This window comes from Parus major, chromosome 14, assembly GCF_001522545.3.
Source record: "Parus major isolate Abel chromosome 14, Parus_major1.1, whole genome shotgun sequence".
NCBI classification, from domain to species: Eukaryota; Metazoa; Chordata; class Aves; order Passeriformes; family Paridae; genus Parus; species Parus major.
Window position 1 is genome coordinate 8200442 of NC_031783.1, and position 70739 is coordinate 8271180.

Genomic DNA, 70739 nt, shown 5'->3' on the forward strand with positions numbered 1-70739 from the left:
ACAAAGCAGCAGCTTTTTTTGGGTTTGCCCAGTTTAAACCAGAAAAATCGAGAAAGTAATGGGAGAGAAAATGTGGTGGCTGCAGCTGCCAGACATCATGAGCAGCGAGAGCCTGCAATGACATTTTGGGGCTAAAAATCCCACCCTGACAGGCATTGTGTGTCTTGTATGGCTGTTTCCTAAAACCAGGAGTGCAAGAACTGCAGCATCCTTCATCATCACCTCACCCCACTCCACCCAAAGCCACAAACTCTCTAGTCCTTCCCCAAAAATTCACCAGTCCTTTCCCAAAAATAACATCCTGGGGGTACCCAGGGTCAAAGGGACCAAAGCCACCAGCACCAGGATTCTTTGGGAGCCCAGTGGCTTTTGCCTTGTCACTCATCCTGCAAGGGATGTGCCTGCAGCAGGGAGCACCCAAGGGGCCAGGGTAACCTGCAATGAAGGGTGAATTTGCTGTAGATGCAGAATACATCCAAAACCATCAAATCTCAGCAAGGATTTTCGGTGCCCAAACTGTGTTACTGCCAGGGCAGGAGCTGCTCTGCCTCACCTGTGTGGATATGGGGCCCCAACACTGAAATCCCAGTCGGGCAGTGCACATGGGGGATCAGAGGGATCATGTGCAAAGGGACACCCAGAACCCCACTGATCCCTTGATGGAGTCAGTGCAGAAAACAGGGCAGGTTGCAAAGTTGGCATTTAAGATTTCATTAGAGTTGTTAATCTTATTGCTATTACTATATTACAATCGCTTTGACAACCCATCTAAATCCAGGGCAGCTATCCATTCCGGATTATTACATTCATCATTTGCATTCAGCATTTATTTGGGACCATGATTTCATATAATGCTTTGGAGATTAATAAAGGCCACAGCCCTTTCCTGTAAGCACTTGCCCTCCACACTGATAAAATACCACATTTAATTGCTTTAACCCATACTGCTGCTGTTTCCTTCCTCTCCCTCTGCCTGGGATCTTCACATTCAGTGTCTGCTGAGGGCAGCCTGTGCTGAGGGTTGAGGACAGAGGCAGCTGGCCACGATGGAGATGAGGTCCTGCAGCCCCCATGCTCCACATGGGCACACATGTCAGCTCCACACATGCCAGCACTGCTGAGCAGACTGGGACCCTATGAAGGTCTTACAGCCTCATGTGAACAAACTCCTCATTTAATTATCTCAACAAGACAAAAGAGGAGCTCATGGCAAGTGGCTTTTTGCAGCTAAGCAAATACTTGATAAGGAATGCTGAGCTCTGAAACAGCTGCTGGGTTGTGGGTCAACTGACTTTCAGGAACCCAGGGCCATAGAGCCTAAACAGCATCCAAATCAAATTAATTTTTTCCTTCAGGATGAAAAGAGAAGCCTGCCCTATCCTCTTTTACAGACACCTCTGAAAGTTCTAGCCAGCCCTGCAGCATCATCCTTTCCCACTGCTCCACAGTTAGTGCCAGCTTTGCAATACCAAAACCCAGTGAGCATTTAATCTGAGCTGGCATTTTTCCAAGCCTCCAAGTCTCTGTGTACTCTGGAAGCAGAGGATGGTGGTTATTTCCCTGTGAGCAGGATCACAGCCACATCTCAGTGAGTGGGTGCTGCTCCTGGGGCCCCTCCACTCGTGTAGCTCTCACCTCCTCCCTTGAACACAGGGGACACAGTTAAACCTCTTGCCTTCCTACCCTGTGGCTGATTCTCAAAAACAGCCAGAGGAAGATACTTTATGAATCCTTTCCTTGCAAAAAAGACAGTTTCCTGTCAAGCCTTCCCCCGTCCCATCCTGAGTGTGGTCTCCCATGACAAGTCACTCACATTTTATGTTAACCCAAGCAATGGCACAAATAGTAATGGATGTCAGAGGGGATGAGCAGAGCAAGCACCCTCTTCCTAGGCCAGGGGTATGTTCCTGGGTGTCTGTGGGAGGGATGCTGTCATAACACACCCACACTCCAGCAGAGTTCCCATTCAGAAATCTGCTCAACAACAGCACCACTCGCTCCCTCACAGCCCTCGACAAACAGGGATTTGTTGGCGTCCTGACAAAGAGCTTCACAAACGAGGCAATCAGCAGCCCAGTATAATTTTCAAGAAATACAAATGAGCAAATATCTAGTTGCCATGGTAACCCTGAGAGCTGGACTAGACTTTTTTGGTAGATTGCCAAATACAGCTACATTTTGCCAGCACAGCAGGAGCGCGGTGCCCGGGACCCCGCTTGGGGACAGAGCCAGGATTGCCGAGCAGCATCAGCTCTTTCACACCAGCCCAGAACAGCCCTGTCCTCTCTGCCCAGCTCCAGGCACTCACATGTACAGTGCCAGCTCTGGATCCTTCCTCTCTCACGTCACCTATGCTTTGGCTCTGTGTCCTTCAAGGCTGACCGGCTTTCCGAGCAGGGACCACAGTGGGAATTTGTGCTCCCATCAGATCTTGCTTTACCTCTGATCAGTGGCAGCTCTGGCAATTTGCACCCAGGAATGAAAGTTTCCAGCCAAGCTACTGAGCCCCAGGAAAGTCAAAGTGGTTAATGAAAAACATAACCACTGTTTTTAGGTGGCAGTGCTGCGGAGCCTGTGCCAATCAGGGACGGGTACTGGCCCTCAGCCAGCTTTCCCCAGCAACACAGTTTTCTCAGGAGGCCTGGAAATCCTTGGCCACAAAAGAGGAGGAGACTTTTGGGGTACCAAAAGGGAACAATCAAAAGCACAATGGGCCCTGGCATTAAAGGGTTCCTGAGCTGAGGCAGCCCCATCCCAGGGTCTCCCAGGCTGGGGGAGCCCCTGGCAGCTCTGAGCCTGTCCGAGGGGAACTGGTGCTGCTGGAAGTTTCACTGAGCTTTTGCAATTAGTTCAGGTGCCATTACACACCAGCAGCTTCCAGGGTGTATAAACCCAGCCTGATTCATGCCTCTTTCAGGAGGCATGGCTGCTGCAGCTGAGCCCTCAGGCTGCCCAGAAGGAGATACATTTCCAGCAGAGTTGTCCCTGCTGGTTCCCACTGTCCTGCTCATTCCCTGGCAGCAGCAGGGAGCAGATGGTATGAGATGGGATGGGAAAGCCCTCCTATAGAACAGCAGGAGCAGCTCAGTTAAGCCAACATCCACTGAGACCCACACAGCACGGGGCCAAATCCTGCTCACCTTCCCCTGCTCCAACTCTCCCAGGTATTTGGGATGCACTAAAGCTGTGGATTTAACGCTAACCCCACTCCACAGATGGGTAACAGCATTTATCATAGGGCTTTGTGGCTTGGGGTATTTTGGTGATGGAGCTCACTGTTGCAGCCAGTCTGTAATGTACTCTCTGAGCTGCTCAAAGCATGTTTTTTGATCCCGAGATATTTTTGTTCTCTGTCAAAGGGAACCACTCTGTGGCATCCTGGCCTCAGGGCAGGAGCTGAGCCACTACTCAAGCAATTAAATCCAAGGGAAATGCACAAGAAAAAGCTCATGATTCAGCCTTCTTCTCCCAGTCATTTACAGGAGAAAAAATCTTAACCCAATTAGTAGAGGAAAGGACAGCCCAGCCCAGGCAGGCATTGGAGCAGTCAAGATAATCACTGGGGAGGAAAATCCTCTCCAGGCTGTGCCAGGGCAGCCCCAGCATGCCCAAAAGCTGTGACATCCACGTCCTGTATCACAATATCCAACAGCACATCTCAGGAAATAATCAAAGTAGGAATAAAAGGAATCCAAAGGTCAGAGGTGCAGGCAGGCCCATCTGGGGCTGGGGGCAATATTGCCTCTACAGCTCAGAAACAGGGGACAGGAGGGTTAAGCCTATTTTGCTCCACACCCAGGCTGTATCACACACTGTTCACACTTATCCCAGCTTTCATGAGCTACAAAAGAAGGTGTTCAACTCCTGAGAAAACCAGTGTCATAAAAAGACCCTCGGGAATCAGTCACTTGCAAGTGATGTGCAGAAGAGGTGTCAGAGTCCTGCTGCTGCCAGCTTTCTTCCCATTGCCTGCACCACAGAGAGAGCCAGAAGGGAGAAATTCAAGATAACAAGGGAGTGAGGGGCTATGGGACAAGGAGAAGAGAAAAATAAAGAAGTTCATCCTGGAATCTGGAGCTGCTCCAGGCCATGCAGAGTCTGGAACCATCCAAGCCAAGAGAAAGGGCGTGGCCCATCTTTCATCAAGCCAGATCCACTAGAAGTTCATTAAGGAGGTGAAAACTCCTGTTGTTTTCTGAATTTTATTTGATTACTGTGAAACAGAAGACACTGGCAAGGACAGAGGGTTGATTTTTAAGTAAGGACCCTGGAGCCAAAGGAGAAGGACAGGGGGTTTGGGAAACAAAGCCCCTATTAACTTTGGTCCTGACTTTCAGGTCATGCATGTTCAGTTCTTTTTACCTGGAAATGAAGACATAAATTGGAGGTGACAGCTTTCATTGGGCTCCCCATTAGCAATATTTTTAACCACAGTAGGGCCCAGGTCTTCAAACGCTTTCCCAAGGGAAGGTTTTAACCTTTCTTTTGAAACATCTCATACCACTTGCAGGGAAAAAAGACAGTTGTTTGGCTCGAGGCATACCAATCCCCAGCCCTGATGAACTCCCAGCTCCTCTGGACAGGAGACACAGGAGGAACAGGGAAAAGAAATGGGGAGGGGCAGCCTGGAGCCGAGCTTGGCACGGTGCAGCAGCATCTCTGGGGGTGGGTGGCTGTCCCTGCAGCCCCAGCCCTGCCCTGGGACAGGCTCGGGCACTGCCAGCCCGAGGGGACACTGGGCTGTCCCCTGCCCTGTGCTGGGGCGTCCATCCCACACAGGACCACAGCTCAGCATCTGCCCTCAGAACCACGAGTTCAGCAGACAGGTCCTGCACCACGCTTGGCTCTTCAAACTGCCACAGACCACATCAACTTTATCCAGCTTGCTGCATCCAAGAGCTTTCTTTTCAAACAGCTGCTTTATTTACATACTTCCATACATAATTTATTATTTTCAGGTGAAACAAAAGCCTCTAGAAACACATCCAATGCTGAAATCCAGAACTGAAAACTACACAAATGGCTAACTTTCCATATAAATATATGAATAGGGTGTATATTAATTTTAAAAATCCAATAAAAATAATAGTTTTATTTATATGTATTGTCCATTTTTATATCTATATAAATATTTTTATATAGAAAAATACAAAATCAGGGATGACAGCACTTTCTTGTTTTAGAAACTTGCTCCAGCACACACATTTCACTTCCAACACCATTGTTACCCCCACCAAATTTTCCAGTTCCTCTCCAAGTGGAAACATACCTTAGCCAAAAGCTCCACTGCCATCTGAGGAAGCAGTTCCAAGCTCCCAGTGGAGCCTCAGCTACTGACCCCAATTGCATCCAGTGCAATCACTCTGGAAAGCCTTCATTTTGGAATCTTGTATTTCTAAAATGGTGGCATCAAGGGGGACCAGACAATTTTATGACAGTGCTTCTGACAGTACTCAACTTTGCAGGCAGCAGCTGAGATGGGTCAGCCCCTGTGGCTTTTGCCAGAGCAGGGACAAAAGGGACTCCTGGCTCCCAGGACAGGGCTACCTGCAAAGCCACCTGGATGCTATGGGGGTGTGAGGGACCAGAGCTCACACCCTGGGCTTCCCTGAGGAGCACTGGATTTATTGTCTCTGCCTGCAGTGCCCTTGGAGCTGTGTCCCCCAAAGGAGAAGCCTTTTTTTCCCTCAATAGCCTTGCCTTTCCCTGGGGCCCTCCCTGGCACCAGCAGAGCCCCACTTACACCCAAACCCTGCAAATCCACCCTTGTCCGAGGAGGAGTGTCCCATCTCCACACTGAGCAGTTCCAAAAGGCACACAGCAGCTACCAAACCACACAAAAATGATTTACCTGGGAGACAGAAGTACTGCTGTGGTGCCAGTGCAGCACAGGACATCAGCAAGGACTTAGGGAGAAAACATCATCTCACTGGGAAGCAGGGCTGCAGCAAACACTGCAAGCTCTCCCCAGGCAGGAGCGGGCTGTGAGGATGGGTTGAGCCCCAGCCAGGCTGTGTCAGCTCCTCACCTGCCCTCCAGCTCATTCAGTCCTCTGGCCAAACCTGCCTGCTCGGGGATGCTGAGCTGTGGACACTGACTGTCACCCTCCTTGGTGGCTCTGTTTGTGGGGGCCAGGCAGGGTGAGCACACAGGCTGCCCCACACACCCCAGAAAACAGAGAAAATAAAATAAACTTTCCCAGGCAGCCATTCCCCCCAACACACCTCTGAAATACAGAGCAGGCTGGGGGGAAAACTCCTTTCACATGAAACCCCAAGTCCCCAGGGAATTACTGCCACTCCAGGGCAAGAAAGACAGCGGAGCCTCCAGCTGCTGTTTGCAGTTTATTTTAGCAGAGAGAAAAATAACATGGACAAGAGGCATTTTGCATAACTTAACAGAAAATAACACTTTCCCTCCACTCTTCACAGATCAACAGGCAAAAGCATTTCCTACACACGGCTACTACTGGGTGCTAACAGTTGGTGTATTGGCTTCCTCTAACACGCTGTGATAGTTGATGTGAAATCCAGAGCCAGACTCGGGCTTGGGGACTCCTTTGCTGTTGGATGTAGCTCCTGTCACTGCTCAGTACCAGGTTCATCCCCACCATACTCCCAGGAGGGATTCTGCAGCCGGGGACTGGCCGGGGATCCACGGCTCTCCCAGCCCAGGCCATGTCCTGACTGCTCTTCCTGGCACAGCTGGAGAGGTGACCCAGAACGAAGGGGGGTGTGGGCAGCACCAGCAGCCTCAGTCCAGGGCCAGGGAGGGGATCTTGCAGACGAAGGGGAAGGATCTGCCACAGGCGTTGTCGTTCCAGGAGCGCAGTGCTACCCTCCAAAAAAAACCACCAAGGCATTAGCTGGAAAAAGGCAAAAGGAGGGAACCATGCACTGCCCCTGGGACCAGAACCTCCTGCCACTGTGGGAGGCTTTCCCTGGATGTGCTCCCATTTGTGCCATTCAGTCATGCTTCCCCCCAGCATCCTCATCTGGGGGAGGTGAGAGGGGAGGCCAGGCCCCAGCTTGGACTTGGTAGTGGAGGGACAGCTGCAAACACAGTCCTGTTGCCCCAAAATTGTCCAAGGGCTGCCCATGGACAGGACATTTAGGCACATCAGGGGGGCCTGGACACACCTGGCTGGTCTCACTGGCAGTGAGGGTGGGAAGTGGGATTTTTGCACAGGCAGGGTGTTGTCCCATTTCAGCAAGATGTCCTGGCCCAAGCATGGGAGAGAAAAGCTGGCAGACCAGGGAGTGTTTCCACAGGTTTCCCGTTTGGGAGGGGAAATGGAAAAATTTGACCTCTGACTAAATCTGGTAATTCTTCAAGGCAGCTGATGGTCCTGTCCTGCTGCTACTGTGGGAGAGGGAGATGGGCTGGGAGCAGAGGGAAGATGAGTATGTATGCATGTATGTACATGGTGAAAGGGAAAACACCTTTTCACTGTAAAGAAAAAAAAAAAAAAGGAAAATAATACTAAAAAATTAAAATGCAAATCCTGCCTGCCAGCAAACTCTTCAGAAAAGCAGGAGCCACGGTGGATTGAATTTATTGACATGCAAATAACACTGAAGGTGCCCTGGGCGCTCACCACTGCTGTGTCTGTACCAGATCTGCACGCAGTCCTCCTCCTCCGGGATGGAGTGGATCCCATCGTCAGGCTGGCTGCCATCCCAGTAGTGGTAGTCGAAGGAGGAGCCATCTGTCCACTCAAAGTGACCCTCCTGACACGAGGCCAGTGGAGAGAGGCTGTCACCACAGGGCTGTGACTGCAGAGGGTGGGAGGCCCACTCCATGGTGTCCCCACCCCATCCCCAGTGCCACACAGCCCAGGGACAGACAGACACCACCCAGCAAAGCCCAAACAGCACGTTTGGGTTTTACAACTGGAAACCTGCCAAGAACAGCCCCAGGTTTCACAGTGTTCTCACCAGGGGAAGCCCAGAAATTAAATCTATATATTTTTAACACTCCCACCCAGCTCTGCATTCATTTTCCTTTTCATTTTCCATTCCTTTTCCAGGATCTGCAAAAAAATTTGCAGACATGAGACTCTCTCAGGGTCTCAATTTTTCTTTCTAACATATAAGACTATATATTTCCAATATGTCAGCTTTCAAAAGTCACAGAGGATCACAAGAGAGCAATGGAACTTGGTGATGTTTGACACTGAAGACCTTTCAGTTTATTTGCTCTTCTTGGACCAGCAGTACAATACTCTTTCTATTAATCCAGTAATCAAATGTGATACGAGTAATTATTGATTAATCTATTAATTCTAGCAACACTTCTCTTTTAAAAGCAGACTGGAATGGGTGAAGTAACAAGTTGCTCTACACCACAGGCTCTATGCCACCTCCTGATTTAAGGGGGTATAAGGGGCAAAGAAGAAAACCAAGTGGCTTTCCAGGGGGGAAGCACAGGGGTGAGTTTTTCAAAGCCATTTCCCATATGATACAGGGAGCTCCCACCTGCCGTAGGTCGTTGAGTCCTGTCCAGATGTCGGTGGGGATGCCGGGCACGCGGCTGTTCACCAGGTCGTACACAAAGACGTTTTCTTCCCAGCTGGAAAAACAGAGCAGCACGGGGCAATCAAGAGGAGATGTCAGCACATGGTCAGGAGTGCCCCTAAGCACTCACCCTACCACAGGGCCCGTGGGCAACTGGGTCCCCTGCTTCTTACTGCTGCTGGTTCCTTTCCTGGCTCTGTGCAAGAGGAGCGCTGCTGAGAGCTGGGGGAGAGGGAATAGGGAAAAAAGCCTGTGTAATTGTGCACTTCTATCCCTTTTTCTAGAGTAAAAAACTGCAGCCTGGGGCAATTTAGGGAATACTATGCCATTTTCCCTGCCCATCCAGGAAAAGGGATTTATTTTCTCTTATTGCCTTTGTGTGACCTGTGCATCAGCCCTGACTGGGCCACTGCTGCAGAGGGATGTGTAGGAACATGAGCTGTGATGTGGGAATGGGATTGCCCCCAGTTCCCTTCCTCCCCAGGCTGTGTCAGGTGGGATGACACATTTCTGCACACCTCACCTGTGGATGGAGGCCAGCTTGGCTGATCTGATGCCGATGGAGAACTCGGCACAGTAGAGGTCGGCTTCAGCCCAGGTTTTATTGATGGGGAAGTACCGGTAGCAGTGGCCTTCATATTCTGTCCAGAAGAGCGGGCAGGAGTAGGCGTGGACAGGCTCAGGCATGGCTGGGGGCAGAGCAGAGGACATCCAGCAGCTGGTGGTGAGGCAGCTTGGCCAGGAAGCTGAGCAGGTGGTGGAGGCAGCAGTGCCCAGCCCTGCTCTCCCACCTCACCCAGGCAAATAACCACCAAACACACCAGGGAAAACACAACTGCTGCAGCAGCCGTGCAAAAGTTTGCAGAAGTCAAAATGCATTTTAAACAAGTTGCAGGTTCTCAGTTTCATCATGTGTCTAAATCAGGAGGGACATTCCAAGCTTGCTTGACATCAGTTTGGATAGAGGATGCTTAAAATAAAGGCACTGACATTTGCTACTGGGAAAACGGAGATAAGGGTTCCTCTCGCCTCTGTCAGCTGGAGCCACTGTGCTGGGACAGGAGCTGACAGCCAGGGCTGAGGGGTTATGGCCGTGTTCTGCCCTCCTGCAAGGACAGCCTGCACCTCCTCCCGCCAAGGAGACCCCCATCCCCTGTCCCTGGGATGCAGCCGTGCACGTTCACATCGGGCCCCAGCCCCAGGAATAGCTGTCGGGAGCGGTGCCAGCCTGCCTGCCTCCCACCAACAGATAACACCGGGACACACAGCTGCTCCTCCTCCCCTGCTTTCCAGCACGGTGGGGAAGTTGCCCCAGAAGAGGCCACTGTGAGGACAGGATGTCCCTTTGGAGCCTTTGTAGTTGCCGCTGTCTAAACACAGCAGTGGCATTAACACACTGCTCCAATCTCCTCCGTGTTCTGCTCCCCCATGTGTGGGGAGGATGCAGCACTCAGGTCTTGGGGCACACAGACTCAGCTCTCTTGGCTGCTAGTTTGTGAATGTGGGGAAATTGCCAGCTCCCCCTGAGCCAGTTCCCACTCCCCAGGGAGCCGTGGTCTGGGGTCAGTGCTGCTGTTGAAGAGAGTGGGGCAGTGGCAGGGTGGGTGTGAAGGAGCTCAGGGAAGATGTCAGATGCCATCAGACTATCCATGCAGGTAACAGGCTCAAGCCCAGCGAGGTCAGGGTGGTGCCTCCAGTACTGAGGGGCCAGGGGAATGGCTTTCCCTGAGGGTGGGGACAGCAAAACCCTGCCAGCAGCAGCAAGGGATGTGGCTGTGGCTAGGGAAGCAACAGCGTGGAGAAAAAGAGAGGCAAGGTGCATCCAAAGCAGCTGTGTGAGCATTCTTAGAGCCAAATCCTTCCCTGTGCCAATGCTGGCAGCTCTGGGTGATAATTTCATCTCTCACCAGCTCTTTCCACATGGGGATCTCTGAGTGTTCTACAGCCACCAGCCAGCCCACAGGGTCCCTGCTGTCACAGCCCCCTCCTAGGTGACAAACCACAAATGCAAAGAGTCTTTTTTTCCTCCTGAGCAAGGCCAAGTCAACTGCCAAGCCCTGTGGGGCTGTCACCCCATCAACCTGCCTTGGGACCCCCAGGCATCCCTCCAGAGGAGCTGAGACTGGGGGCAGCTCTGCACCAAACAAACCCTTGAGGGGCTCAAGGGGCTCTCCCATCCTCATCAGCACCAGTTATGGGCTATGGAGGAAAAAGGATAAGGCCTGCTGGGCTGGAAGAGCAAAACAGCTTTTGGGGAGAGTGGGTAAGATAAAGACAGCTCAGTGGTGATGCAGAGTTCGGTTCTCTGATTTACACCCGGCCAAAATTGCACTGGGATAAACCTTAGAACAGCCCTAGGAGATGCAATTTACTTCATTGAGCAATAGAGCAGGACCAGGAACTCCAAAAGCTGATGTGATTCCTCCCCTCATGATGCTGGCCCGGGTTCCCTGTCCCCACCAAAACCAAAGCAGAGCAAGGGTCAAAGTTCCAGTATGAGGCTTCAGCTCTACCACCAGGTCTCAGGTGAGGCATGTACCCCCAGTAAGGACAGGGCTGGCATCTGGTCCTGGCTTGCAGAGACTCGAGGCTGCTGTTCCCTCCTGCTGAGGACAGCCCAGAGCTCTGTGCCAGACAAGGCACCACCAGCTGCCCCAGCAATTGGGATTTTATTATAGTGCCTTGACAAAATCCTCACCTCCAGCAGCGTGGTGGCAAAATTCACAGGGCTTAACGCAGCAGCATCCCCAGCAAATGGAGCCTTCGCTGCTGAGTGCTAATTGCAGTGGGAGTCCCACTGTCCTTGCTCCCAGCTGGCCCATGGGCACCCCAATTGCCAGGGAAAATCAGCCTCATGTTTGTTCAGAGCAGCTGAAACCAAGTCAGAAACTGAGACAGTCCCTCTTTGTTATTCCATACTGGTTCCCATTAGGTAGCATTAATTTGACGAGCTTCAGTGAACCAGAGGTGCCTGAAGGAATTTAAGGTTAAATATACCAAAAAGGAAAATATGGGAGGTCAGCTTTTAATTAGCATCTTTTCTGTTAGGTCAGGATCAGAGGCTTTGGCTGTCTCTTTGGAGGAGAACTACCGGTCCCAGTTTTTCGGGCAGGAACAATTAGGGGAGCTGCTTTATTTGAAATATTTGTAGCAGAAAGACCATAATAAATCTGATGTAAAGTTGTGAATATAGGGGCCTACTCATGGCTCTCCAGGAAAGCCTCACAACCCAAGCCAGTAGCTGTGTGTGGTATTTTGGTCTAGAAGGTGACAGGGAAAGCATCTGGGAGCTTTTTAGACCTGATCCTCACTTTTAACCACACCAGCAAAACATCAGCTCCTCCACACAGGGCAGGATCAGCACAGCCAGTGCCTGCAGCATGGGGGTTCCTGCTGACCCCAAGTCAGTCCACCCATTTGTCCCCAAATTCCTGGTGAAAAATGATGGCAAGAACCCTTTCTCCCTTTTTTTGCTTACAAAATTGACAGCAATTCAGCAGTTTTAAGGGTAGGACCATGCTTTAAACCAGCATCAAACTTGGCTGAGGATAAGACTCAGATCAAGCAGCTGTTACTAACTCAGAAAAGCTGGAAAACAAATATTTGGGGTCAGAAATAAAGTTTTGTGCTCTCTGCATTTGTGTCAGTGCCAAATTGGAGCCTTTTTATTTATTTACTAGCTGAGCCCCACTGTAGAACTACCAGGAAAATCACTTATCAAAATCTTACAGAAGCTGGCACTGCTCTGCCAAAAAAGTTTCACTTCCCCGGCTGGCCTATTTCCAACTAGAAATAATTAACTGAGAAAATCCTAGCCAGTTTCACAAGGGTTTATCTTCATTTCAGGATGCTACTGGAAAAAAAAACCTGCTACCAGCTGCATGGCTCCCCTGGAGTCAGCTGGTGAAGAGCAAGTTTGCTCCTGAAATCTTTGTCCCAAGGAGCAGTGCTGCCTCACTTCCACGGATCTGCAGGTTTGAGATGTGAAATCTGAGGCTAGGATGAGGTTGGCAAGGGATGCCCAGGAAAGGAAGACTCCTGAGGGGCTGCAGCTCCATCAAAGAGTTTTTGACAGCAGACCAGTTCAGGTCAGTGCTGGCAGCAGATGCTCTTCTTGTTGCAGAGAATCAAAGAACTTCATTTCATCAACAGCTGGCAGCTTTCCTCAAAACTTAGAGGTGCCAGGAGACACCCCCCGCAGATCCATAAGCTAATGCTGCCGTCTGACCTGAAAAGGCAAGTGAACCTCTTCAGCTCTTGGCAGGCAGCTGGGCTTGGAGAGTGTCCATCAACGCCCAAGAGGCTCATCTGAAATTAATGTCAGCAGAGAAGAGCTGAGGAGATCCCTGTCATGTGTCAGTCTGGTCCTTCCCAGGGCAGAAGCCGTGCAGCAGGACCTGAGGGCTGTGGTGGTGAGAGTGAGGGATGGGCAGCAGGTCCAGCTGGCAGAGCTGGGCTCAGGACCAGCATCCTGGAGCTCCCCAACACCAAGTCACCTCTCACCAGCTCCAGCCACGGGGAGGGCCAGCAGCAGGGCTTCACCCAGGCTTGGCACTGCTGGAGCTGCAAGAGTTAGAGGGGACAGGGGACCCCCAGAAGCCACCCCCAGGATGACTTCAGCAGAAACTGCCCGTGGTAAGCTGGGGGTGCCAGCTGAGCCTGATGTCCATCCCACCACATCCTCTTCTGAGCAAACCCACAGAATAAGCATTTAAACAGGGGGTTGGAGGGCAGGAGCATGTGGCTGGGACTAAGACAGTGCTGTTGTGTGATGTTGGGATACCTCAACTCACCCATGGCTTTAGAAGCAAGTCCTTAAGCCCTGACATTACAGTCACCGTGGGCAAACAATGCCACCTCCATGTTACTTGCAGTGTTTGTTTTTCATTAACAGATGAAAGAATATCACACTGAGAATCCACCTTTGAAGGAAGTGATCAGAGGAGGTACCTTGGTCTCAGTGTATCTGGGGGCTGTATGGAGCTGCAGGGGATGTCTCCACTGATGGAGACATGAATCTCATAACTGGGCAATATTTTACACACCCTGAAATGTTTTTAAGGCACATAGCAAAAGTTTTCAAGTGAAATATTAAACATCAGTTGAAGCACATTGGGAGAGACATCCTCTCACACTGAGGACTTTACTTTTTAAAATTCTTTAATGAAACCAAGCTGGTTTTACAGCTTCAAATCCTCTAGCAGGTATGTTTTGAGTTGTGAGGCTATAGCCAATACCAGCAGCAATGCTCTTGCAGCTGGCACTGACAGATAGAAGTTATCTTGCAGAGGTTTTTTTTTCCTCCTTAATTAGTTTTGGCAACGCTCCCACGGATTAGGCGTCTGGCAGGAAAGCCAGGCTTGTATCGATCCCTTTTCTCACGATCTCACCAAAAAGCACTTAAGGAGTCCCTTTCCACTCACAGTCCCAATAAACCTAACAGGGTTCAAACAAACTTGGTGCAGCAACTCTCGCTTGCACCGACACCATGGAAAAGTTTGGAAGAAACCTAAGTGATGTACAGCAGTCAGCAGCAGCTCGGAGCAGAGAGGGGGAATAGGGGAGAGTCCCGTATTTGTTCACATGCAGTAAGTGTGAATGAACGAGGAGCCCTGGTGGTCCTCAGCCTGTCCTGCTGGGCTGCACGGCCACAACCCCGCACCCCTCCCGTGTGTGCCTGGCGCAGCGATTCCTGCCACCGGACCCAGGCACGGCCAGGGCAGAGTGCTGGTGAAGGGCTGAGCTGGCACACAAAGCCAGCCCAGAGACCTTTGGCATCGCCAAGATAAGGACCGGGGTAGCCCTTGGCACGTCCCCATGAAGAAGGTTGATTTCGAATAAAGTCAGGGATTTCTGGGGCAGGGGGAAGCCAGCTGCCAGCCCTGCGGGAGGCACACACGCTCCTTCCCGGCCGCCACGGCCGGCGATCAGATCCCCGAGGCCAGCGCCGGGCACTCACCTTGGCTGATCTTGATGTTGGTCTGGGGGAAGGCGTGTGCGGCCAGCAGGGCAGTGGCCAGCAGGGCTGTGGCCAGCAGCGGGCACAGCGCCCGCCCGCCGCCCATGGCCGGAGCGGCCGGGCACGGCTCCCGCTCGGTGCCGTCGGGCGCGGGGCTCGGGGTCCGGCCGGCTGCGGCTCCCGGGGGGCTCCGGCCGGCGCGGGGCTCCCTCCGGCCGCGGGGGTCGCGCTCGGGCCGGGCCCCGCGGGTTCTGGGGCTGCCGCCGGGCGGGGCGGATATAGGGGCCGCGCTGCCCCCTCCCCCGAGCGGCGGCTCCTCCGCAGCCCGCCCCCGGCCCCGCTCAGCGCATCCCACCGGGACCCGCACCCGGGACACTGCCCCCAGCCCGCCCCCGGCCCCGCTCAGCGCATCCCACCGGGACCCGCACCCGGGACACTGCCCCCAGCCCGCCCCCGGCCCCGCTCAGCGCATCCCACCGGGACCCGCACCCGGGACACTGCCCCCAGCCCGCCCCCGGCCCCGCTCAGCGCATCCCAGCCGGGGCCGGGGTCCCGTGCGCTGCCCGCAGCCCGGCTCGGGCACACGCTGCTCCCGGAGAGCTGTTGTCACCCGCCGGGGCCGCAGGTAAGGGCATCACCCCGCTCGCCCCCGGGGGACAGCCCGACACCGGGGGGTGGCCGGCGGGACCCCGCTGCCGGCACGGACCGGGCAGGGCGAAGGGCGAGGGCTGCGATGGCACCGGGGAGCGGCCCCCGGCAGCGGGAAGGGGAAAGGCTCCCAGGGCTGCAGGGCAGTGGGGTTTAACACGGCACTGCCCCATTGTGGGGCGTCCTTTTTTTTGTTTTGGTTTAGTTTCGGGCGGGTGGGGGAATTGTTGGGTTTTTTTCCTGTGTTTGGTTTGGGATTTTTCTCCCAGAGCAAGGCAAGGCACTGACACACTTAAACGGCCTCGAAGAAGGAACCCCCAGCTGTGCCCGGGGCTCCAAGGCTATTTCAGGAATTCACTCTGTGCCCATCTGCCAGGTGCTGGGCCCATGCCATCATGTAACAGCAGAAAACCTGATATGATACAGCAGCCTGTACCAATATAATCCAGCATGTCTCCTTCCTGTCGTCACCATTCTGTTAGACATAAACTTCAGATTTTTAGAAACACTCTATAAGATCCTTCTCTAACTGTTGCACTTGTAAGGGAAATAGTACAGGCACAAATACTATACAGTATTGTGGTCCTGTCAATTTCCAGTTTATGCCTTAAATCAGCACTGAAGGAACTGTTTAGGAACACTCTCAATGCTGTTCCCTTTTTATTCTTAGCTACAGATTAAAATTTTCAGCATTTTTGACCCATTTTTAGACATTCAAGTATAAACAATTTGGGGTGATACCAAGCTTTCAGTACAGTAAAGCACCCAGACTTACTCCAGAGACAGTAACTCATTCAGTTAACTTTTCTGTATTAAGTTTTCTTCCTATTAAATAAAGCCTTTTATGAACACCTCTCCCCTCCCATACATTCATCTGAAATTATCTGGTTCAAGGAAAAGCCTACTGCTACAGCAGAACACTAAAAATGAAGGAATTTGGATTATAAGAAGTCAAGACATGCCTCTTCCCTTCTTTCCTGTGTGCCATCCTTAGATAAAGCCAATGTTATAAACAACTTCTGGCAAACTACAGAACAAAAATCTTTGAGCATGTTTATCTACTCCCAAAGCACAAAAATATTCATGTTTAAAGAGGGAGCAGAGACCCTGAATAATTTTTACCCTGGTTTCTGACAACCAGACCGATGGCAGCAGTGTCCCCCAGCACAGCTGGGAGCACTGAGCCCCCCGTGCTGCCCCCGAGGCACAGCCCCGAGCCTGGCACAGCAGCTGGGCACCAGCTTTGCTCCCAGCACTGGGACAGCACAGGCACGTCCAGCACGCAGTGCCAGCTGGAGCTGCAGCTGCACTTTGGGTTACCTTCCAACTTCACCAAACATGAGATGTGCTTCACCTGCTGGCTGCAGAGCCAGGAGCACGGCCACAATTCATCCCTCCTGCTCCCCTCCCTCCCACGCTGCTCTGTTCTGCTCTTACTGACCTTCCCTCTGGGCACCCTCTCCAATTTTTGGCATCCTGTGTACATGACTGTTCCTCCCCGTGGAACAGACACCTCATGACTTCAAGGACAGGGCAAGATTACCTTCTGTCCACATTTCATCCCCAGTGCTGGGCAAAGCATGTGTCTGCACCCATGGATGTCCTGAGCTCATTCTGCTGTCCACAGGCCCCACATGGAAGAACATTAATGTCAACCACAGTAGCTGCTGAAACCACAGCCCTTTGCCTCAGCCTTTGTGAGTTACAGGAAGAGATCAGCCTCCTACAGCATATGCTCAAACTGCTCCCAGTTCATCTGCAGGGAGTAAAAACGGGGTAACTGCCAACATTGTGGTGTTTTTTCTGCCATAAGCATAACTGAAGGAGGTCAACACAAAGGTGAATTCAACAAGTATCGTCCCAATCTATGTGGCACAATTAAATAGAATTTTATTTTCAATAAATATACGATCTGCATCATACCAGACAATACACTGTGAAAAAATAAAGTGTACAGAAGCAACCAACAGGACAGCTTGACCGTAGCAAAGTTCACTTGGTGACCTGAAGAACTACCTGGGTAAACACACACAACACAGAAAGAGCCACTGCAGTCTGTGAGAGAATTAAAATTGTGTTTTCTGGGTCTTCTTCACCGCCAAAGTCCCTGGAGCAGGTTTTTTTTTTTTGCACAGCACGTTTGAAAGGACACGAGCTTATTTTCCCAGTACAAATGCTATTGGAAATGTTTATTTTTCTATATCAGCACGGAATCTACTACGCACACAGACTGCTATCGAGACTGGCAGGTCACCGCTGACGGGACACGGGATCCGTCCGACGTGGGCCACACGCGTGCCCCAGCACACAAACACTAACAGCAGCTTAACTCTGTAAAAACTAGTACAAGGACAAAACTGCAGTCAGAATCGATTTCACCACAGGTTCTACCGTTTAAAAAAATATTCTAGTCTAATTACCACGTTCACCAATGAGAGCACACGGGTACTTATATCTCCAAGAGGATGAGCCATGGATTTGGACTGGAAGGACAACAGAGGCAACTCCCAGCTCCTCCACCCACTCCGTGCTTCCCACGGCCCGTCCATGCCCAGCCCGGCCCCGCGCTCCTCCCGCGGGATGCCAACAGCTGGGGGCAAGCGGCCAGAGGTCAGGCCCCAGGGGAACAGCTGGACCCGTGGGACACGGATCGCTGAGGCCAGCGCGGCCGGCCGGGCACCGGCGGCCGCTTTAATCCAACGGAGCTGCTGTGGGGTGCGTGTAGGGTGTGAGGTGGGGTGTTTCGGTCCTCGGTTCATGGTTTATCTCGTCCGCCCGCTCGGTCCGGCTGCCGTTGGTGCCCCAGCTCATGTCACCTCGAGGGACGCGGGCGACACGCGGTCGCACTCCTCGCGGGAGCGCAGGCTGTGCCACTGCTCCACGGCCGTGCGGTGCGCGTTCAGCATGCGGCGCCAGTGGTTGGACTCGGGGGCGCCCGTCGAGTACTGCCCGATCACAATCCTGCCAATGAAGTCGTTGCTGCTCTTCACGTTGTGCCCGTACACTGGGGAGAGCAGAAACAGAGACTGGTCAAGGCAAAAGCAGCGCTCGCCCACCCAGAGCCCTGCCCCAGGAAACCAAATCTCCTACAGATGGCCCCCCACAGCAGGTGCCAGTAACTCAGCATCTGAAAAACCTTACAGACACAGGAGCTTGGCAGGAGCAAAACAAGCTGTACTACAGACTGAAATACAATTCAAATAAGACACAAATCCACAGTTACCACGGGATTTACCATGAATAGGTAGATCAATAAAATGATTTGTGTTGGAAGGGACCTGAAAGATCATCCTATTCAACTCCCATGCTGTGGGCAGGGACACCTTTTACTGGAAGCAGGCTGCTCAAAGGCTTTGAAGGAGAATTTCATCATGTAAAGAAGTGCCAGAAGCTCTGCCAGGGCATCATGAAATCACAAAAGCAGCCCAGCAGCCTGAGCCCAGGGGAACACCAAAGCAGCATCCCAAGCTGCCCTCCTCCAAACCCACATCACACGAACACTCCAGTGCTGATCGACAGCCTTCCCTGCTCCGAGACAGGAATCACACACATCCAGGCTGGCAGCAGGATGTTTACACTGCAACAATTTCAATCATTCTCTCATAATGCAGCTACTTGCTAAAAGTCCAGGAAAGCAGCTGAGGGAGAGACATCAACCCAACAGCCTGTCCTTTGGATTAGCCCAGTCTCCTGGAACAAAAGATCGCAGACAGCAGCAAACCCTAATGATGGGCCTGATCCTGGGGAGGGCTGAACACTCCCAGCAGACAGGAGCAAAAGCACTTTGTGTGTTGCAAAACGAAGCCCTGCCTCAACTCATTAGAAAGCTGAAACAAAGTCCTTGCAAGCTGAAGCCAGGATATCCACAGGCACTGCCTGGAATATTAACGATTAAAAAATCTCCTCAGGAAGGAGAGGGATTTTTAAGGACAAATGTCTACAGGAGCTCCAAATCCAGCTGGGCTGGTGCAGCCAGAGCATGTCCAGCCTGGCATCGAGCCCCTGCCAGCAGCACCAGCTCTCCAGGGCTGCTGGAAACCAGCACTGGCAGCAAAACAACATCTGGGAACCCCCACGGCATCACCTGATGTGAGCACACCCTCACAGGCAGGCAGGACAGCGAGCACAACACACTCAACCTCACTTTTAACCACACACCATTGTCAGAGCTGTGCATTTCCTATTACAGCACACCCCCAAGTGATCAGCATCACTTTAACCTGCCCCTCTGCCTTCTGCACACTCTGCAAAGGCTGGTTCCTCTCCTCTGCACCAGTCTGGGATCTTGCTCTGGGAAACTCAGGCACCACCTGCCAGTGCAGTCCTGAAACTGAGCAGTGCCAGCTTACATCTCACTTTATCCCTCCTGACAGCCCTGACACACACAGTTTATGGGCAGAGATGCTTCTGCTCACCAAATTACCTGTGGATATTTTAGGTGACAGCAAACCTTCCATTGCCCAAGTAATTTGTTCAAATAATTGCTCTAAAAAAAATCTACCCTGCAACTCAGAGCCCTCTAAGTCTATCTTCAAATGACATTTAGAAATGATCTGGGTCTTACCACCCCAGCAGGAAGACTGCATCTCTTGTGCCTGTCACCATCAGTTATCTAGGGCTGATGGCATCAGGACGTGTTGCCAAGCAAGTGCCCCTGTCAAGAGGCCAGGCTGGTGTTTTTTGGAAAGGCCACCTTCTGAGGACACAGTCAGGAATACTAAGCCATCCATCTCCAACTAATACACAGCCTGTCAGGGTTATTAACGAGTTCTGCAAGGCAATGAATCACAGGTGTAGCTAGCAGGACTATACTAAATGTTTTGCTATGATTTATTAGCCTACAGAAATCAAATATTGTGATAAAACCACATAAAAATACCCCAAAACCAAAATTTTCAATAGGATGGTTTTTTCTTTTTTGTTTGTTTTTGTGGGTTTTTTTTTGGTTTTGGTGGTTTTGGGTTTTTTTAATTTGGAAAAATGAAGGAAGATGAAGCCTAATCCTGGGAGACAGTACCAAGTAATTTAAACCAAGAAGCCTTACAGGCCATCAATTAATCACAGGATAAATTAACAGTGGAGAAGTACCCCAGGCATACCAATTCTTCAAAAATACTTCATGCCAGGACTGTAAAACAAGCAGGTGTGCTAACTAAGGGCACCTGTTATTCTACTGTTGATCCAAGTATTTTGAATTCTAGTAATGCAACTTGCTAATCGCATTGTGTCAGGTAATTAGCATGCTGAGTCCTTTGGGGTATTAATGGGCTAATTATACAAGCATTGTTGCTTCTATCATTAACTACTGTAGATAGCACAGAGAATTATTGCTGAGGAACAGGGAAGACATTTTCCAAGGCCAAATGCTTATTCACACATAGACCATAAGAGGTAGCACTAGACTGACCTCAGGTTTACAAACTCACAGCTTCACCACAGCAGCTTTGAGAAAGATGAGAGGTCTTTGTGTGCCAGAAATTCAGCTTTACCCTTCAGTTCAGAAGCCTTTTAAACTCAAGGACATGCCTTTCTGGGAGGCTAACAGCTAAATGGCCAGGATTTGCTGAGCAATCTGCTGATGGCTGAGCTCACCGAGCTGTGGAATGCACCTTACCCAAGAAGAGGCTGGAGCTCACATTGAGAAAATAAAACCTTTCCTTTGCTCACATTCAGGAGCACCATTTTCCCTTTTGCTGCCACCAGCACTTCAAGAACAGCTTGGGAAAGAGAATGGTAGGAGCCCACAGGCCCAGGTGAGCAGCTGGAAGCAGAGACTGGTGCTCCCATCCTGACATGGGGAGGGAGAGCATCTCCCCAGTCCTCCTGTGCATGCAGCAATCATTTCTCAAGCAGGACAAGAACCATTTCCTTGAGCACCAACAAGCACCAGCCCTGCTGTACTCAGGTCTGAGCCTTCAGCCTGCTCCAAGCCCTGCAGAAGCAGCACCAGCACAGCCTTGCTGCACATTCTGCAGCGAGCAGCGCTGCTCAGGCACACCCCACAGCCACAGCTGCTCCAGACAAGCTGAGCTGGGTGCTTACTCCACTCTGGGGCTGGCCCCTGCCTGGCTGGAAGGTGACTGCTGATGCAGCATCCGTGGGGAGACCTGGGAGCCCTTGGAGCAGGAGAGCCCTGCAGAGCTGGAGCAGCAGCCTGTGCCAGAGCCCTCTGCTTCTGCACACAGTGACACACCACGGCTGCAGTCCCACCTGCACTGGAGCCAATTCCACACAAACTGTGTGGATTTTCTGGCAGAGCCACAACCCTGTTGGAACTGACCCATCAGCACTTCCAGCACTTCTCATTCAGCCCCAGCACTTGGTGAGGCCTCAGAAAGTGCCCCCTTCACACACCTGCCCATTCAGACAGCAGCCAGTGGCCAGCATCCAGCCCTTCCTGTGCCCAGCCCCAGCCAGTGGGGCTGAGCTGCCAGCTTAAGCAGAACTGAAAACTGCTTCTGAACTGCTTGACACCAATGTTAAAAGGCTGTTTAGCACAAAGAGGTGCCACAAGGAGCAGCAGCAGCTGGGCTAATGATGCACACTGAGGAGGTCACGGCCCAAAGCCTGTCCCTTGCTCCTCGAGCATGGCCTGTCATATTCAGTAGAGAGGAGAGAAAAGCACGGGAGAAGATGCCGTGGTTTCCCATTTATCAGTTTAATCTCCATCAGGGTCTGATGGGCACATTAAACTCTTTCCAGCCCTCCTCTGTGTGACTACTGCCTGCACTGGCTGCACCTGCCCAGCTCCAGAGGGAACAGGGACTACTGGAGTACATGGCCACACCAAGAGACTCTGCAAACCTCCCACCAGGGCAGCCCCTGTGCTCTGGCTGGGGCTCCCTGCACCCCAAACCAGGTGTTTGCCTAATCATGGTCTGCTCTCAGGCAGGGCAAGTCCTGCTGCAGCCAGCAGGGATGCAGGGTGCAGGGAAAGTGCAAATGCACAAGTGTGTCTTGCCGAGAGCTCAAGGGCATGCAGGGATGACACCTCATGAAATTACCTCATTGGGGGAAACTGGAATAAAGGGCTGGATGCATCTATCCCAACAGCCCAGAGGATACTGAAAAGGAATATCTGTGGCTGGCTTTCTCCACTTCCAGCTCCCCTTTTCTCTCAAATTGCCTCTTACTTCTCTGCACTGTGAGCCCCAGATGCAAGAAAGCACTCAGATGGCTTGGTGCACATTTACACACCTCACAGGAAGAGGCTCCAGTGCCACACAGCACCTGCAAACATAGGCAGGGACAGCCATGCAGGGAGGCAGCCTCTGCATCATCCATCTCCTGTGACAGCCACGGCCAGGCACAGGCATTCCACCTCCAGACACTGCTCTGCTGCCCACAGCAGCTCCTGCCACCCAGACTTTTCTTCATTTGATACACAGGCAGATTATGGCACTGCAAGACATTTGAACATTTCCTTTCACTCCAGCATGAGCCAAACAAGATGAAGGGCTGAGGGCAGGAGAGCCGTGACACTGCTTAAATTAAGGTGCCTGGCAAAAGGAGCAAGCACCCGTCATCAGCCTGGAGAGAGGAGAGTCTGCTCCTTTCTTTAGGGGAAAAAGATTATCAAAAGATTCCAGAGAACTACAGAACAGGCAGTTTCTGCCACATCAGATGCAGTAGATTTATTAACTAAGTCAGGCCACTTGATGAATCTAATTTTGCCTTCTAAGCAAGCAACAGATCGGATCAGGAAGCGTCAGCATCTTGTTGCTCTCACCCTGATTAATGGTGTTTCGCTCCTCCTCGTTAAAGCTGTCAGTCTGCTGCAAAAAGCCAAATCCAACCCCAGAGCATCTTCCCTGAGTGACCCCAAGGCAGGATTGAGCCTGCAGGACCTCACTCAGCATCTCTGACCGGCCCTCTGCTATCATCTGCTCCAGGCTGACCAGCAGCACCTGCCATGGAGCCCAGCAGGTCACAGAGGGGACTGGGAATGGAGAGCACTGGGGCCCCTTCTCCTCCCAAAGGGGATTTGTACCTCTGGAAATGTGCACAGAGCCACTGTCAGGAGGCTGTGCCAGGCAGGCTGGGCTTCAGGGGTCTCCCCTGCCAGCACATGTCCCCCAGCCCTCTCCCAGTGTCCTCCCAGGACCTGCAGGACACCAGGGCAGGAGAAGGCCTGGGAGGGCAGGAGGCACCAGCCAGGAGCTCACTGCTCTCCCCAGACCTGGGCATGGACCATATGGTGTCTGCTGCATAAATTAATGGAGTGTTTTGTAACACCAGACACAAAGGCCAAATTCTGATCTAAATTAAACAGGTATAAATGACCAGAAAAAACAGTGCTGACATCAGTGGGGCTTTTTTTCCCATTTTTTCTCCTTTGGATAAGATAGGATTGCACATGTTTAATCAGGGACTGGATTGTGCTTCTGAGCTCCACATATGGGAAATATACAGACAGTCCAATACTTCCAAAAGACATGTCCAACAGATGACAAAAAACAATTTTCTAGCACTGAGTTGTCCAATTATCCGTCCATCTCAGAGATGTTATGGTGCCCACCATGATAGTATTTCAAAAGAGAAACAATTTCCTCCTCCTGCATTCCAGCATGGGAAAAGAACAGTTTAATTTGACTCATATATTAGAGAAGATTTCTTCCCTATATCTGTGTACAAAAGACAAAGTGCCTGAATGTTTGTTGGAAATGCATGTGGGAAAGCAAAAGCAACAGGAGGAAGGAGAGATGAGCAAGTCAAAAATGTAGATCTGTGACGACTCCAGACACATGGTGGTTTCCACCCCTGCAAACAGCAGCTAGAGGTGATGCTGGTATCTCAAGGTCATACTTCCACAAAGCCAGGGAAATCAAAATTCAGACATATTTATGGAAATGCCTCGGGACAAAAATTTTATCAGCCTTCAGCCTGCTCAGCTAATTGGGACATTTGGAAATCAGTCTGTTAATTAAAAAAATACCACGAAAAAGCCTCTCTATCTCTCTACGGCAGCATTGCTCCAAAAAGAAAACATTTCAGTGAAAACAACCCAATACCCAAAACTACACCACAATTACTTTTTTTCCCTTTAAAAATACTTCATCAAATGGCCCCCATATTTTCCAAAAGGCCAAGGGAAAATGAGCCAACAGAGGAACTAGGTATACTGCTATTGAGCAGCAATCTGTTATTTTAATCAAGTACTGCCTATTAACTGGGAGTTAATTAGAGCCCTGGAATAAAGCATTATCCAGGGGTCTGGAGACTTGGTGCATGGAGGTGGCTGATGGCATTGGCAGGACCCCTCTGCTGTAGCCTTTGAACCACAGGTACAGGTCTGCAAAGTCTCAACACTCTCTCAGGAAAAAAAAAATACTCAGAAAAACCCCCAACAAACAAACAAACAAACACAAATGAAAAAAAAACTAAAAAGAAAAAATTAAAAAAAGGAAAAATTGGTTCTAAATCTTTACAGAAAGCAGAGACACTGGCAATTTTTAAAACATATTGGAAAGTGAGGAGTATCACCAAATCCTGGCAGAAGACAGAGTGCCTGTGAGCTGTACCCTCACCAGGACTGACTGTGAAGATGTCAGCAGTGCAGGTCACTCACATATTGAAGTCCATTTTTCCAGCAAGCACACCCTGACCCACCCTCTACACAGGAATGGGGCAGTGGGGTGAGCCCCAGCACTGCCCTCCATCCAACACCATCCCCCTGTGCTGCCCCAGCTCACGTACACTTTCAGCCAGGGCAGAAGGCAAAGCCATTTTACCTCTACAATTGCACAGAGTACCCAAAGCATGAAGATGATTTCTCTCTCTTTGTGGACTCTGCTTGTGTCACAAAAGATCCTGCCATGAAAACATGTCCCAGAGCTGACTTAAATGGAGAAAGACACACAGTCACCACAAGGACCTCAGGGAGACAAATATCCCCTAACTGTGAGTGATGAAGGTTGTCCTCATCACTGTAAGTGATGAAAGGATGCTGAGGAGTCACTGAGACACAGCCTGCCCTGGAGTGCTGCTGGTTTTTATTGGGCCATCTGGGCTTTACTGCAGTGCAAACAGCATTACTGACGATTGTTATTAACAATATTATAATCATTAACAAAATACTGCAGTGCTCAGGTTTCAGGTGTTGTCTGCCCTCCTGCTGCACAGCCCAAGCTTTCTGACAGGCTGAGATTTAGAGGACAGCCCAAAATCCCCCACAGGGTAGAGCACAGGGTCTCTGGGTGCCCATCATCCAGCCCTCCCTGGCACAGGGGCTGCAGTTCCATCTCAAATACTCTTTTTTCTTCATGGAAATGACCTTGGGCAGCAGCTGCCAACGCTGACGTTGGGGCCAAACTCCACCTTGCCATCAGACAGAGTAACTAACACCTTTGTTCATAGGTGTATGTGTTAGGAGAACACCCAGCCTTTCAGAGCTTGCCCCATTCTCTGTAGGAGGAGAGCCCATGATTTGCCTGCACTCAAGCAGAAGATGGCACATGGGGGATATGTGTCAGGTTGCCAAAAAAAAACCCAGAAAATGGAAAAAAGAACCACCCAAAAGAGTGCATTTCTGTTACAATATGTATATGGCTGCTCATTACCTAGACAACATGTTTGATGAAGTAAATGAAAATCAAACATTCTCTCCACCAGCTGTTGCCTCACTCATCTTGTTGGGGTTTTTTTGTAGGACAATAAACTTGTTATGAGTATCAGTGCCTTTCCTGGTTTCAGCCTCTTTTGGGGAGAAGCTGCTAACAGAATACTTGCAGCAGCAATCCTGACCCTGGATGCTTTTTCCTGGAGAGGACATTTCCACCAGAGCTCACCCCACCTCATTTTGGGCACTGAACCGGGACATGTGGGTCAGTGACAGCTCCAGTAAGCACCTCAGGAAGGGACAGAGGGGAAGGCAGGAAGACAGCTGGTACAAGGTGTCCTGCACCAGTGTGGAAGGAGAAGCATTTTGGTCTGTAAATGCCAATAATTTGCAGTACTGAATCTTTATATGCCTCAGGAGGAAGAAAGATCAAAGAACCAGCCCGATCACCCGCTCCTCCAACCCTGGCTAACACAGAGCTCTTCCTGTGCACATCACCTTGGAGGCACCCAGGACCCCTCTCCAAACCCAGCTGTGCTTCAGCCCTGAGTTTGGTCTGGAGTTCAGCTCTCCAGAGCACCACCAGGAAAGCAGGGATGGTGCTTTACCCTATGTCTTCACTGTTTGCACACACAAGCCTTGCTAAGTCACAGCAGAGCACTGAGAAATCCATACCAGAGCGCACTGAACACAGACAGCTTGAGTCAAGATGCACAGGAATAAAACACACAGGGGGGAAAACAAAATTAATCTTACTTTGTCTGGGTAGTGCCTTACTCTGCAGTGTGGTACCAGCCCCACTGGGAGCCAGGAGCCCCAGCTGATGGGAACTGGCAGAGTTCCAGGGCTTTCCAGTGAAGCCAAGCCAATGTAAAGACAGCTGCAGACTGGGTCCAAAATACGAAGCCACAATAAAGGTTCCTTTAAATTATTGAAGACATACTCACTTCTGGCTCCCATGACTGCTTTTACAGCTCTCTCTCTCTCCGTTCAAAGCATCATCACCCACCCTTCAAGCAGGATTATTTTGCTTCTCAATTGGACTTTGACTCAACAGCAAATTTAATTAACTGACCTAATGGACTAGAGATGTGGATTAGAAGAGAAAAGAAACAAAAAAAATTCTAAAAAAACCCCACACAACAGAAAGAACCACCACTGCAGCAAAAAAGAACCCCAAAGCACCTAAGTTAAAAAACCAACTAAACAAAACTACACCCCTGCTATGCAGTGATGCAAAACAGAGCTCCTCACAGCAAGATACCCAAACTGCCAAACATTTGCTCTTGGTTATCTTTTAACAGAAGATCCCAAAGCCCTTCATGAGTTTTTAAGCTGCATAATACTGTAAGGTGCCAAGAGGGAGATTTGTGGGGAACAGCACAACCCCCTTCCCAGAACTTCAGAAACTCATTTCTGCAGATCCCCACAGGAATAAACTGGTGCTGCACTCCCTGTTGGGGACACACCTCCACCAACAGCAGGAGTCAGTCTGTCACTTGGATGAACACTGAATGTGTCTCAGCATTTCACCACCATCACACTCCCTGCTCCAGAGGTCCTTGTGGCAGACAGTGCGGGCACTGACCCAGCAGAAGGCTGTACACACAATAACATCACCAGAGCCCCTGCCTCCAGCTCTCTGCTGGCTCCACCAAGCCCAGCTCTCACAGCAGAGGGTCCCAGCACAGCCGAGGCACCAGCAGGGAGCCCAGGCAGTGCCCACGCTGTCCCTCACCCTCCAGCCCAAGAGCAGCCAGGGGAACCCGGCCCCACCGCTCCTCCCAAGGCTCTGCACGTTCCTTCCCAGCTCCAGAGCTGCTGGGGACATTTCTGCCCAGGGGTTATTTATTGAAACATCCAAAGCAAGCAATATGTCACTTAGAGAATGAAGCCTCGCTTACGAGGCTCGGCGCTGAAATCCGACTGCGTGACATAGGTGATGAATCAGCCAGCTTCCCACTGGCTCATTTGGGAATACACCCCTTTGCACAGGAAAAAAAAATACTCAGAGATCCACTCATTAATCCTAACTTCATTCACTGTGGTGAGGAGCAGAGTGTTCCCCTCACCCTCCCAGCTGCAGAGAGCTGCTACTCTGTTTGCCTTTTCTGCTTCCAGCAGGAAAATGGGAAAACAGAACCAAGTGATTCACACCTGTCACAAGACCAGCTGATGGAAGCTTCCAAGAACAAATTCATCACTGCACATGCAAGGTACAGTCAGGGTGACATGCATGCAAAGCAGTGATTAATTATAGGTGTTTTGCTGAGGAAATTTCTGAGCATGAAGGGCAAAATTTAAATTGCTAATCAGCATCACTTTTTGTTATAACATGTTTGAAAACAAACTAATGGGATGGAATAAGCCTCCTTGAACCAGCTTTGACACCTGTATCTTCCATGTAAAAAGTAAAATTTAAAAATACTTCAAAATACATCCTTTCAGAAGCAGATTTTTTTCATCAAAAGAAATGATGGGCAATGGGTGGAAAGTTGTCAAAAAAAGTGTTGGTGAAGCATGAGAGCCTGATGTGTTAAGAGAGTGTGGGCCCCACCACCCAGCCCCTCTGATCCTGCTCCTGGTGGTGCCTGAGCTCCACAGCTCCATAGGGTGAGGTCATGGCAGGGGAGGAACCCCCTCCCTTCCTTCACAGGGGTCCCTGCAGCCCTGCTCAGGACTTTTACAGTGGGAAAAGGCAGAGAATGCCATCAGCCCCAGCAGGTCCCTGGCCTAGGACTGCAGCCCAGCCAGGACCATCCCTGTGCTCTGCCACTCCTGCTCACAGCACAAGGCTCTACTGCCTGTCTTCATGCCTTGAGGGCAAATATAGGAGATTCAGAAACTGCTTACAAATAAAAATTCCCATCCCAGCCAAGCATCTCCAGTGCTGACAAAGCTCTCAGGTGAGCTCAGCTCTGAGCCTGCTCGTGGCCCCCAGGTTCTGTGGTCTGTACCTGGGTCCATCTCAGCTGTGCCATGCAGGGTTTGCCACTGGGTCCCAGCCCTTCAGAAACCAAGGCACGAGCAAGCCCTGCTTACAGAGCAGCTGAGGTCAATGTGGATGCCTTTAGGGGCATCCTCTCACCAGCAAACCACCTCAGTACCAGGGGTTGTTTTGCCAGTGCTTAGGCTCTGTGATTCTTCACTCCTGTTCTCCCATTCTTCTCAGGCTTGACTTTATGCCCAGGCTGGGTGCCACTGAGAAGGGAAATCAATGCTCCTCCTCTTCCTCTGCACAGAAGAGTTTCAAATGGGACCAGTTAAGCACAGGACTGACTCCCAGCCAGGTCCAATGGTTGGGTGGCAGTGTTGGGGACAGCCCCTGTTGGGGACAGCCCATGCTAATTAAACTCACCAGGAGACCCCAGTGATGGACACCCCTTGTAGGGTGGGACAAGCAGTGTCCTGCAGCCCCACAGCTGCTGCTGTGCTCACCTCAGAGCCAACCACGACTGTGCCAAGCCGGTAGCACCACCACAATTACCTGTGAACACCAGGCTGGCATTCTCCAGCTCTTCCTGTGGAACCTTGAAGCTGAAGGACTCGTTGTAGAAGGGATCTATCGTGCCCCGCATGCAGGAGGTCTTCTTGGTTTTTGTTAATTTTAATCCGTGAACAAGCTGAATTTTCACAAAGGGATCTGGCAAAAAGCACAAAGCACAGGCCCTGTGTTATGGGGATCACGAGCCAGCACCCCTGTTCATGAGGGCTGGGCACCACAGGGATGGACTGTGCTGGAAATGGCCTTTGGAATGGCTGGGACCTGTACCCCCACACTGCTGCCAGATATCCAGTGGGGACAAAAGCCAGGCAGCTGGATTAAAAACAGTCCCTGCCAAAACCACAGTTAATGTCAGCCTTGACAGAGACCAAGCATACTGTTCTTTTTGGAAAATGCCACTATTCTGGCAGCAGCAGAGGCTGGGGCAGGAACATGGGAGAACCACCTGAGGACAGAGGCACAAAGCAGTTCCCAGGCAGAGTGGGCAGAGCCAGCAGGGAGCAATGTCCACAGGCTGCCTTACACAACACAGCACAGGGGGGTCACAGCTCCTGGTTCCTCACCTCAGCCTGGCTCAGAGACCTTTACCTTAAATTTGGCAAACCCTCCATTGTATCTCAGGGTGAGCACTCCAAACACTCCCAATATTGTTGTCTACACAGACAAAAGGACATCCAGGGCTTTGTATTAACAGGAGCTGAGCATCAAATCCCCCTGGGTCCCCCACAAATTGCAGCCTCACTGATCTGCTTTAAAGGCACACATAATCTGTGCATGAGTAACGTGAGAAATGCACTGCCCTTTACCTGAACCTTGGCTCATGTCTGTCTGAAGAAGCTGTTTTGCTCTAATGATGTCCACGTTCAGCCTTCCTGCACTTGGTAGGTAGTTTAGTGACAACAGCAGCTCTCCCAGCTCCACTTCATTCTGCAGGGAAAAGAGAATGTGGAGATTTAGAACAGAGCTCAGAGGGGAAGGGAAGGGAGAGAAATTAAATAAATCCCATTTGTCTAAGTGCCTGAAAAATGAATTTTAGTCACGCTCTGAACTGCAACCAAGAACCATCTGGTGGTAGCTCGTGCTAAGCGGAAACAAGAAAGAAACTATCCCCAAGTGAAGATCCTTCTCTAATCACCAATCCTTCACCAGCTTCCCAGCAGCCATGCAAAGAGGGCCGAGAAGGAGGCAGGGGTACAAGGTCAGTAGCTTCTACCTGCTCCATTTTTAATGGTTCCAGGTAGTTCTGATCTTACCAATGTGCAGAACACAGGCCCACTGGAGAAGACATTCTCTTTCCTCCCCAGCCCCCATGGACCACACCAGCCATTTGGGAAGCTCAGCCATGGTTAATGCATCCCTGGGTCACACAGCTCAGAGACCTTCCCTTGGCATCTCCCAGAGACCATGGCACAGCCTGAGTGTGCCCTTGCTGCTCACCAGCCTGCACCATGGCCACAGCTCCACATCAGGACAGCTGTTCTGCCATCATATCTTCTCCTTTCACTTAATGATGCTTAAAACTACTAATTAAAGAGCTGGAGAGCTCACATCACTGCTCCTCAGATGTGAGGGTTTAAAATAACCTCTCCCCCTTGCCCTGGCCTGGCTCTGAGAGGCTCTGACTGTTAAATGCAAAACACATACACTGAAACAACTCTGGAGACTGAAAACACCCCAGCCAGCCCAGGGAATTGATCCATCTGCCTAGAGTCAGGTCCACAGAGTGCAGAGCTAGGGCTTCATCCCAAATAGTCAAACAGTCCAAAACCAACCTAGATCAGGGGTTAGAGCCCTTCCCAAGAGGAAAAGGAGCTGCAGTGGTATTGCATATATCATAACAAAAGGCTTAAATATCTTTACCACTGCCTGAAATATTAGATTACAGAAACCAGAGACTGTGGGTAGACAGTAAAGTAAAAGGCTCTCAGAATAGTCACAGCCTGAACTGACCCAAAGAACCAGGTTCATCAGCAGATGGGCCAGCACACGAGGCACATTCCCTGCCAAAGACATCAGTGGCTCAGGGAAACTGAGGCTGGGGCTGCTGGGAAACCCAACCAGGAAAAGCATCTGATTTCTTAACTCAAAATCCTTTTGTCACAGCATCCTGTGGGGCAGTACAGTGACTCCACAGCATCCACACTCACATTTACCACATGCATTTTCTTTTGTTGCTACAGTATTCCACCCAGAAGGCACCTCTCTTTCATCAACCTGTGCCAGCTCCCACATCACAGGGCTCTTCAATATATGATGTTCTAAGTTCTTTCCATCAGAAAGCCACTCCCCAGTACAAGCCTGACCCAATATGCACACAATACTCACAACTCTGGCAAGGCCAAGCCATACACCACACACCGTGGTGCCCTGTGATTGCACAAGGTAAGGATCTCAGAGTCTCACATCCAACATGGTCTAAACACCATCTAATTGATTTAAACTATCATCTTTCATTAGATTTTGCCCAAAAATGCTCCTCTCAGGTCTGTGCCTGCAGACACGTTTATCATCAAGAACAGCCAGTGATTTTTAATCCTATTATCAGGACAGGATGGAAGCATCAAAGTGCCCACACCACCACTGCCCTCAACAGGAGCCACACAAGGCAGCCCTCCACCCCAGCTTGTTTTTTATAACATATAAACAACATTTTTAACAGACACAGTTCTACTTCCACTTGCATTCACTGCTGGTTCCATTCAGGCTTAAACTCCTAGAAATTCAGGTGCATTTGGACAGTGCAAATTAGGAAACTGTTCAGTGATTTTATTACCTGCTGGGGAGAGACAAACATCTCCAGCTGCAAATACCAAACCTCTGGCACTGCCAGGTGGCAGGCTGGCATGGGGCAGTGATGTAGGACCTTTCCAGTCACCTCTGGCTTAGAGTGCTGGAAATCTGCATTAAGATTTGGGGTAATTACTTGTGGAGTTGTCCATTGATGGAACCTGTTGACCTTATCCAAGAACTGCAGGAAATAAGACATTTCCCTGGGCCAAAGAGGAGCCATGGAGCTCAGCAAGGGAAGGCAAATCTCCATGATTCCAATTCATTTGCATTCATGATCCATTTACCAAAAAAAGGGAGAAAAAAAAAGCCCAGTGCTGTACACTGACTGTCAGGCTGGATCTGTAACACCCACTGAGGCACTGGCAGGAGAACCACATCCCATTGTCCCTGCAGGGATTATGGAAGGAGCCACTCCAGTGTAGCCATCACACTGCTGCCCAACCCACCCAGCCTTCCACAGGTAAAGGCAGGACCTAATTTACTGTAGGACCTAGTCTAATGGGGATTTTGGAGCCTCTAGAAAAACCTTTTTGGCTATCCAGGCTTAAATTTGAGTACGAAGAGATATAAAATGATATATCCTAGAAGAGTGATCCATCGATGACATGCAGAGTAGCTTTAATCAGTCCCAGATGAAGCTGAATCTCCCAAATCTCACTAGCACCTTCTGCCAGTTCATGCTTCTCAAGAGTGCCCAGATTTGTGTTAATCATTTTGAGGGAGGGAACACAGAGCCCCTGCCCCAGTGCCAGGGCAGGAGGGCTGAGCTCAGAGGCAGCAGGGAAGAGCATCCCCTCCGCAGGCAGAGCAGCAGCAGCAGCAGCAGCAGGAGGAGGAGGAGGAGGAGGAGGAGGAGGAGGTGTTTCCAGAAGGAAGCCCACATTCCCGGCCAGCTCACCTCCCCGGACCGTGACTCAGCCTTTCCAAGGCACTGAATGCCAGCAGCCGGCTGCCTCTGATGTTATAAATGCATTACCTCTAGCTCAGCCACGAGGATCTGGGAAGCATTCACACGGTGTCCCGGGGCCTCAGGGGATGTGGAGCACACAGGACAATGGATCAGTGGCCCCACGCCCAGCAGCCCTGTGCTGTGCCGGTCACCTGCCGCAGTCCACACAGGAGCCCCGGGCCCCCGGGCTGCCCTGTTGTACCCTGAGGTACAAGGCAGGAGGATTCAGGTCCCCACAAGCCCATGCCATGGCTCCCTTTGCTCAGGCACAGCTCGGAAACAGCTCTGTGCTGCCAGAGGCAGAGCCCGAGCCCAGCCCGTGCCCAGAGCATCCCGAGGAGACTCAGAACCTTTCTTCTGTCTCACCCTGGGGCATCCCCAGACTCGGGCTGGTGGAGGAGCTGAGAACAGGGGATGTGAGTTCGTGCACAGGAGGTGCCACTGGCACACCGCTCACCGCAGGGCAAGGAAGTACCCGAATTTCACGTTTCCTAGGTCTTTCCATCAGGAAACGACAGTGCTGTTGGCTTTGCCTTCAATGTTCTGCTCGCAGCAGAAGCGTGCAGAGGTGCCCCCAGCACCCGTGCTAAGGCATCATTTCAGCTGCCATTATTATGCTGATGACGAGCTGATTCTGCCGAGATCCCAGATGACCCTGGAAAAGCAATTTCCTGTTTGATGAGATGCCGAAGTGACACCGAGTCTGGGATGTCTGAGACTCCTGAAGCTCTGATTAACATTTCACTCCTGGCTATATCACACTGCCAGCTTGGATTTGCCTTGGGCTCGCCTGTGATCCAGAACCTTCTCCAGTTACTGCCTGGGCTCAACCCAGAAATTTTGAACCAGAATTTTTGTCTGTTCTTTTCTGTCATCTCTGAAACACAAAGAGGTTCCTCCGAAGGAAGATGAGCTTTAAATTAATGCCATTCGCACATCTTGTTTGGACCAGGTAATTCCTTCCTCACAGCCCCCCAGACTGTTCCTTGTGCATTGCTACAACACCAGCAAAATTCTGCAGCTGAAACCCTTCCCAACAGGAACCAGAGCACATTACATCAGCACTGACATCTATGCATTGCTCCTAATGAAGTTTCAGATTGATTTTCCTCCTCAAGGTTATCTGTGTTGGTACCTCCAGGCACAACAGAAAACCGATAGTTTAGAACAGTTTGCTCTAACAGGTTTTCTACAGCACCCCGTGACACTGTCATTGTTTTGGGAAGGTTGAACTATTAAGGACCAGAACCTGAGAAAAAAATAGACTTACCAATGAATAGGAGCAGAATTTCCTACATAACTGACACCAACTGGATGTGTGATGAAGAGAGTCACAGAATCCCTTCTAAAGTCAAATTGTCTTTGCATTAGTTTGAAAGGCCATGACAAAGCCTCTGTTTTGCAAAAAGCTTTGGGAAGAAGATCTCCTACGGAGAGGTCCTGCTCCTGGAGCCAAACAGCCTCTCCTCTGGGATCCTCCTCCACAAAATACACCCCCAGCATCCCAGTCCTCTGCAGGAAGGGCAAGAAGTGAACAGTGCTGAGGGCAAAGGATGAGGTGACCAAGAAGACAGATAAGGATAAAGAAAGAACAGCCAAGAAGAAAAGCTTTTCAGTGCTGCAGCTTTAAAGACGCAAAAAGGAAAGAGGGGAAGAAACCTCTGAAATGGAGCTGAGGAAAAACAAATATACAGAATGAAACTGAAGAAGATAGAACAGCACAAGCCAAAATATGAAAACAAACCAAAGATTAAGAGCTAAAAATGTTGTTATCATGATGGACAAACATCCATCACAGCATCCCATCACAGTTCTAACTCCAGTGACCTGCAGGGTGGGGGTATCCTGCCCTCTGCCAGGCTTTGCCCAGGGCATCTCCTCCACTGGCCACAGGTCAACTTCCAGGGTGATTTTAACATCCACCCAATGAGCAAACGTGGCCCCACACAACCACCTCGTACCATCCTGAACATCAGAACTGACAGGTCATTCTAGTGCACTCATAGTATGAAGATAAAAAAGCAAGTCCAATACACACTCCCTCTACTATAAAAATGGCTTAATTTGAGGGAAGAAGGAATTTCATGCTATTTTCCCACCACAACTAGGAAATTTTTTTTTCTTCTTTTGCAGAATGATCTCCAAGCTCTCATTACTGCTGGTCTAAAACATTTATTCCTGCCCACTCAAATCTGCCAAAAGAGAAATGAATCATATGTCAATAAAACTTGGGGTCCTGAACATGTGCTTCAGAATTAGTTTTAGTGGTGAAATATGCGAATCTGAGCCCAGCTACAGCAAGGCCTGCCAACTTCATTCAAGGTAATTAAGCAAAGCCACACACATTTCAGGGGATATTTAAGGAGTGCAGAGTGTTCCTATGGGGACTGGACTCAAGAGCCTTTCCATGAGCAGCTACTGCGTGTTAGAAAGGCATTAATTGCCCTGCAAGAGAAAGCCTCCCAGAATTACCAAGGATAAAGAATTTGGCAATACCTGCACTGACATTTTCCACAAGGAGTAAGTCCTTCTGCTCAGCTGCTGCCTCAGAAGATGCATTGGGCAGCAGCTCCCCCATGCCTCTGCCTTGGGCTCCATCCCCCTGAATGCCAAACGTGTGATCCAAGCTCAGAAAGTGCTTGTGTGCAGGTAGAGCCTTCTGCCTGAGGCTTGGCACCGAGTTGTTGGTAGCTGTGGCTCCTGGGGCTGAGAGCACAGCCCACTGCCCAGCTGGGCTGGGGCTCTCTGGCCAGGCACTGCTGCCACAGTGCTGCACAGCCACCTCCTCACACAGTGCTCTGCAGCCCCACAGCAGCCCCACGAGCTGCTGCTGAACACATCCCCCAGCAATGAGGAGCTGCACATGCCACCCACAGGCCTAAGGGGCTGATCTTGCTCCAGCTCCCCGTGGAGCCAACAGAGCTGCTGGCTGTAGAAGCTGGACCGTGCCTCACCTGGGACAGGCTTGCTGTCCCTGCTGACTCTGCACACACCAGAGGATTCCTGGCCTTCCCCACCTATTGCAGCTCCCAGGTGCTGGCACAGCCCTGCACTAAGGCAGTGCTCCAGCTCTGGGATGAGGGGACAACGTGATGGTGGGACAAGGACTCGGCACCTGACTTTATCAGCACGCTCTGTGTCAATGGCTTCCAGGTGGAGACAGCAAGTGCAAAACAGATGCTCATCTTAGCTCATGTTATTTGGCCACTTTCTCTGCTCTTTCACAATGCCTGCTGCCCTCCCACTCCCACCAGTATGGAGAGAAAACTTCTCCACAGCTCCTGCCATCTGGATTCACTTTCCTCCATCTCTCCCCAGCTCACGATGTTTCTGTCTATAAATTCCAGCTAAAAAAAAAGTTCACGTATTTTGTGTCTTTCATCTTCACATATCATGTCTATGACTGTCTGTGTTTCTCTCCCTCCTGTTACTGCTTTTCCAAGCACCTGCCTCAGCCTTTTCTCCTGTGGCTGTGGGGGTGCTGCCAGCTGCTGCTCCGTGTCCCAGCCCAGGGCAGACAACCCACACTGGCAAATTTTCCTGGACTGACAATCAGAACTGCACCCCAGTGGTTTGTGGCACTCTCCAGGATCCAAGGACACCTTCTGCAAAATAAAATGCAACTGCACGTAGATATTTTTTTTTTGTCCCTGTCTATCACCATCTCTCAGCACAAAGCACACTCCAGCAAGCTCAGGTTCAATCCAACAAGAAACTGATAAAGGCTGTCTGTCCCTCAGCTAATCAAGCAAAAAAGTGAGAAGTATAAAAAAACTTGTCAACATGTCAAATCTATCATTCCACAGGCAGAAGGTTCCAACTAGTATTAAAAAACCCCTCAGAAATTTCTAGCACAAACATCACTGTTATTGAAAGACATTAAAATGTATTTTTTCAAAGCAACGAGCTTTATTGTTTTACTTCTTCCAGGTTTTCTCTTAACCCTTTGATCAGTGAATTTAATCACCACTAAGATGAAACATGCCTTACTCAATGAACTTTAAAAATTTTACCATTTAGAAAATATGGGAAGATGATGCCAAACATCTCCCCTGGATGTTCTGTCCAAGCACTGTTGATCCCTTTACAGTTGCAGTCTGCCAGCTGAGGTAAAAACAGCAAAAAGGTACGAAAGGACCACTTTACTGAGCACAGTGTGGAGGAATTTTTGCCTAAGTTTTTCCATAGGATAGCAGGGGGACAAATGCAAAAGGCTTTTAAGCCTGTGCATTCAAATGGAGTTTTGTCTTTCTCCTTCCTTTTATAAATATCAGAAATGCCAACTTCTGCATAAATAATTTATCTTGAATGCTGGTGAAGCAGACAGCACTGCTGAAAACAGCAGCAGCTTTCAATGAAACTTTGGAGAGGGGGAAAGGAAGAGCTGGCTCCAAGTTTGGCACATGAAGGCAGAGATGATCTTTTCTAATCAAGGTCTGTATTAGCTGTGGAATGAATCCATGTTACTCATAAAGAGATGCAAAACACAGAGAAGTGTTTATCATGCAAAAGTAGGGAGCAGGGGGAGAAGCAAAACTGCATGGTGGGAGCCACGGGAGGATGATGGGATGCAAAGACATGCCCTACATAAACACACACTCAGGGACCCCATGATTCTGACTTGTGCACGACTTCCAAAACCTCCCTTTTTGCCTGAACATTGTTCAAGCTAGTCCCACAACACTCCTGTCACAGGAAATCCAGCTGGCTCTCCTGCAGTTACCTGGAGCCCTGATCTCCCTCCCCTTTACACAGAGCAGCAGGTCTGAGCAAGAGAAGAAAGTGCTCCCAGCCCTCTGCACACACAGAGGGGCAAAGGAGAGACAGAGCCCCAGCCAGCTTCACCTCCAAACACTGCTTGGGGTATTTCCCTTCCACAAGTGTCTGAGCAGAAGTTTCCACTCCAAATGAGACTCTTGAACCCACAATGTAAGACAGCCCTGAGACAAATGATTTACTGCTCATTCCATTTAGTGTCTCTGGCTATGGCACCCCTTTGTGAACATCTAAAAACCAAACATGAACTATCCAACAGGGTTTAATTCAGCAAAGACTCCCTGAAATTTGTGAGCTGGAAAGGAACTGGGAGAGACAACCTCGTGTGATATTCCTGTCCTTAGTACAAACATTTGAGATGCTGCTCACACCCTGTTCTTCCCTTGGTTTTTCACAGGGTTCCATGCCTCTAGCTACACGGGTGATACCTCTAGTGACAAAATTGGTAGGTAACCACCATTCCTGGCTGCAAAGCTCAGATCTTTCCAGTGAATAGCCCTTTAAAGACCTGGCTGGCAAGGAGCTGGCCCTTTCCTGAGAACAGAGGTGAAAGCACACAGACCCTCTGCATTTCCTCTTCCCATCCCACTGGATGGCTGAAATGCCCCAAATGCAGGCAACATCCCATTTGCATCAGACAAGTATTTGTGGCAAATTTAGGTCCTTCAGTGATCTGATGAAAATAAATCTACTCCTGTGCAGATTGTTGCTTATGCATTATGTCACAGATCTGGGTAGATTCCATCTTCTAGATGTTTTATTGAACTAAATCATTACTGAACTGGCACCAGCAGTTCCCCTCGTGTCCTCAGAGCACGGGAATGACCTGGCTGGGAGAGTGCTACAGCATTCCTGAGAATGGATGCAGGTCACTGCAGTGACAAGAAACACCTTCCCTAAGGTGCAGACTTCCAGAACAGTCTTGGGTTGTTCTTGTTTAAGCTGACATAGGATCTTTGCTCATGACTACAGAAGACAGCTCCTCTACCTCACACTGTTAGTTATAAAACCAGTCACAGGCCCACATAATCCCAACCCAGCAGATGCTGTGTTAACAAAATGACAATTACTAATTAGAAACAGCGTTACTTGCCAACAGGCAAAGGAACCACACACGCACAAAACCCCCCAAAACAGCAAGAAAAACTGTGGCAATAGTTGGATAAATTCTGTTACCTGAGAACTAGGCACAAGGGCTTTCCACCAGTGTCCACCTTTCACAAGGTCTACATCACTCAAGGGCATTGACACCTTGCCAATAACACAATGGCGTGAGAATTTGTCAAAATCCACTACAGTTAAAAGCAGAGTTCTTCTCTGGGCTTCTAAAAAGGGGATTTCAAATGTGTACCTCTCCTCAAACACTGGGTTCTGCGTTTTGCGTTTCACTCCGGTCTGCTTGGAGTTCTTCTGATCAGGAAGAAGGCAGATCTTCACGTAGGGGTTGGAGTGAGCCATGTCTTGCCTTGCACCATCGTAAGAAATTGGAGGAGGCAGATCTTTAGCCTCAATGACTCGCACTATTAGATAATTATGCAACAGATCGTACTGTGTGCTAAAATGCAGCATGCCCAGCTGGTACTTGGACAAGATCTCCTCATCTGTCAAGGAGTCCATGTCATCGCTGTTTGAGTCAAGAGAGTACAGCCTTGGTTCAAATTTTCTAAAATAGTCATCTGGGGTGTAGGTTTTTCGCAGGATACTTGGCTGAACTATTTCTTTCTTAGCTCCTATTATTCCAAACTCGATGGGTTTGATGTCAATTAGCGGAGAACTCGGCCTCCTCGACTCCAGACCTGATCAAGAGAAACACACCAATGTGCTGGTTAGAGAGTCCAGTGAAGCAATTACAGGTGCACTTCAGCTTCTTTGGGTACAGCTTTTCTGTGCCTGTGCAATGCCAGCACAGGCTCCACAGTGGGGCTCTCCCCCTTGCACTGCCAGCAATGAACAGCCCCCTGTGCCACGCTGGGCCACGAGCCAGCCTGCACTGCTCCCTCCCTGCCCATCTGCACCTGCAAACACCGGGCTCCTGCTTCAGCAAGGAAAACAGGGCTGGCCCCTTCCACTGTGCCTCCGCAAAGTAGGATGAGATTTTAATCAATCTGACTTCAACTTGACTTGGTTCCCTGTCTAAAAGATGAAAGAGCAAGCACTAGAGTTTGATTTTTCTCCCCCACAAGAATTGCATTAATGTTGGAAGGACGACCTTACTTGAAATCCGCCGCGTGAGGCTGTAAGTGGACCGTGATGTATCTGACGACGACCGCCTTCTGTCAGGGGAAACATCCTGAAGAGTGGGAGGCAGCTCGCTGATTGTATTATCAGAGTCTCCATCTTTGTCCTCATTTTGGCTGCTTATCCTGTTATAATGAGAGACCTTTGGATGATTCAACCCAGTACAAGGAGTATATACAGAAAAACGACGTGTTCTGGCATTCTGGGGCTAATCTTGGGTGCTCGTCCCTCCATGCTGTGGGATATCTCCTGATCTATCTGGCAAGCAAAAGGCTGAGCAACTGACTTGAGAAAAAAATAGATTCTTCACCTTTCTGCCTGTCTTTCAAACAGAGTTTTATCAGTATTAGAGCATGACACGGGCCACTAAGGCACATATAACTCAGATGTTGATCAGAAATATTATACTTCTCTCAAAGGAAAAAAATCAAACCAAAACCCCACAAACCACAAACCTCAAACAGCAGCTGCCTGCTGTAATTCATAGCTACAGTTTGGAAGCACAAACTTCACTAGGAACGAACAGAAAATCACAATGCTCAGATATCCCAAACCTACCACACACGTCCTGGTAAAATATTGTGGGTTTGCCAGTAAAACTTCAAAACTTGATCTTACAGACATAATTCATTATTTGCTATTTATTGGCATGCCTTTTTAAATAGTTGGCTGCTTTTTATCCACTTCTATAAACCAGATGTGATTCTCAGCAGACAGTAATTTTACTGCCCAGGGATCTTGGTGGGAGCAGGGAAGTTGGCAGTATCTAAATGACAAAGCAAGTTTTGTAGCATCTTTGAGAAGCCTCCACAGAAGGCTGGCATCATAGACAAGTCCACATGTAACTCCCCTTTCAATTTGTTTAAATGTTTTTATACAAAACAGCATTCTGGTTAAAAACCCCAAGATATGACCACTGCAGTGGCTCCTGAAAGAAGTGAGGATCTCCCAGCTCTGACTGAAAGAAGGGCAGGAGCAGACAGTAACAACTGCAGGAGGTAAAGCCTGCAGCTGTGTGCTCAGAGGGGAGTGCTGCCGATGGAAATGGAATCACACAATGGGTACATGACGTGTGGAGCATCCTGCAAAACAGCCAGGCCACCAGACAGAAAATAGCACCAGATCACAAGGAAAGCATCAGCACAAAATGAGCAAAGCAAAGGGGAATTCTGTGTGAATTCTGCTTCCAAACCAGCCTTTCTATGTGCACATCTCAGCTGGGTATAAATGAAATATATTGAATCATTTTCATTAGTAACCAATGACTGGAGCAGAGCAAGTGATATATTCTGCAAAAAGCAGTAAACTTGCAGAAAAGCCAAAGAAGCATTAAAAAAACAAACAAACCCCCAAAACCAATTGGAAATTCTTATCCAAGCCCACAAAGTTCACAGCAGGATCCATGCAAATTTCACCAAGTCAGACTCACACAACTCATCCATACTAAAAAAGAAAACCTGTTAATAATCGAAACCAAACCCTCTGCTAAAAGGGGAGTACAATATTTGCACAGCTCTGCAGCCCATTAAGGGCAGTCCAAACCATACAGTTTGATATATAATCAGTACTTGGAACACAAATAGCTTTTTCATGCCTAAATGCAGGTCCACACAACCATCACAGGTGGCATTTGGATATGCCTGTGTTTGAGAAGCAAATGCACACAACAAAGGCAGGGTGAAAAGGGAATCAGGAAGAGAGGCATTAAGGATGTTCTACAATGGGTAAACGTAATAGTGAGTTAATAACATACAGATGACCTTTAGTAAGGAAATTGCTACTGAGCCACAATAATTTTTCCTCAAATAAACTTTGGCTCTGGTTAAAGCAGCTCTGTTTCTGTTTAATCCAAACCTTTGGAAAGAGGAGTCGTGTCCTGATTTCAATTCAGTCTCACAGTGTGCACTGTTTATCTTTGGGGTTTGTGTAGAATATTCCATAACAAGCAGCTCAAACATCCACCCTCATTCCCAGGCCATTTCTGCAAGGACCAGGATGCAAGTGCTCCCCATGAAATAACAAGAAGTTATTATGTTAATAATGTGCACAGTTATGTGCACTCAGGTCAGTGCAACTGGGCTCACTGCAGGAAGGTCTGAGACTGCAAAAAATTCAGAAAGTGAGAAAAATTCATATTCTCCCAAGAGGAAGGGCTTAAACTTGCAGCTTTATTGTCCACTCCTGAATTTCCAGGACAATGAGGTGTCTCAGAGCTGCCAAAAGGAAAACCTAGGGCCAAAATATAAAGGATGGGTCATTAACCATGGGCATTTTGGTGTTTGCTAATTCACCAGTGAGGACCATAAAAACAGATTTCCCCTGGGGAGTGGGTAGGAAGATGAGGAAGGCACAAATTGCATCCTACACTACACCAGTGTCTCAGGCCCATGAAGAATAGGCAAGATGGAAAGATCTCAGCTGAAAATGTAGATCTATTTTTAAAACACTTTCAGGCTGCAAGCAGGGAATACAATAAATTGATTTGTCCCCAAATTCATTGCATGCATCTAAATTCAAAATATGACGATGTCAAACCTGTTTTTCATTGTAGGGGTTTCCACTAAATACAAAAGCCCCTTCTTCAAAAATAAAGATTAAAAAAAATAAAAAATACTGAAGGGTCCAATTGGCATACACAAATCTCTGAACACTTAAAAACATTAAAAACCTTATTCTAAGAACAAGTCCAAACTCTTACTCTGCTCATGCATCTACTCCAGAAATCATTCCCTACATCCAAAAATACATATAGAGATATAAAAATATACGATCAGAATTCTTTGGTTTCTGAATTCTGAGTCAACATGGGATCATTTCCACCTTAAACATGCACACAAAAAACTTGGGTCTCCTACTCGCCAGCAAACAAAATATACCAAATCTGGCTCCTGAATTTTAATTTTTTTTTCATCTTCATCTTCCAGACCCTTATTCCTCTACAGGCTCATTTTCTTTCCCCTCTTCTCTCAAGGAGTAGGGTCCCCTTGGGATTGATCCAATCACATCCCCTTGGGTCCTCTGCTTCTCCCTATCTCCTCTGTTCTCTCTGTCCTCCTCACTTAAATAATTTCTGTGCTCCCTCACCATTTTCCAGCAAAATCACCCTGGAAGCACAAAGCATTATCACATTGCCTGGCACCACTCTGGGTCCATGCCAGCTCTAGAGGAGCCCAGAGCATTTTCAGACAATCAAAGCTTCATCTCCAACTTATACATCAATGTGTGTCAGCAGACATCCTCAGAGACCACAGGTTTGCAACTGTGTCACAGGGGATGGTGACTTCAGTGACCCTAAGGCATGGCAGTGCCCAGGTCTCCTGGCAAAGCAAAGCTTCTTCTCTCCTGTGTCCTCTCTTTTGTGCCTGCTGCCCCTCTCAGGCTTTACCTCTGGGAACTCACCTCCTCTCAGCACTAGAGCAGAACAGGGAGACCCTGACTGCACCAAACCACCTGGAGCTGGATGGAGAGATGGATAAATGGCCTGGGCTGGGGTCACAGGGACCCTTCTGAGCATCTGTAGGTGAAGCATAAAGTGCAACAGGGTTGAAGACCTGGGTTGTTTTTTACCAGAGAGTGTTGTCCTCTGTTTATGGCCATTCTAGGAAGTTATTGTAGGGGCTTTCAGATGGAGCAGGACCAGGGGGAAACAATACAGGCTGGAGAGAGCATTTTATGAGTCCAAAGGTCTCCATGCTCTCTGCCCATGGCAAAGTCCAACTCACCTGCAAAGCCACCATACATCTGAGATTTGAGATAATACACACAGGGCTTCAGTGCTCACATCACCCCTTCAGGCAGGCAGAAGAATCCAAGAGACAAAAGCTACCCTGGTACAATCACTACACACCCCAAAACACACAGGATGTCCCTTCCACTGCTCAGCACACCAGATAAGCTCTGAATCTGCCTCTCACCACGAGCCCAGCTACTTGTTCCCAAGATGTAATTGCTCCTGCACCAATCTTTCCATGTCCAATACTGCAACCTCATCACTGTGCTCTCCTGTGCATGATGCTTTCCTATTTAGCATTGATTTTGTTTCCATTCCCCATTAATTGCAGGTGAATCTGTTTCTGAGCATATATCAGACTCTTAAACATGCTGCTCCACATTTAAAAACCACTCTAACACATCTTGAAGACTCTATTTTTATTGCTTCAGTATTAATTACCATCCTGTTCTGCCTGAATTCAAAGGAGTGTGTGGACAAGACTGTGATTTAAACATGAGAACATTTATTTCATGCAGCACCAAGCCAGGAACCTTCCAGAGCTGACACAGAGTAACAGCACATAAACACAGGAGTAGATAAATTACCTGAGTGCCTCAGTGCCCAGGTACCAAAGTCTGAGCATCACATGATGCACTGAGCAGGCCTCTCCTGTGCCACAAGCTCTGGACACACTGATGCTGTGTCCATCAAATGCTCTGCTCCACAAAGCCCAGCTGACAAGGCAGCCCCTAAAACACCAGAGAGCTCTGCTCCCCTCTTGGTTTTACTATTGCCTCCATGGGGTCACCTCTGTGCTGCAGATCCCTGACTGAGAGGGAGTGAAAGAGGGAAGACTTCACTGACTTCCTTTGTAGTCGATTTGCAAACATACTAATCAAAGCTCCAGATAAGGCCTGGTGCTGTGGTTCTTTAATGATTTGAGAAGAAATTCTGAAGAGTACTATGGTGACGCAGGAGATCAAGTCTTGCTAAATGAAATTTTAGATGAATTTCCCCTTCAGAGGACGTAGGAGTTATTCCTTTCATCTGCTTATATGATAAGCACCTTCACACTAGGATAAGAAAGTATTTCAAAACAACCTCATCAGCATTTCAGCCAAGTTGAAGTGCTCCAAAGGGTTGGTCCATTTGAAGAGGAAATAGGACTGAAGATGAAAGGCATCTTTAGAGAAGGGGGGCACAGCTGAACCAGTTATCAGCTTGTTATGCCAGCTTACAAAATAACCTCTGTCTTACCCATCAGAAAAGGTTTTTACAAAGATTAACCTTGCCATTTGAGTTAACAGATCTGCCCCTTTTCACCATGCCAGGAGTAGCCTGCAGCCCCACCCTGAGGAGGCTCCTGCTCTCTAAGTGGCATCCTCTGAATGCCCCATTCATATCAACACTCTGATCACAGCTGAGCACTCCTACTCCTTGGTTAAAGCTAGGAAAGCATGCATTGAAACTTACAGCCAGGCTGGAGTTTGAGCAGGAAAAGGTCCCAGGATTTCAACTTCATCTTCATTTGTTTGACAACAGCTACAGTCAAAACACTTCTGACAACAATTTCTGCAAGTCCACCGGCACAGCAAGAGATCTGAGATTCGAGCAAGCAGACCCTGAAGCCATTGCAAACCAAAGTACAAGATTACAACCCATCAATCGCTATTGAGAAAAAACACTCAGCTGTATTTGTGTTTGTGTTTCTGCAACAGAACATTAAGAACTGTATTTATTTCATCCATACCAACAGACAAGTGCTATGCAGTTACCAGCCCAACCCCACTGATGCCATAACAAGGAAGGAAAATAAGCATTCTCTGCAGGTATTTCCCCCTCTAGTAGCAATATATTATTATGTAGGTTGGCAAAAAGATGATTTACAAAGCACTATGGCACAGCAGTATGCTGGAGTGGAAACATGCTTATTCCTCCACACACATCAACAATCTAATAGATCAGCAAACATACAACAGAAGGATTTAAAAACAGAAGGTAAGTGAAAGCTTCAATTTAATCCAGCAAGGATCTACTTAATTAACACAGCAATGTGAACACACTTCATCCCTGTAGATGTACCAGGAATATTTGTACAATCCATACACATGAAGCATTACAGCCCAACAAACTCACCACTAATATTGATTAGCCAGAGCACACTATCCTCATGCTTCTGCTCTGCTACCATGATTAATTTAATGAAGAACCTTCAATGAGATTTTTTAGAGAATAGTTGACCCAGAAAAGTCTTTCATGCCCTGGGTTTCTGTGGTGGCACTGGCAGCACCACTTGGAGCAGTGCTGTGTCAGCTCCCCACAAGAGTGGCAGCACCCTGTGGCCCCATTTCCATGCCATCCCCACAGCCTTCCCCCCACCTCAAAGCTCTGCCTTGAGAGGAGCAGAGAGCTCAGCCTCAGCTCATTTCCCACCTACACCAGCCCCAACTCCTGCCATTCATGACAGGGCTCATTAAGCAGCCCAAGGACACTGCTCTGGGCACGGTGGGAGATGTGCAAGGCACAGCATCTGCAGCCAGGGCCACACCACTTTACAAGTGTGACCTTCAAATGATCCTGAGAAACTGAAGAAATAAAGTGTGTGAGAGATTTTCCATAGTTATCTCCCCAAAATACTCAAGACATTTGCAGTGTTCATGAGTGTGGACCATGAGGAGGGGTTTGCTCACAGGAACCTGATCTGCAGAGAAGACTTCATAGGAACATGGCTTTTTGCTACAGTAAAACACACATTTTTTCCATAAACAAAATCTGGGCACTGCAAACCAAAAAATTACCAGCCCAAAATGCAGTGCATTACTTATATCTAGGACATCAGTAAAGAGGCAGAAAACACGAGACAATCCCCTCAGGATGGAGCAAGGAGACAGAGCGGGGAGTGAATCATCAGATTAACTCACCTCATTTATTGGTTCCAACTGTCCTTTTAGACATCCAGGATGAAGCAAAGGGGAACAAAATGAAAAAGACAAAAACAAGTCAGCAATGCTCAAACAACTTTAAATTTTCTGCCATGCCATGGCCCAGCCTGGGATGAGTTTGAATTTCTGGCAAGACAGTACCTTGTAGATGTTAGAGGAAGGAGAGATCTGACCACGCATCAGCTTTTTCCTACCCATCCCTACCAGGGCTCCTCCTGCTCTTCCTTTCCCACAACCAAAACTCCCAAACCCTTTCTGAAGCATGAAAATCCTGCTCATTGCTCCTTGCTAATGGGCATGCAACCACTTATTTTGTTTTCTTTAGTAACCTGCCTCTAACTGCAGCAACTACTTGCTGCTGACAGCAAACCACATCCAAATTTTTCAGTGGGAAAAAGGCTTGTCTCCACATTCAGCCCATATCAATGCAGCTCCAATGCCAACTCATTAAAGCAACATTTCTAGGAAGAGGTAGAGACTGGATACTCTCCATTACACACACATCTCTGGGCCCCTTCAGCCTCATCCTCAGATGTAACTTGAAGAACACAAAAGATACAAGTTAAAGGCTTGAGTCCTATGCTCCCATTCAAAATCTACAATGCAACCACCTCCCCCAGGCCACAGAGAAAATCTACAGCAAAGGAAGTAGGCGCAAAGTAGGTGAAGTAAAACACTACTAAAAAAACAGTGTTTTATTCACAAAGCCACCCTTGGAACATTATATATACATATATAATGGACCCATTTCCTTTGGAGATTCACTAGCATTTCTGATACCTCCTGAAATGTCTTACCTATTGCATTCCCTCGATAATATCTAAGAGTTTCCTGTTTGTCCTGGCTGTCTTTGTATATGGGGAATCCTTAAAACAAAGCACCAAACCAACACATAACCACAGAACAAAGCAATACAAAATAAAACCACAAAAAACTCCATCCTACTCCTCCAAACGTAGAAGATGGCTCCTAGCTTTACACTCATGACAAAAGCAGCCTTTTCTGAAGAAGCTGGGATGCAGAAGTTGACTTTAGTTCCAAGAACTCTCCCATGGACCATGTGTTGGTGCAAGCCTTCCTTTTAAACTTCTTGGAAGCCAGTGCTCGTCAAGAAAGCCACCACTTGTTAGGAGCAGCTAAAAGCCTAGGAGAGCTGTGGCGCAATGAGACAGGACAGTGATTACAGACACCCATGGGCCAACTGTTTAAGAAAATGCTAAATGGTTAAATGGGCTCTGTCATTCCTTATTAATGCAAAGTTGCAGCCAAAGCTAGAGTGGTTTAGCAGAGCTGCAAGGAGGATATTTGAATTGCTCTGAAACAAAGCGGCTGGATCGGTGCCACGCGATCGAACGCCGAGGCACATGTCATGCAAAGAGAGGGCTTTTCCAGGCGGCCCACAGGGACACAGCAGGCTCACATCCAGCAGCCCTCCCGGCCACCAGCAGCCACAGCCGTGGGAAGCCACCCCCGTGTGCCACCAGCCCCAAGGGCACACACAGCCACCCCACGGTACCCACAGAACGAGCCTGTGACCACCCACAAATGGGAGGGCAGGGAGAAGAACTGAGTATTACAGTGCTGAAGAGGTAAACAAGGCAACAGCACCTGTAGGGCTGAAATGCAGGGGCCCATGAAAGAAAAGCAAACACGACCACCTGTTCACCCACCTCGCTGGCACCAGGCACGAGGGGCAGGGCTGGGAAGGGCAGGGGTTCAGGAAGGGCTGCAGCAGCGGGCTGGCACCGGGGATCCCCAGGAGCACAGCAGCTGCCGTGTACTCAGCACCCCCTGGAGAAGGGCTCAGCCTCCCGGGTCCGGGGGGCACCATCAAGCTCTGCCTCGTCATCCCAATGGGCCGAGCAGAGAACAAACCAGATGGGAGTCTCCAGCCACGAGTGAACCCTCATCAAGGGCGAGGCTGGGGACAGGTCTCCATCTGCACAACCTGCTGCAGGGCCCCTGCTCCAAGTTAGCAGAGCCGCCAATCCCCGCCAGGCCATCAGACCAGTGACAACAAACCACCGTGGCAGTACCCCTAGGGATGCTGCAGCAGGGTGGGGTCCTCACTGCTCACAGACCGCGTTTTGCCCCCACAGTCACCCCAGGAAGGGCTCACAAGCTCCATCGGCAGTGGACACCGCAGCCTGGACAGACACCCATTCCCCACATCCCACCACGACTGAGCCGGTGTGGGGATAACGGGGCGCTGCTGACGTCCCGCTCCACACCCGGGTACCCCCATCTTGTACCCGCGGGCCCCGACGGCCGTGCTGCTGCAGAGCCGCCGAGCCGGGGGGCGCCGGGACCCCCGAGCCCCGCAGGACACCTCGGGCGGGGTCCACCCGCGGCTGTTCCAGCGCGACTCCGGGGCAGCTCCCTCAGCATCGCTGCTCGCACCCGCCGGGCGCGGCGGCGGCTCGGTCCCGGGCGGGAGGGGACCGCGGGGACACGGCGGGGCGGGCGGAGGGGGGACACGGCCCCGCGGGACGGGGGGCACGGGTGGCGCCGGTAGCGGGGTCTGCTCTGGCACCCGCCCGGCTGGAGATGCCCTCCCGCTCGGGTTCATCGCGAACTGCGCTCGGGGCAATAGCTGGGAAGCTGGCGGCTCGGGGTCTGAAGCAGCCCGACAAAAATTCAGCCCCACAATGCTGGCAGAGCTCATCCATCACGGCGCAGCCCAGGGCGCCAGTGCCCCCCACCCGCCGGACCGTGCCCAGGCGGGGGGGCCCATCGCATCTCAGTCTGCCCGCGAGGTTCAGCATCTTCCTCCCTCCTAGAACTCCTTCTGCGGGATCGGGACGGGCTTCCACGCCCCCGGGGCCATCCCGCTCCCCCAGCAAAGAGAGGCCCGAGGGATGCTCGCCGGCCCCGCGGGGATCCTCTCCTGCCCCGGTGTCTCGCTAGCAACAGCTGCCGGCCCCGCTCCTGCCCCGGCCCCGCCCGGCCCCTCTCCGGGGGTTGCTGTCGCCTTCGGCAACTCCTCCCCAGAAGTTAACCCGAAGTTGCGCACCCGCACCGGGCGCGGAGCACGGGGGGGCCCCGCCGCGGCACCGCACCCGTCCCGCAGACGCCGCAGAGACCCCCTCCATCCCCCGGGGAGCAGCCCCGGCCCGCCGCGCTCCGCACGCACCTGGATGTACGCCATGGCTCCGCGGGGCTCCGCGGGGCTCCGCGGGCGCGCACGGCCCCTCCCGCAGCGCGGCCCCACCCGCGCCGCAGCGACAGCGGCACCGCCCCGGGCGGGGGACGGGGGCGGCCCCCGGGCAGCGCCGGCTCCGCGGCCGCGCAGGCACCGGCAGCGCGGGGCCCCGCCGCCCCCGAGGGCGATGGAGCGGCCGGCGGGCGCGGGGCCGGCGCTCCGAGCGGGCGGGCAGCTCCCCCCGGCCCGGCCCTGCCCGCGGAGCCTCCGCGGGCCCGCAACAGGTCCGCCGCAGCGCGGGCGAACACTGACCTCCAGAGGGCCCGGCGCGGAAATTCAGGGATGCGAACCCCTCCTGGCCCCCGGGACGCGGCGCGGGAGGTGCCGGTGGAGGCGAGGGACGGCTGGGCAGGTGCGAGCGGCGGCCGTGGCTGATAAAGCGATTTCACAGTGCGCTTTCCCTCGAAGAGTTCGCTGGATGAGAAGACAGACCTGAGTTTCAGGAGAGATGCGGTTGTTTTGTGAGCTTGAATGAACAAAGTCAAAACATACAAACTCACACCTTCCCCAGCTGAGACGAGCAGCTGGAGCGAGGAGTGAGCTCGTCACCCACAGATCACACTGAGCATCTTGTCCCTGCGCTGATGTTGGGTCCAGCCAGAGGCAGGGTGGGAGGGAACGTGGTCCAGCAATGGGCAAATCTCACCACGGGGGTGGCTGGACCTGGAGAACTCAAGTAGCAAAACGCTCCTGAGGTCAAACTCTTGAAAGGGAAAGCACAGGAAAAGTGGAGCGTTTTGGCCGTTCTCTTGATCAGCAGCTTGGTGCCGCACAAAGTGGAGTCTTCCCAGCATCCTGGTGTTAACAAAGGCTTCTGCCCTCGGTTTTGGAGGAAGCTTTCAGGCTACATTTCTGGCACCTTCCTGGTACATTGATTCACGCTAAATAAACCCTGGACAGAGGCAGCAGCTTTCAGCTCAGGCCAGCTGGACGGTCAGGGCACCTCCCTGACTCACAACAGCTCTGACTCCACATTTCAGTTTCCTGTGGTGAGCGGTGAAAACATCTGCTCTGGAGAAGGGGACACTGCAGCTTCAGATGTTCACTGGTGACTGCTGCTCCCTGTGGTAAGGAGGGAGCATCTGGGCCAGGATGTCTTTGGAAAGCTCTTGCATTACTGATCTCATTTAATGGCCCATTCTCATTGAATTCAATGAAAAACTAATGTTGGCTTCCATGGGAAGGGCCATACTCTGAATTAAAAAGAAAATGAACTCTCTTTTTCCCCAGGGAGAGCAGCTACTGCTTTAGAAGAATAATTATCACAGTGGAGATGAGCAAGAAAAAGCCTGTAGTGCTTACTTGTTTCAGGCAGTTTTGAGCATATGATTAAGTGGTGGTACAAATTATTTGTCAATTTTTGCTCTGCAATTCTTTTTAATTCCACTTCTTTCCAAGTGCCAGTATTTAAAATGTCAACCTTTACTTTGAATATTGTTGCTCTTTTCACCACCGCCTCGATGCAGCTTGCAATAACCAAACGCAGATTTTCGAGTTTCTTTATTTTTTTTTTATGTTGCAACATAATGAGGAGAGAGGCTTAAGCTTTCAGACAGATTTTTTTTTACTCCTTAAAGGCAGAATGCTGTGAGTCACAAAACTGTGGCAGGCACTACACAAACATTATGTGCATGTTTGTAGTTATTCCTTTAAAAACTTTTACAGAAGAGAAAGATCAAATGCTGCATCACTTCACAGTGACTTTTTTGGCTGACACATATAAAAATTATGAGCCAAAAAAAGAAGAGAAAAATAAGTTTTTATGGGGAGTCATCAATACTATTGATTTTTACATGAAGGGAATGCCCTCTTTTCCCCTTCACACGCTTTGGTAACAGCTTGTAGCATAAAGCCATAAGATACACGTGCTCCCCTTGCACACTCATACATATACATGCACTTAAGAGCTTTTTACATCATGGCATGAAGGCTTTTAGATGATTTTCTCCCAGCACACACATTCACTAAGCAAGCACAGCTCTAACCCAAGGAATATGACAAGGATTCAAACCAGTAGACAGGTGGTTATTGTAAAATCTAATTTCAAATCTGCATATGGCTGATGCTCTGATTAAGCTCTGCTTCTACAGCACTCAGAATAAACAGATCCATTTGACATGATGACAACATAACCTTTGGATGTCCTTTGCTGTGCACGCTCTGTGTCTGATAAGACACATTCCATGCTTCCCACATGTAATGGCTGTGATGCAGATGGCGAGGCTTGCAAATGCAGAATTTTGAGGCAGAAAACTAGGAAATGAATACTGCTTTTGCAGAACATGATTTTATGGCAGATTTCTATTCTTACTAATACACACTGGGAATAGCATCAGCTACATCCAAAGCATGCACTCGAATCATTACAACCAGCCCAGCAAGTAGCAAAATCTACCTCCAGCACAGCAAATCAGTTCAGCAGCTTCTCAGACAAACCAAACCAGGGATGTTGGTATTAAAAATCCCATGCCATGTCCAAACCTACCCAATGACTTTCAGCCACTTTGTGCCTTAAAGTTAAGAGAAAAGAGCATCACTCTTTACACTGAAAAAGTAAAGAAGGCAAAGGAAGGCAATCTGATGGCAATTTCAGTGCATTTTCATTTGAATCCTGCTAAAGCAGTTGACAGTGCTTTCTGCTGCAAGGGGGAAGCAAGAAGAACAGAGGCTATGCAAGGTAAGATGAGGTGTCCTCCTCTGCTGTTCTTTTGCCAAATCCTTATTATCACCACTTGAGCCTGCTGGAATAGCCAGCTACCACGCTGCCTAAAATTAAGGTTCTTATCTCCAGATGTTTTTATAAATGACAAGCCACTGTAGCTGGTGTTTCCCCACTGCTGTTGGCAGCTGATAAAGGTCCAGATCCTCTTGTCGTACAGAATTGACTTCATTTCCTCTCAGCAGCATCCCTCCAATAAAGGTATCTGCAATTAACTCTTCAGAACCATCTCTAGCAATGTTTGTCTCTTTACAGGCTTCATGGAAATGCAGTTTATTTCTCTGTGTGATTTTCACGCTTTTTTCTGCCTTGGGTTTGTCCCCTGAAGAGGCAAGTCCAGGAAGTTTTATTCAAGAAGTTCTGGACAACCAGGAGCAGGACTGTTTCCTACAACCTGTACCCAGGAAAGCCCCCCTCTCCCAGTTTTTCAGCAGTGTCAGGGAATGCCTGAAGTGGGCTGAGTTGAGCTCTGTGCCTCCTGCTGATGGCAAAGCTGCAAGCTCAACCCTGCCAGCTGCCTCCCAGGCTCACGTGCTGTTCCCTTCAATCCTTTCTCCCAAATTCCCGTTGGGCATCATGCCCAGACAGTTCAGTTTGCAGTAGTGAAAGGTCAGCCCCTTCTCCTACATCATTCCCGGTGTACTTCAGGGATCAGTAAGAAGCCTGGGCTCCAGTCCCTTGAGGCATGAGAGAGTCACAGTAACTGATCTTGTGCCAGTGATGATGCAGTTTCCAGCAGGAATGGGGCTGACATCAGTGTGACAGACACAGATTACAGCTAGTGACAAAAGGGGAAGGTGCTACAACCCATTTCCATGACTCACCCAGCCTTTGGTCTCAGCTGTCTCTAAATCAGCCATCAGACCACAGACATCTGCATGATGTGGAGTCAAGACACCATTCCCAGGCTTCTGCATTGCCAGTGGTCAACTGCTCCTCAGATTTCATTGCATTCCCCTCCTTCTTCTCTGCAATTTTCCCAAGCTCTTATCCCTGTATGGATTAGCCTTTACCTACCCCAGGCTCCCCCTCTTGTCCCATCTCCTGGACCCAAGTCGCCCATAGCCAGAAGGAACGGGCTGGTGCTGAGCCCTGGAAAACTCTCCTGTGCTTCCCTTCACAAACAGCCTCTGCTGATGCTGCATCTTGCAGCACATCTGGGTTATTAACTGGCCACCTGGCAGCTCCCTAATTGGCAATATCAGTAAAAGCACATTTTTCTCTTTCTTAGGTCTCCAGATAAAGCAGTTAAATTTGATCTAAGATCCTCACATCCTCATTGCCTCATATAATTTGTAATGACCTTGCCTATGCCTCAAAAAAATTACAGCTACTATTTTTGCACTCACACACTTTCTAGTTTCTCTTTAACATACACTCTGGCAGGGAACTGAATGACACAGCATAATCTGCTAAAGCTTTTTCTATAGTAAACAGAGATAAAAACCACAGCCAAAGGGCATGCAGGCTCCGAGGAAGCAAGCACCGTTTGTGATTGTACCAAGCGCTCCGATCCAAGTTCCTGCTCAGAGGAAAGCTGTCCCTGGAGGGAGCTGGCACTGCCCAGTGAGGCCATGCTTTGTTCCAGCACACTGACCATTGCAGAGCCCAGCACAGCCCTCGCTGGCTCCACACACAGCCACTTGTGCGAGCCAGTGTCACAGCAGAACGTGTTGAAGGGGCACGGTGACTGCTAGGTCAGGTGTATAAATACAAATATGAGGTCGTGCTCTTTCAACAACCTCATTTTGCCATGGAGAGGGACCTCTGTGAGCTGTGACCTCCTGGCTCCCTGACTCAGCACTGCCCCAGCACCGGGAGAGCCTGGAGCAGGCACAGCCACTGAGACTCTTCTGCTTTGGAACTCATTCCCCACATTGAGGCCAAAAAGGCTTGGATACAGCAGGCTTTGGGTCAGGCTAAAAAGCCTAGAGTATTTTCAGACTTCTGAGGAGAGAACATTGTATTTATAGGGAAGTTTAGTTCTTCAGTTGCTTTTGTAATTCATTTTGTTTATGACTGGTTTACTCAAGCTGTAGGGCTGAGGAGTTAGCTGCTAGATTTCTTTTCCAGGCTCACATTTCTAACTGTTTGCAGACACAGGACAGAGCTATTTTTGTAATATAAATCATTACAAAGAGAATATCTCACAGTCCCCACTGAAGCAAATTCCTAAGGAAGAGAGCTCCATTTTAGAAGTAAATTTCTACTTCATATTTTTTTCAACTTAATGACTGAGAAACAAGGAACATCAGTCTGAAGCCAAGTAGTGTCCCCATTTCTCAGGAAGACAAACTCAGTGGAACAAAAGTCACTTCTACCAAGAGGAGCTGGGTGGGAGCTGCAGATGTGGCTTCCCAAGCCCCAGGGGATTGAGTGTGATCCTGAGCAAATGGAGACAGAACCTAGGCTTCAAGGTGACACAACTTTAGAGATAAAGGTACTCAAGATACTTTCAGTGCCCACCTTAAAAAGTAAGATAATATCTTCTAAAAAGGCCAGAGTGTGGGATTTTTTAGAAAAAGGCAAACATCATCTGAGACTCAGGGACAGAGTTGTAAAATAAATGCTGAGAGCTTTGGTTGTGTTACAGACTCGTGGATGACTTATTTTAGAAGAACAGTCTCATCCCCTGGAAGATGTTTAAATATCTGTGCTATGACTCTTCCCATTTAATTGACACTAATTTGGCAAGTCACAATTCATATTCATAGGAGCATCAAAAACTACATCAACCTAGAAAGTGGGCAGGGAAGGAATTAGAATTTACAAGTTTCTCCTTCCAAGCAGTGGCTTAAGGATGTAAATTAACACAGAAACAGATGTGGTCAAACACATTTTCTTCAACTGAATCAGGAAGGCTTTATAACTGAGCCCCAGGCCATTTAAATATAGCTCGTAAGAGAAAAGCTTTTAAATTATGAAACAAATTAACAAAACAGAAAAATAGAGATTGCTGGAAAGAACCAGCAGCAAAACTCACATCTGAACTGCAAAGGAACAGCTACAAGAACATGTTCAGGATCATTCAGTTGCAAATACCAAATCATGATTTGCAAAAATACGGCCAAGGCAGCTTCAGAATTCAACAGGTTCAGGAGGGCATGACTGTTTTTATGACAAAAGGTTCTGTTTCCAGTCGTCTCCTCACAGCAGCAGAGACCATTACATCTGCTTTTCCCATTTTGCACATCTCATTAAGCAGATGTGCAAAATACTGTATTGTGCAGTAGAGCTAAACTTGGTGGGCTAAAGGGGCAGTTTGCATTCTAAAGCACTGCAGTGCTGTAGTTGTGAAATAAATGCAGTTCCTGAGTATTTCTGCCTTGAAAGGACCATGGTTTCACCTGTCTGTTGTTGAATTCTTTCCCTCCTCTCTATTCTACACATTTGCCCTGCAGCGTTTTCAGTGGGACAGAGCCCTGCTGAGGAGGGAGGCTGCAAATCCAGCTAAATGCAATCAGTATAAAGAACTGAGCCCTTTCCAAATGGAAATTTCCTTCTCACAAGGAACCTCTTCTTTGGACATTAATGGAAACCAAAATCACTACACACACAGTGCTCTCTGCCATTCAGAGCAGAGCTTGGAAGACAAACCTGTTTTCATCACAGTCTGAAGCAGGCTCCTATGCAACAATCTGTTAAAATCCAGGTGATAACATTCTTCCTTACTGCTGGGAGCTCCCCTGGGTGTCTGACTGAAAACCCTGATCTTGGGGCTGCTCCCTATATTACAAAGGTAGCAGCATGTTCTGTTCCTCCCCCATCAAGTGCCCTGTTGCAGCTGATTGAGCAGCGCTGTCAGGGAAGATGTCCCTGCTCCTGAGCAATGTCCTGTGCCCACCCTGCACCTCATCCCACTGTGCCAATAGCTCACTCTGTGTCACCTGCCACAAGGGGTGACAAAGCATTTCCACTGGCCCCAAAAAGCAGTTTATGAGTCAAGGGCTGCTCTAGCCCTCTCCCAAGGGAGGAAGCTGACTTCTCCTCCTCCCTGCAGCATCCCTTTTACAGCGTTGGACTGGGGACCTCGTTAGCAACACAAATAAGTTTCCAAGCAGAAAAGGGACAAAAGTAAATCTGATCTCATCCTGGCTTCCTCCCACCCCCACTGGAAGAACTGGAGTGGCTGTGGCCAGCACGTGACTGTCCCCATCTTGTCCCCATTCCACAGGGATGCCATTGAAAGGTTATGAAAATACTGTGCAGGACGGAGGAAGGAGGCATCCATCTGCTGCCTTCACTGCAGGGGCCTGCTCCCTCTGTGAGCCTGGACCAGGGAGATCCACTGAAAACAATCCCAAGGTGCTGTCGAGGGACAAAGATGTGCCAGAGCAGTCAGGACAGCATGCTGGTGTGTGCAGGGTCCTGTGTTCAATCAGAGAAGCAACTTGTTCACTCAAAATTAACCTTCTGCTTTGCAGCTTAAAAGTTTCTGGGGTAGCTGTGTTTGCTGACCTCTGAGAGTGAGCAGTTTTATACAAACAAAACACCAGTGCACTTCACATACAGCTACTCCAGTGGCAGTCAGGTGAACAGATACTCAAATTGCTGCACTGCTGGAGCCCTTTGAAACTAAAGTCTCATTATGAAGGTCTTTATCAGCCAAAGAGATAAATTTCACTACTGAAATGATCCTTTTTCACAGTCCCTCCAGCAGCACTTTGACCAGCTGACATTTCAGAAGGCAGGAGGCAGGGCTCACACCACACCTCCTTCCACAGGAGTTACAAGCCATGACAGCTTTGGCTGAAGAGGTTCATGCAAATCCCGTGGTTCTCCCTCAGAAACACTGTCACGTTTTCCATTGAGGGCTGACTCTTCTGATGACCAGCCAGGTAGTGACCATGTTCCCCAAGGTGATCACCTGTCCCTCCTGCAGTGTTCCTGCTGCCTTCCCTACGTATCCCTTTCTCCCAGCATCTCCCCTCCAGCTCATCCATGTGCACGTCTCTGTTGTCATTCTAAGTCAGATACTAATCTCATCCAACAGCATCTCATTATAATTAGCTCTTAATTGCCACTTAACACAGGGATCGTTTTGGAAGGCCATAACAATTTTTCCTTGAGGAATTGAATGTTAAAAGCTCGTTATGTGCCCCTATATACCCTTTGGGTAATGAAAATTATTTCAAGAGGCAAATTAAAAACACCGCTGTGCACACAAGCTCTGTGCAGAAGATTTATATGGTTTCCTGGAGCACTAGTAGCATTTTCAAGGAGCAAACCACAGAAGTCAGTTTGTTTTCTTACCAGTTTCCCTCTGTCGCTCCCTCATGCATTCACCATGTCTGAGAGTCACGCCATGCAACTGAAAGCAGGAACATTTTAAAAAGCACCTGTAAAATGCAAGGGGTTAATGTCACGGTAAAGTTGCATTGCTGCTGCTCTGCTGGAACTGCTCCCCCAGCTAGGAGCAGTACATCCTGAAGAGTCTGCATTTCAAGGCAGGCAGCACTCAAAGAGCCAAGAGATAAACAGACTGTCAGACAAAACTCATCCTTGGGCACATACACAAGCTTCAGCCAAGACTTCATTCCTGAACACGTCAGACTCCTGAGAGATTTGAAAATGGACAATTTGCCAAATTCTTATCAAGATCTTCAGGGTTCCCACAGCAGAAGCTACAACTGAGTGCCAGTTCACTTTATTTAACCATCCATCTGTCAGTGCAGCAGTGAGGAGAGGCCTGATGTTTCTCAGGTACTGCCCCATCCACACTGTGCCGACAGGCAGTTCGGTGTCTGTCACAGTGCTCTGCAAAACACCACACTGAAATAAAGGGGAGGAATGGGCCTGTTGCTTTCTCTCAGTCTACTGCTGCTGTTCTCCCCACTCCCCCTTTTTTTTACTATTCAGGAGATGTCACTGTTTTTGGTAGGGCCTGAATGACTGCTGAGCTCGAGTGGCTTCTGGGGAGAACATACAGGCCCTCTGCAGAAATATTTTTTGGAGAAGTGCCCATGATTCACAATCCCTATGACAAGTTTCTCTTTTTTGAAACACACTTCAACAAGCTTCCAACGGGGCGTGACAAAAAGAGATGCACAGAAAACACACCCATATTCCCATAAAATCACCTCTTGGGCAGCAGCCTCTCCACCAGCAAACAGACCCAGAGGTGAGAGCTGCACAAAACTCAAAAATCCTGAAAATCCCTCCTGTAGAAACCAGGCCTGCACAGCCGGTTTAAATGAGGAAAAATATCTGTAATGTGCCTGTTCATTTGCTGATGTTTTTATGCCTAAACGTGGTCCTAGGAGAACTTCCAAGAGGCATTAGGAATATATTCCTAAATGCATTGCACAGCACAGAGAAGTCTTTTGCACCAGAAATAGAGGAATGACTCATTTCCTCTGCAGCGGCTGCTCCGGTATTTCACTTGCACAGGCAGTGGAGCAGCTCCCTGTGCATTTCAGGAGGACCTGGGAAACTCAAGAGCAGTTGCCAGCGTGTGTAAACCTAACTGAATTTTGATTTGCCTTCAAAACCAGTGATTCCCGATTGTCATCTGGCAGAGCACAGGAGACAGATTGGCAAACTGCACCCAAACACTCCCTCGATGGGAGTTTTGTATTTCAGCATTTGAATTTTGCACAGGATTAAATCCTCAGAGAGCCAAGAGCTGCCCTCTCTGTTGCCCTCCCCTGAAGCAGTACATACATGGATTTGCTACTGAATTCAGCTCCAAGTTTCTCCTCTCCCCTGCTTGAAACTGAAAGGAGTGGACTGAAATTGCCAGGGAGAAGTGGGCTATTGGTTGGACTTTGCTGCTGTTCTTCCTGTTTCCACAGCTATTTGTTTTCAGTCGGTACAGTGAGACTTCTCAAAGCAACTCTTTCACTCTCTACTCTAGGAATCCATCATAAACTTTTGGTAATTTTTGGTAGCTTTTCTCCTTTAATTTGATAGTTGGTAATCTTCACAGCACTATCTCCATCAAGCCTGTCTGCTCATTTCCTTACATCCCCTTCTTCCCTTCCCCCCACCCAGATTTTCATGGGGACTCCGTGGAAGGCATAAAAGCCAATAGACAACCACAAGTATCATGAAATCACTAACAAACCCTTGTCACATCCAGCCCAGCCTAGAGAGATGAGTATTCTCTATGCAGCTCTGGTCCCAATCTTTTCAGGGGTTTGGTGGGTTTGGTTTTTTTTTTTTTTGTTTTGGGGTTTTTTGGGTTTTCTTTGTGTTTTTTTTTGAGGTGGGGAGGGGGAGGAAGTCCCAGGGGTGTTGAGAAAGGCAGCTTGTCATTGGAGTACACCGAATTCTTCTGAGTCTCTGAATCACCATTGCTATCCTTTAAAAGGAAAAAAACCAAGGCTTAACACAGAGCCTGGTACATGATGACATTTGGTGCACACACATTGGTAACAACCTTTAAGCATTTTGCATAAAAATCATTACTCTAATCCACAGGCTGTTTACAGACACAGAACACACATTACCTATATAGCTCTGCTGCTGATCTCTTAGAAAGCACTGCAAATATGCCAATTCTTGGTTACTTATTTAAAACAGGACACTGAAGGCACGTGCACGAGAGCAGAGGTAATCTCTGAGTCAGCCACCTCGTATGTTTGAGGAGCCCAGACAGATCTATCCATGGTCAGCCCTCCATATCCTGCTGATTTTAGAGCTGGGAGCTGTTTCAGCCCCTCCAGTAAGCACAGCACCGTGTTCCAAAGCATCAGCAAGCACTGAAGGAGAATCCTTGTGCTTTAAGGGGTGCCAGTCCTTTTTCCTTCCTCAATCACCAGCTTCCCAGTGCTGTCAGCCCAAGTGTGACTGGCTGCTCTTCTGCCAGCTACTGAAATTATGTCACCTCATGGAAGACTCTCCAGGCAGACATTTAAAGAGGTGACACAAGAAATAAACCAGCCTGGAACAGGAAATTTCCCATGTCTGACATCTTTTGGAGCCTTATGAAAATGGGATGCACAAATAAAATTCCCTTCCCTTCCAGACAGCTTTAACTTGTATTAGCAGTATTTAATCAGCAATTCACTGCTGACATTGGCTGCATTACAAGGAGGTATTTGCACAAGGATGGAAAGATTTTAAACAATTTATCCAATGAGTTGGATGCAAACAGGTTTTTCTTTAAACATCAAGCATGCAAGTCCTCAGGCCAGTTAATTTTTTGTTAACAGATTTATCACAAAAGGAAAGTACTGTGTTTCTGTGTTGAATAGGAACTTGGACTTCAGGGAAGTACTTCAGAGCAAGGACTAAATGGAGACCAGAGGATGGCTATTGCTTTATGGAAGCCATTAATAAGAGATAATGTTATTAGAGGTAAAGTTCTAAATACATTTTCACCGTGCTGACTTGGGTGGCTGAGTGTTGACACTAAATGTTGACATTTTTCCAGACTTTGCCAGCAAGAAGCCCACTAACCACACTGTGCCAGCAACTGCTGCCCCTCTCAGGAAGCAGCTCCTACAAGGTAAAGGCAGGAACAGAAACACCTGCAGAAAGGCACTTCCAGCCTGGCCTTGATTCAATGATTCAAAAGCTCAGGGTCTTGCTGTTATTTCATTAACAGTGAACACCAGCACAAGCCATGTGTATAGTTCTTGAATCTTACCAAAGACTAATAAAGCTCAGGTAATTGGCTGGCCCATCCACAAAGCTCCTGCTGGCTTCAGCGGGACTTTTCCCATGTTTAATAAAAGCGTGACCTACACGGTTTGGAACGGAGACGTGTCTGGATGTGCCATGCTGAAGGATCACACCGATCCTGTGAAATGAAGTCCTCACTTTCCACCAAGCACCAGAAAGAGCAGATTTGCAGCAACCTAACACTGGAGCCAAGGAAACAAGAACTCTGAGCAAGCCAACCACAAACCCCAATGTGCTCCACTTCAGACATCAGAACCCCCCCAGACGGTGCCAGCCATGCTCCACTCGCTCTTCTGGCTCTTCTCCACAATCCCTCTGCACAAATCCCAAGGTGTGCACTTCCTGCTTTTCCATCACTTTGCCACTTCAGTAGCCTCCTCCTAAAGAGCACATAAACCTGCCAATTACAGTTCTGTGCCTGCAGGTAGCTTTTAGTGAAAAAAAAGGCAACAAGGAATTTAAATCTTGAGGCACAGATACTTTAACACAGTTGTTTATTATTACTGTGAAATATTCAAACAAAACCACCAACTTTTTATTGTAACAATGAAAGTGCAAATGTATTTTGGAATTAAATAGGAAATGAATTTATAAACGTTTCATTAAAATGGGCTGACACTTTGAGCCTATAAACACTCTTAAAAAACCAAAACAATAGCAGCTGAACAACTCAGTTTTATCTTTGGTCTTAGGATTAACCAGCAAAAAATAGTTGTACCAGGAATGTCCATTACAAACAGATACTTAAAATTTACATTACTCTGTAGAGATTCAAAATCAAAAGAGGAATGTTTACAAGATACTTGGTCAGATAAAATATAATGTCTTCAAGAAACAGCATTTTTCAATACAAAATGAAATTGCATATATGGATTTTGATACCGTAAATTAACTTATTCTCTTGCAGGTATGACTCCTCTTCCAAATCAACATTCAATAAAAACAACTTCATTTGCACAGTCTTTGCAAAATCAGGTTGCAGGTAAGAGAACCAAGAGCCCACGTTTGTGCTAAACAACATGCTCTTTTTTCTGTGTTTGTGTTTCTGTTTACACACACACAGCAACCCGACTGAATCCATGGTACATTGTAACAGCTACACCCTTAGCAAACAGGTATTCATAACCTTGTTGTGTATCCATGGGCTGGGAGAGGAGGGAGAAGGCAAAAGGGCCACAGGATTACTCCTATGGGTCAAGTTCTCTGTACACATCCCTGCAGATAAAGCCCTGTAACAGCTCCAGCACACAGCAGGCACCAGTGCTGTCAAGTTTCTGTGGAATAAGATGAATGCTGTAACAGAAACCAAACTTCTTTGAGCTCCTTTTGTCAATGGTACTCATGAATGCATGCATGCTTTAGAGCAGATAAGGAGAACACATATTTAATATCTCAGTTCTACACCTAAGCCACCAAGTGCACACACAATTGCCTCATGGCAGGATGCCCCCTCACTGCAAGAAGGCTCACCCAAGCTTAAGGTGAAAGCAAACACATGCATTTTCTCCATCATGAACTCAAAACATGCCTTGCTGAGCAAAAACTCTCACTGAAGAGCTACCTGCATAGCTAATGAACTGAGGGTTTGCCTCACTTTTTACCCTAATGGACTCAACTGTTTTGGAAATACTGTCAAAACCCACTTAAATCTCTTTATCCTACACTCCACTTGCTTTCAACAGTTCTCCTCCAATTTTACCCCATGTCCTTTGGCTTGTTTGCAGTGCATCTTCACTGAGAGTTCACCATCACTGTCACTCACTCCTCAGCCCAACTTTCATTTTCTAAACTATTTACATTCTTCACCATCCCTTCTTGTCACGTATTTTCCAATGCAACTCTATTCTCCTGACCTTACTACATTTTCATGAGGAAGTCCTTACCAAGTCCATTACAGGTTTCCTTGTATTGTGGCAATACTAAACAAATGTACACCCCTTTCCACAGCAAAGATCCCTTTTCTGAGACAAGGATGCACTGATATAAACAGACAGACAGCTGACTGAAGTGATCATGATGCCAGAATTAACAGCTCAAGGGTTTTCATGTCAAAAGTTCAGGCAGCCACAATACCCTGGGCTGGCCATCTAGTTCTTCTTTGGGCAAAAGATTCAATGGCTTTGATTGCAGAACTGCATCTTATTTTAAATACCAAGAAACAGAAGCCTGCAAAAATAGTACATATCATGGTCTGCTACCAAAAAAAAGCAAACAATAACCCAGAAACACCAACGTAATTGACTTAGTCTTAAATACCATGTGCAAAGAACATTTGATCAATACTACCTATAAATACACTATTTGTATTTGTAGAAAGAAGCACAGTGCTTCAAATACAAAAATAACCCAGCTTGTGGGTGTGACCTATGCCATAATTACCTGAAAATATGACTGCAAGAGCAGTTAAAGAAACAGACAGAAGTAGGCAAACATCTGCCTAGGGAGTGTTTCCATTTAGAAAAATAGATTTGTATTAAGCTTTATAGATTTTGAAAATGTTTGTTTCATGTTCTGATGCACAGAACCATGAATAAAGCACACCAATACACCAGGGAGAAGAGCAGGTTAGTAACTTCAGGCTACCCTAAAGCTTCCTGAAGCTACACTTGGTCCTTCACAATTCCAGAGTGCTCAGTTAGGACACAGCATTGCAGGTAATAAGGCACATGCTCAGCTTCCTGAGCACCTGCAATTTAGGAACACATTTTGGGGCTTAATCCATCAAATACTTGAGCAGGTGACCAAAAAAAGCAAAGATTTGAAATTCTGAATTTTCTGACACCCTGGCACACCTGCAGTAGTAGCTAAGGACACTTGCAAACCTGGCTGCATCACAACTCAACAGGTTATTCCAGCAACTGGGACATAACCAGACAAAAAGTGGCAATTATCTGCCTGATATTTATACTCAGAGGACACCAGAATCTATAGTCCAAGACTGCCACTGTACCACAAATCAGTGCTAAGTAATTCTGAAGTACCCTGAAATACTTTACTTCCTTCTCCCCATAATAAAATAACAATTTGCTATAATACAAAACTAGAAAATCCCATCAAGGTTATTTGGTTCAAACACTGACACAATCAGACAACTGGTTAGGCAGTCATCCAAAAATCCCACCAAACTCCTACCAGGGAGCAGGAGGGTGCCGCAGTCAGCTTATGGCACTGAGATTTGGACTGGTTTAAGGTTTGTTCCAAAATATAATATGGAATTTCTTATCTTGTTGTTGGTCCTTGAGGTAAAGTGTATTCTAAGAAAATAATACTTGAATACAGAAACAAATAATAAAACTCAACTAGAACCCACGAACAAATGAACCTCAGAGTATTTCTTTAAAAGATTTTCCTTGGGATATTTCAAACACCACTCCTTTAACAAAATACTAATGCCTCCTCAATAGCAATATTTAGTGCAGCCAATTATCCTAAAAATAAGATCTTTGTGAAAATAAAGTGCTATTTGTTTCCTTCTATCTGCATTTCAATCCTTCAGTATAACCTTCACTTGAACACAAATGTGAAACTAGATTCTTCATCCTGTTAACAGAGCAGTTTCACTTCTTCCCTCAAGTTTACATTAACATGTGTTACATTTCTATTTAGCACAATGTGCTCGATTACCCAGGAAATTTAAAGCATGGCATTGAGTATTTCAAACTGTGATCCACACCCATGCTCTAGTGCTCATCACATTTTAAGAACATCTTGGTACATAGAGGGATGGGGTGGGGGTGGGGCTTTTTGCACTTAGAAGATTTTTAAATCCCACATGGATTTTGCATCATATAAAGAAAATCTCAGAAAAAGCTCTATTTTGTCACTAAGACAAGAAGTTAACATGAATTTCTAAAAATGTCAGTTTGAGCCTCTTAGTTTGCAAACTTGACTGAAGGCAACACTTGACCACCAATGCGTCTCCCCAGAAATGTCAAAGCTTTGCCACGTACAACCAATGAGAACGAGAAACACAATTTCAGTAAGTCTTGGTCTTCTCGTGTCAGGAACAAAACCACAGAAGCACATTTCATCAGTCCCACCATCCTCAGGCAGATGCAGCTCTTGAAGCACCAGCGAGCAGGGAGTGTGCGATGTCCCAGAGGGTCCCTGGGTGACAGCGGCTCTCCCTCCCCTGCTCACTCTCCCGGGGGCTCCTGCCCGGCCTCAGCGATGTGTCGGCACGGGGCGGGCGCTGGGCGCAAGTACCGGGGGCTGCTGTACATCCTGATGATGTGCGGGGCCTGGATCCAGGTGCTGATCAGCTGGAAGGCCACAAGGTCCAGCGTGGGCCCGTCGAAGGCAGACAGCAAGTTCACGGGGGCCGCTTCCTTGAGGAACCGGGGCAGTGCCACGGCCTCGGGGATGCTGGTGTTGCCCAGGAAGAAATCCATCAGCACCTGCTTGCGCAGGCAGTCCCGCAGGTACAGCACCAGGTCCTCCAGCCGCTCCACCAGGAACCGCTCATCCCAGGCCTCCAAGGGCCCCTGCAGCAGCAGAGAGAAGAGCGCGGTCTTCAGTGCGTAGGAGGAGAGCACCCGGCCCCACTGGGAGCAGAAGGGCTCCTCCAGGCCCTGCCTGCGGAGGTCCCGCAGGCCCTTGAGGATCTGCAGGCACTTGAGGTGGCAGGAGGCGGCCGGAGCCTGCTCCTTCAGCCAGCCCAGCAGCCGCTGCTCCTGCCGAGAGGCGTTGAGGCCCCAGAGCGCCTCGGAGCCCAGGGAGCCGCGGGGGCCATCGGGCGGCAGGGCCGTGAGGTAGAGCGCGTCGCCGAGAGGGATGGCCGGGATGAGGCGCACGGCCATGGAGATGTGGCAGCAGACGTAGTCGGAGCAGGGCAGGATGTGCAGCGTGGGCGGGTGCCCGGGGCACGCCGAGAGGCTGACTCGGCACCGCTCCTGCAGCCGATACCGCACGGCGCTCAGGCACCGCTGCAGATGGCCCTGGAACCAGCGCAGCACCAGCCCCGAGGAGAGGTGGCTGCGGCCCTGCAGCTCCACGCAGAAGCCCTCGGCGAAGGGCCGGCAGCGTCGCGTCCAGCCGTCCCTCGCCCGCAGGCCGCAGACGAAGGCGCCGCACGGCCCCAGCCCGTCAGCACGGCGCGGCTGGGGCTCCAGGTGCGGCGGCAGCCGCAGGGGCACCAGGATGTCGAAGCAGTCGGGGCTGCGCACCTTGTGCTGCTCGTAGGCGCTGCCGATGCGCACGAAGTCCCCGCGCAGGCTGAGAGCCAGCGGGCCGGGCTGCAGCCCCTGCGCCTTGGCGGCGCGCACCAGCTCGGCCACCACCCGCCCCACGTGCGCCTTGCTGTGGCCCAGCACGTGCGGCGACACCCGCAGCTGCCGCGCGTGGAACCGCTCCAGGGCTCCGCGCCGCGCCCCCGCCAGGCACCGCGCCCCGCCGCGCCGGGGGCCGCCGCCCGCCGCGCCGCAGCAGCGGGCGAGCAGGCAGCCGAGCAGCAGCAGCGCCGAGCCCTTCAGCAGCGGCACCCCGGACCCCGCCGCCTCCGCCTCCGCCGCCGCGTCCTCCGGGCCCCCCGCGCCCCCGCCGGCCGCGCTCCCGCGCAGCGCCTGGTAGAGGCAGAGGAGCGCGGTGCAGAGCGCGGTCAGCAGCGGCCAGAAGCCCCGCACGCGGAGGGGGGGCACGGGCAGGGCGCGGCGGGGGCTCGGGCCGCGGGGGGAGCCGCCGCCCAGCCCCGCGGGCAGGGACCGCCCGCCCCCGCCGGCCCCCTCCTCCGCCGCCCCGGCCGCCCCCAGCGCGGCCCCGCCGCTGCCCCTCGCCCCGCCGCGCCCCTGCCTGCCCCGGCCGCCGCTCCGCTCCGCTGCCGGCTTCCTCTTCCGAGGGACGCGGCCCCGCGTCAGCCGCCGGCTGAGCTCAGAGGAAATGCCGCGGGCGGCGGCCCGAGGGCCGGGGGCGTTGTCCGACGGGGGCCGGCCCGGGGCGGGGAGCGGCGCCGCCTGCGAACTCGCGGCTTCCCGATCTCCCGCTCTCCCGATCTCCCGCCTTCCCGCCGAACGAGGCAGAGCCCCCCTGCTTGAGGGCACGGCGCTGTCAGGGGGAGCATTCCTGCCCGGGCTGCGGTGCCGTGTCATAAGCTCCACGTTGCACGTTTTTCCTCAAAGAAGTGTTACAGGCCTGTCCTACTGCAGGGGCGTCCCTCCCGTTCCCAGCTCTGCCTGAGGGTCTCGGTGCCAAAGGAGCAGCAAAGCCATCAGTGCCAGTGCACCGGGGTGTGTACGGGCTGCTGCCATACTAACAGCTGCCTGCGCTCACAGAGTCATTCAAAAGCCTTGGGTTTTTTACCTTGTGCCCAAATTATTAACAAATTCAAAGGGAAGAAATAACCCCGGGGGTTAAATCTACACGGACACTTGATATAATTTTTAAACACATAGTTTGCTGGCAGTATGTTAAACTGTCTCAAATATTGATGGGGACAGGGTCAGCATCCTCAGCTTCTGTTTGCTTAATAAATATTTACAGAGTTTTGAAGCTGTTTGCTGAAGTTTAAGGACCATCTATGTAAGCATTCTGCTCGATTTAATTTTGGGTGATGAAGTTCCTGCTGCTGCATCTGCAGGGTGGCATGGGTGGCTCCACGAAGGTGAAAAGCAGTACTTGAACACAAGAGACTGAAAGCAGCAAGCTGCAAATGCTGTAACAAGGAATGGGTCAGAGAATCAAGAGAAATGCCATACAAATGTTTGGTTATGTAATTTGTGTTTATATGAAACAAAACATGACTTTAGGTACATAAAAATCACGCCTGAGAGGAAGCAGCCTATGCTTCATAGCCAAGATGCTGCACACAAAGTCAAACTAGGTAACCAAGGTCAAGCAACCTGAATTAATTAACAGGCAACCAAACTAGGGTGAGAGTCAAGAGTACACTTGAGAGAAACGAAGAGAAGTCCTTATCATTTCAACTCTGACTCTTGGAGTTACAAGCAGGAGATTGAGGATTTTTTAAATTAAAAATGAAGCGGATGTAAAGGCAAGAAACTACAGGAAATTTTCTAACATCTCAGACAGAAAAATATTTCATGCTCTACAACTGAAAGCACATTTTCTGACACTCCATCCACCTAAGTCCCTAGCCTTGCTACTCAGAAATATCATCCCACAACCGCCATATTTTGCAAAGAAAACCCAAGAAGTGAAAAGCATCTTTCTTTCCCACTCTTTGTTTCATGTTTTCCTGTATTTGTTCACAAGACTGAATGAGGGGACAAAATCATTCACTGTTCTGCTTACTGCCTGTGACCCATCACTTCACTTTGTCCTGCACCCCCAAAACTTTGAACAGTTTAAATAACACAGCTGTCCTGGTATTAAACCCATCATTCAACATGTTTTATTGGAAATAAATGGTTTGTTGAACTCTGTGAACCCTTGGCTCATACATTCAATTTTTACTAGCCTGTGGGGTTTTTTTTCCCCCTCAAGCCCAGCATGTTTCACATGCCTTCAGACCTTGCTCCAGGCACTCTGATTTTTCAAGACAGGCTGCACTCTCTTTTCATGCAGGGTTGATTTGATTAGCTGCACAGCCATGCTCAGGAGACAGACAGCTACATCTGCAGGAGCTGGCACAGCCCTTCATGCCTGCTGCCCACGGGGGGACCTAGAGCTCACCAGCACAGCAGTTTTCCCTGTGGGATTTCTGCATGGCCATGCCACAGCTGCCCAGCCAGCTGTGGGCCCCACGGGCGGGAGGAAATGCAGATGTCACCCAGCCAGTGGCACAGGGACCAGCTGGCCGAGCGTGGGACCAGCCACACCAGGCCTGGCAGTGCAAACAGGCTCAGCATGCGCTTCTACATGCCCAGGTGCTGCTGGGGAAGACTCTCTCAGGCTGCAGAGTAACAGCCTGAATGCTAAAAATGTGACCTTAACATCAGAACCAGAATGAATCCACAGCACTGATTTTTACAACTGCTGTTTAAATTACTGAATTTTAAATTACTAGCTAGTCCTTTCTCTCCTTCTCAGCCAGAGGCAAGATGAAATCTGTAGAGCCCTGGGATGATAAAAGATGGCCAGTGGCCTGTTTTCTGGGACTTTGGCTGCTTCATGACTCCCTGAGCACAGGGTGAGTCTCTGGGAAAAATACTGAGTGCATCAGGGGTGGGAGACATCCCAGAGGTGCTCAGCTTTCTGAAGTTTTTAATAGCAATTGCATACCCAAGAAAAATAATAGGTTGTATACTAATAAGTATGACCTCAAAATTGTGACCAGAGAGAATTCATAACATCAATTTTTACTACCATTGTTTAAATCATCCATTGTTTAAATCAATGTTATCTAAACACTCACTCCAGAATGTCCCATATACAGGATATCCTGCTCACTAAATAAGGAAAAATGTTATTCTTAAACAAGTTGAGCTAAAAATAGCTCATGATAGCTGTGGGGGAGATTTGCAGAGGCAAAAGAAAGCAGTGGGTCAGAGCATGTATTAAAGTTTCTCCACAGTTGGCAGTATTTCATCCATCTGTGTGACTGATCATGCTACAGTACACCAGCCACTGGCAGAGATGAAGGCAGAGCACACCACCTGAGGAGATAGAAGGAAGTGGTAGAAAGACAGAAGGCATGAACAGATATATGATATATATGATATTTGTCTGATGCTTTTATGATCTACCTGAGACACAAGCCTGAGATTTCCTCCCAGCTATCCCAGGTCAGTATCTGCTGAACCAGAGCTGCAGAGCCTACTGCAGGTGCAGGAGGAGGTCTCTGGGGATCCCTTCCCATAGCAGTGCTGTGCAGCTGCCTTTCTACAGCAAGTGGGTTATATCTCCATCTTGTCTGCACTATTGAACAGTCTGTAGCAGAAAAGTATTGATTGCAAAAAATATAAGTCTGAATGCTTGGTCACTAGGCTTCATGTCCCACTAATTACTCAAATTATTTCCTCTGAAAGCAAAGCTACCAGCATATCTCTTCCACAGCCCACTGGATGGTCCAGCCAAGGAGATGCCATGACCAAAATAAGTATCCTTTGCCTGCCATTCCTCTGACTCACAGATTTTATGGGATATTATTAACTAAAATATAAACCAACAGCATCAGACAGACATAAATCCATTTTTTATTGTGGACTAATTAATCTCTGCCAGTCACAGCAGCAGGGGATGGGAAAACAGGAGAGAGTGTCTTGTTACAAAAAACAGCTGAGAGAGCCAAACCTCCAGAGCAGTACATGGACATCAAGGAGTTCAGGGATCAGGGGTGTTACTGCACATTCTCTCTTAAAATATTTTCTGTTTACTAAGTTGGATGTGCTTGCCACCTCTGCCAATCTGTTTGCTCCCTATCAGCAGGGTGTAGCACTTCTTAATCTGAGAGCCTGCAAGCAGACCAGGTTGCTATAAACCACTCACAGCCCAATACAGGATTTCCTTTCTGCAGAAGGATGGCTTCCTGAGTAATTCATATAACAATCTCTTGTCCAAGCCTGTCCTTATCACAAACTGAAATACCCTGGCTCTGTGCTGGTGATCAGTACCAGCTGGTTCATTCTCGTTTGAAAACCCTCAAGGATTACTTTTTTGCATAGGAACTTGTTTGAGCAGGGCATTTGCACTTGCCCATTACAT

At 49.2% G+C, this 70739-nt stretch overlaps 3 protein-coding genes across 5 annotated transcripts; all 3 read right to left on the bottom strand.

The window, feature by feature from the left end:
• Positions 1-6331: 6331 nt before the first annotated feature.
• On the bottom strand, positions 6332-14664 carry CLEC19A (C-type lectin domain containing 19A). Of its 3 annotated transcripts, none has more exons than XM_015642418.2 (5): positions 14476-14663; positions 9040-9205; positions 8478-8571; positions 7615-7730; positions 6332-6833 (listed from the first exon to the last, which is right to left on the bottom strand). In XM_015642418.2, exons 1-5 carry the CDS (start codon positions 14579-14581, stop codon positions 6476-6478), a joined length of 840 nt encoding a protein of 279 aa, XP_015497904.1. In that variant the 5' UTR covers positions 14582-14663; the 3' UTR covers positions 6332-6475. The 3 variants fall into 3 exon arrangements, with proteins under 3 accessions (XP_015497904.1, XP_015497905.1, XP_018863743.1); XM_015642419.2 differs by having other exon boundaries at positions 6660-6833; positions 7598-7730; positions 14476-14662; XM_019008198.1 differs by having other exon boundaries at positions 6758-6838; positions 7598-7730; positions 14476-14664.
• Positions 14665-16991: 2327 nt separating this feature from the next.
• On the bottom strand, positions 16992-49802 carry SYT17 (synaptotagmin 17). Its single transcript, XM_015642355.1, has 8 exons — positions 49727-49802; positions 46573-46590; positions 45125-45273; positions 39916-40064; positions 38878-39497; positions 29993-30113; positions 29169-29324; positions 16992-18127 (listed from the first exon to the last, which is right to left on the bottom strand). The coding sequence occupies exons 1-8, from the start codon at positions 49739-49741 to the stop codon at positions 17931-17933; spliced, it is 1425 nt and encodes a 474-aa protein (XP_015497841.1). The 5' UTR covers positions 49742-49802; the 3' UTR covers positions 16992-17930.
• Positions 49803-61619: 11817 nt separating this feature from the next.
• ITPRIPL2 (ITPRIP like 2) lies at positions 61620-67225 on the bottom strand. Its single transcript, XM_015642389.2, has one exon. It carries the CDS (start codon positions 67223-67225, stop codon positions 65279-65281), a length of 1947 nt encoding a protein of 648 aa, XP_015497875.1. The 3' UTR covers positions 61620-65278.
• Positions 67226-70739: the final 3514 nt, after the last annotated feature.

Bases quoted from the DNA above. Each gene is read 5' to 3' on its own strand.
- CLEC19A (XM_015642418.2), bottom strand. From the start codon at position 14,581: ATGGGCGGCGGGCGGGCGCTGTGCCCGCTGCTGGCCACAGCCCTGCTG. The intron at 8,572-9,039 runs GTGAGGTGTGCA...CTGTTTTTCCAG, and splicing joins AAGCTGGCCTCCATCCACAG to CTGGGAAGAAAACGTCTTTG. The intron at 6,834-7,614 runs GTACAGACACAG...TTTGGAGGGTAG, and splicing joins GAGGACTGCGTGCAGATCTG to CACTGCGCTCCTGGAACGAC.
- ITPRIPL2 (XM_015642389.2), bottom strand. From the start codon at position 67,225: ATGACACGGCACCGCAGCCCGGGCAGGAATGCTCCCCCTGACAGCGCC.
- SYT17 (XM_015642355.1), bottom strand. The intron at 39,498-39,915 runs GTAAGGTCGTCC...TCTCTTGATCAG, and splicing joins CCTCACGCGGCGGATTTCAA to GTCTGGAGTCGAGGAGGCCG. The intron at 18,128-29,168 runs GTAATTGTGGTG...TGCTCTCCCCAG, and splicing joins TGCCAGCCTGGTGTTCACAG to TGTACGGGCACAACGTGAAG.